At 37.8% G+C, this 71,905-nt stretch overlaps 16 gene segments (V, D, J or C); all 16 read left to right on the plus strand.

The window, feature by feature from the left end:
• The first annotated feature begins 5,352 nt into the window (after window positions 1-5,352).
• On the plus strand, window positions 5,353-5,800 carry LOC118801081. The segment is given in 2 exon segments: window positions 5,353-5,395; window positions 5,484-5,800. Coding segments are annotated over 2 exon segments (360 nt in total).
• A 4,598-nt stretch (window positions 5,801-10,398) lies between these two features.
• LOC118801080 lies at window positions 10,399-10,884 on the plus strand. The segment is given in 2 exon segments: window positions 10,399-10,473; window positions 10,571-10,884. Coding segments are annotated over 2 exon segments (360 nt in total).
• Window positions 10,885-14,159: 3,275 nt separating this feature from the next.
• On the plus strand, window positions 14,160-15,186 carry LOC118801084. The segment is given in 2 exon segments: window positions 14,160-14,780; window positions 14,865-15,186. Coding segments are annotated over 2 exon segments (360 nt in total).
• A 3,802-nt stretch (window positions 15,187-18,988) lies between these two features.
• On the plus strand, window positions 18,989-19,476 carry LOC118801086. The segment is given in 2 exon segments: window positions 18,989-19,059; window positions 19,157-19,476. Coding segments are annotated over 2 exon segments (366 nt in total).
• A 1,497-nt stretch (window positions 19,477-20,973) lies between these two features.
• Window positions 20,974-21,461, plus strand: LOC118801087. The segment is given in 2 exon segments: window positions 20,974-21,044; window positions 21,142-21,461. Coding segments are annotated over 2 exon segments (366 nt in total).
• Window positions 21,462-23,529: 2,068 nt separating this feature from the next.
• Window positions 23,530-24,000, plus strand: LOC118801088. The segment is given in 2 exon segments: window positions 23,530-23,583; window positions 23,681-24,000. Coding segments are annotated over 2 exon segments (366 nt in total).
• Window positions 24,001-26,109: 2,109 nt separating this feature from the next.
• Window positions 26,110-26,598, plus strand: LOC118801089. The segment is given in 2 exon segments: window positions 26,110-26,184; window positions 26,282-26,598. Coding segments are annotated over 2 exon segments (363 nt in total).
• Window positions 26,599-31,023: 4,425 nt separating this feature from the next.
• LOC118801090 lies at window positions 31,024-31,480 on the plus strand. The segment is given in 2 exon segments: window positions 31,024-31,069; window positions 31,167-31,480. Coding segments are annotated over 2 exon segments (360 nt in total).
• A 1,914-nt stretch (window positions 31,481-33,394) lies between these two features.
• On the plus strand, window positions 33,395-33,928 carry LOC118801091. The segment is given in 2 exon segments: window positions 33,395-33,446; window positions 33,531-33,928. Coding segments are annotated over 2 exon segments (441 nt in total).
• A 1,301-nt stretch (window positions 33,929-35,229) lies between these two features.
• LOC118801092 lies at window positions 35,230-35,712 on the plus strand. The segment is given in 2 exon segments: window positions 35,230-35,301; window positions 35,399-35,712. Coding segments are annotated over 2 exon segments (360 nt in total).
• Window positions 35,713-37,698: 1,986 nt separating this feature from the next.
• Window positions 37,699-38,176, plus strand: LOC118801083. The segment is given in 2 exon segments: window positions 37,699-37,750; window positions 37,835-38,176. Coding segments are annotated over 2 exon segments (306 nt in total).
• Window positions 38,177-40,110: 1,934 nt separating this feature from the next.
• On the plus strand, window positions 40,111-40,596 carry LOC118801094. The segment is given in 2 exon segments: window positions 40,111-40,185; window positions 40,283-40,596. Coding segments are annotated over 2 exon segments (360 nt in total).
• A 5,350-nt stretch (window positions 40,597-45,946) lies between these two features.
• Window positions 45,947-46,435, plus strand: LOC118801095. The segment is given in 2 exon segments: window positions 45,947-46,034; window positions 46,119-46,435. Coding segments are annotated over 2 exon segments (405 nt in total).
• Window positions 46,436-51,588: 5,153 nt separating this feature from the next.
• LOC118801096 lies at window positions 51,589-52,073 on the plus strand. The segment is given in 2 exon segments: window positions 51,589-51,662; window positions 51,760-52,073. Coding segments are annotated over 2 exon segments (360 nt in total).
• A 4,480-nt stretch (window positions 52,074-56,553) lies between these two features.
• LOC118801085 lies at window positions 56,554-58,084 on the plus strand. The segment is given in 3 exon segments: window positions 56,554-56,626; window positions 56,724-56,942; window positions 57,501-58,084. Coding segments are annotated over 3 exon segments (270 nt in total).
• A 12,789-nt stretch (window positions 58,085-70,873) lies between these two features.
• Window positions 70,874-71,418, plus strand: LOC118801097. The segment is given in 2 exon segments: window positions 70,874-70,916; window positions 70,997-71,418. Coding segments are annotated over 2 exon segments (465 nt in total).
• The last annotated feature ends 487 nt before the right edge of the window (window positions 71,419-71,905 follow it).

The following is a 71,905-nucleotide window of genomic DNA, read 5'->3' on the forward strand; positions in this document are numbered from 1 at the left end:
TGTAAAATGGTAACCTAAACCAATCGTACGGATTAATAGCAATGTGCAATCTCACAGTATCTAAAGATACATCATTTAGAGAGAAAAGGACATCTACTTTTGCTGTACAAATACTGTCACATCACAGAGAGGCAGAACTTTGGTTCAGTTACCATGTCAAAACACAAGTGTACTACTACAGCTAGCTAAATATTCATTCATGTTCATTTTCTGTGCAGATGGATCTCATAATGTTGGTAATTACACACTTTCTGTAACAGTCAGAAACTGCCCCAGTGTCAGTTTTGTACCTTTATTTCTAAGAGTGTATTGAATGAGAGTGTGAATTGAATAATACATCGCATATGTAATTCTTGGGTATTTATGAGCAGTTAATTTTAGAAAATGCAAGATAAAATAAGATTTTTTTTAAAATAAATAATATTGTACTGACATAAGAAGCCTTAAATTTAAGTAATGGACATTTGTTCCATTTATAACATTGCTATGAAGTTTTATGACTAGACGCCTATTCAAGAACAATATAACAGCACTATTTATTTTTACCAGTTAAAGTACAAAAGTACAGTTTACATTCATGAACTCTGTGTTGAGTTCTATGACTAAGGAATGATGCTTCATATCAGTGAATAGATGTTTGTCGCTATAGACTACAGCCCCTTATTCTACTATAATGTCATTTACGTCTTAAAACATCTCTTAGTATGTTTCTAATGTTGACATAATCTGTTCATTAACAATCAAGTATTTATTTTTAGATGTGATTCAATTTGTTATCTCTGTCATGAGGTTTCTCTGTAGGTGACCTCCAAATAAAGTGCAGATGAGTGATGTAATCCATCTGAAAGTGTAACTATGCAAATCCTCCTCCTCCCTTTATGAAGAGACGCTGAACAGCACTGAGAGATCTGCAGAGAAGAGCTCATCAGCTCAGACACAACCTCAACCATGTTCAGCACATCTCTAACACTGCTGATGATCACTAGTCTACCATGTACATCTCAGGATTAGAATAAGAGAATGAAATAGCAGAGAAAATCTTTCTGTGATCATGTTTCATTCAGAACTTTAATTCTTCTTCTTTTCAGCAGGTTTTCAGAGTCAGACTCTCACTCAGTCTGAAGCTGTGGTTAAAACACCTGGAGAATCTCATAAACTGACCTGTACAGCATCTGGATTCACATTCAGTGACTATCATATGGTGTGGGTCAGACAGGCTCCTGGGAAAGGACTGGAATGGATTGCATTCATACACACTGGAAGCACTTCAGTCTCCTATTCTCAGTCAGTCCAGGGAAGATTCACGATGTCCAGATCCGACTCCAGCAGTCAGCTGTACTTACAGATGAGCAGCCTGAAGAGTGAAGACACTGCTGTGTATTACTGTGCTAGATACTCACAGTGATAGAAAACAGTGACAGAGCTGTACAAAAACACTTCCCCATTCATCTACAGAGGAATGCTGGTGTTATGCAGTGAATGTTTGGAGCACTTCATGTTCAGAAAATCTTATTTTGGCAGTTAAACAAACAATAAGGTCAAAAACAACTCATTTTTTAGATAATATATGTTATGTATGAAAATTGAGTATATAAGCAGTGTAAAACTGTATATTTCAGAGTGATATAACCAGCAGAGGGCAATATGATCTCATAAATGAACATACAGTACGTCATAAACGAAGGGTCTAATTAGATCGCTCTTTAAAGAGTGAAGCTTTCTCTAATTTTCTCTCATTTTAAACCAAATGATTACCATCTCTCAGAGTTTATATCTAGTCAAACATGTTCTATAGTAAAAATTTCAGGTCTGACTTTATAATAAGTGTGTTTAATAAATGTGTAGTTACACATTACTAATACATGCTAGAAAAAATCTACAGCTCATGTAAATATTCATGTATAATCTGCAGTTTTTACTCATGTAATTACACAAATGTACCTTGTAGTTGTAACAGCATGTTTCTCTTATGTAATTACACTTGTAACATGGTATTTATACAGCAACAACACATATTTAAAAGTAATCTCTATATAATTTAATATAATTATACTACCCCAAAATCAGTGTCTGGATTACAAACCTTTAGTTTCACTGTACTTAAAGAATAACTGCACAGAAATGATGTGGTTACTTTTAAAGTGTAACTTCTACTTCAAAAATCTGTGTTGTTACTTGGTAACCTGATCAAGTCAACCTAGAATCAGAAAAAAAAAAAATGTCAGAAAAACAGCAGTACTTCACATATGTACTTAAGAGGAAATATGCTGTTAATTGTGCAATTACATGATATACATGTGCATTTGCATTAGCTGAACTACTGTAATCCATCTGTTGCAGTTAGTATGCTACCAGAAATTACATTATTTTTACATGCATTCTTAATGTATAACTACACAGTTATTAATATGAGGTGGAGATGCTATTATCCAGAGCCACTTACAAAGGTTCTTTGCTGACCAATCAGAAAATAAATAACTTTTGTAGTGCTAAGCTAGAGTCAGAGGAGTCTACACTGGAGCTAAGATACTGCCTGTCTGTGTTGCTGCCGACATAAACAACTGACTTAGATATTGGGAGTGGTGCTGCATAACAGTGTTTTAAATGGAACAGATGCCTGATTCAGATTACTTTAGTCATATAAGGACTTATATCTCATAAAACACCTTTCACCATCTTGCTAATACTGACATAAAAAAATCAATAATTTCTGTTTAAATATTATTCAATGCTTTTATGTATTTCATGAAGTTCCTCTGTAGGTAGTCTTCAAATAAAGTGCTGATGAGTGAGGCAATCACCGCTGAAACTGTAACTATGCAAATCCTCCTCCTCCCTTTATGAAGAGACGCTGAACAGCACTGAGAGATCTGCAGAGAAAAGCTCATCAGCTCAGACACAACCTCAACCATGTTCAGCACATCTCTAACACTGCTGATGATCACTAGTCTACCATGTATGTCTCAGGATTAGAATAAGAGAATGAAACAGCAGAGAAAATCTTTCTGTGATCATGTTTCATTCAGAGCTTTAATTCTTCTTCTTTTCTGCAGGTTTTCAGAGTCAGACTCTCACTCAGTCTGAAGCTGTGGTTAAAACACCTGGAGCGTCTCATAAACTGACCTGCACAGCATCTGGATTCACATTCAGTAGTTATCCTATGGTGTGGGTCAGACAGGCTCCTGGGAAAGGACTGGAATGGATTGCATTCATACACACTAGAAGCACTTCAGTCTACTACTCCCAGTCAGTCCAGGGAAGATTCACGATCTCCAGATCCAACTCCAGCAGTCAGCTGTACTTACAGATGAACAGCCTGAAGAGTGAAGACACTGCTGTGTATTACTGTGCAAGAGAGTCACAGTGATAGAAAACAGTGACAGAGCTGTACAAAAACACTTCCTCATTCAGTTACAGAGGAAAGCTGCTGCTATGCAGTGAAAGTTAGGAGCACTTTTTGTTTGTTGTAACAGTTAAATTAAGAATAAGATGAAAACTAACTTCCTTTTTAGTTCTTAATGCTATGTATGAAAATTAAGCACTAAAACAGTGTAATATAGTGTAATTCAGAAACATATGACCAGCAGAGGGTAACATCATCTTAAAAATGAAGATACAGTTTCTCAAGAATAAAAGTTCCAAATTACAACATTATTTAAAAAGAATGAGGTTTCTTAGATCCAGTTTTAAGCCAAATAATCACAAACTCTCTGAATTCACATCTAAACACTGTTCCAGTATGTTCCTGTGCACAAAACAATGTAAATAGAGGAACTCTAGCAGCCTGCACAGAGCCTTGACCTCAACTCCACTGAACACCTTTAGAACCTTTAGAAGGCCATCTTGTTCAACATTAGTTCCTGACACAACCTCAACCATGTTCAGCACATCTCTAATACTACTATTTTTGCAGAAAAATTATCAATCAAATATGATCATATCAAATATGATCATACATGCTATTATCAATCAAATGATCATACATGCTATACATGAATATTCAGTATTTATGCAGTACATGATACTGTTAACCACTTATTACCTTACCTTATAATCAACATTGTAAAATTACCTTTTCTACCTATTGCATTAAATGACCTCTATAAACTGTTGTGAAAAACTCAGTCCAGCCTGTCTGGCACCAACAATCATTCCATGAGCAAAATCACTGAGATCACATTTTTCCCCTTTCTGAAGGTTGATTTGAACATTGCTGGGCCATATCTGTGTGATTTGGGGCACCACCCTGTTGCCACTTGATTGGCTGATTAGATAATTGTATAAATGAGTAAGGGTACAGGTGTCCCTAATAAAGTGGTCAATGAGTGGAGATCTCTACAGATTCTACAGTATTGACACTTAGAATGTTATTATTAGTACATTTGTTTAATTGTTTATTTGCTTTACTGTTTAAATGAAATGATATTTTTACATAAACATACACTAGATACATATACTCTTCAACAGTGAATGTGGGAGAACATTTTAGAACAGCAACAATGTACTAGAACAGTCTAGAACAATTTAAAGACAGAAAAGCTCTACATTCTAATCACTCGCAAGCACAGAGCACTGGGTCTGTGTGCTCTGGTCTTGTTTCAAGAATGTTCATCTCTATTTCATGCTGGTTCATTTGGCTTATGAGGTTTTATTCAGGAAGAGTATGAAGCCCATTGTCTATACTAGAGTGTTGGTGTTTGAATGGCAATGGTGGGTCACAGTGTTCTGGACTTCATCCATGACAACAGTAGAGGGAGACGTTTCCTCAAAAACTCTGCATTCACTGACCAGCACTCATCATCTAGTACAGCTGCATCCTGTAATTTGGTTAAAAACATTGCAGAAAAATATGGTTTGACCTTCTCTGTGGTGAAGTTGAGATCACTGTAGATATATCTGTCTGTAGTGAAGCTTAAATATGGTGAGAAGCTTTTTGCACAGACTGCAAAATGAAATGATCTCATCAGGTAGTCTTCAGGTTGCTGGATCAATGCCTGGACTTGATCTCATTGTTCAAAAGCTCAAACTCTGACCTTCACCTGATAGTTTGTTTTGTTAGTCTATTCTGTTTCAGTTTATGTTTAACAGCCCCACTCACGAGCCTAAAGTGACCTAATTACAATTAATTAGAAAGGATCTCTAGTTTAATGCATTTATAATGTATCATTAGGATTTATTTAAAAAATCATTCAGTATCCTGAATATAAAGCCTGAAGTAAAGCTTCAGAGCTTTCATAATCACATTAACCCTTAAACAGTGATATAATAGCAGCCTCTCTATGCAAATGTTCTGCCATGTTCTACATATTTAAGGTACTGGAGGTGAAGACCAGCAGCTTCCACTCGTTCACCATGTTCTCCACATTCCTACTGCTCCTGCTGGCTGCTGTGAGCTGTAAGTACTTGTTAGATTACAATCTTTATCTGAATGAGATTTATGCATTAAAAACTATAAGAAATAACACATGAATTGTGTCCAACAGGTGTTCACAGTGTTGAGTTGACCCAGCCTGGATCCATGGCCATAAGTCCTGGTCAGTCGATGTCACTGACCTGTAAAGTTTCTGGATATTCACTGACTGATTGGAGCTACTGTACAGCCTGGATACGGCAGCCTGCAGGAAAAGCTCTGGAGTGGGTTGGAGCGATATGTGGTAGTGGTAGCACTTACTATAGTGATAAACTGAAAAGCAGGTTTGAAGTTTCCAGAGACTCGTCCAGCAGCACAGTGACCTTAAGAGGACAGAATCTGCAGACTGGAGACACAGCTGTGTATTACTGCGCTCGTGGATCACAGTGAAACACATCAACAGGAACCCTGTACAAAAAACCTCTGCTTTGCACCTGCCTTTCGAGCTACACTGAAAGAACTGTTTTACCAAGAAACTAAGATTACCGAACTGTGAATGTTTAAAGCATTAAAATTCACCCCAAACTAAGAAACCACACCAACAGACAACCACTTCAGTGAGCTGCACTTCATAGTACAGCTGCTTATGTCAATCAGAACCAAAATACAGTTTAATCTCGCTCCCCTTCACATCCAGAAACTCATTTTCCTGAGAGCACAATATCTTGACCATAATTCTGCTTTTACATTTGAAAATTTTATTTTATTTTATAAATTTCTGAAACTTGAATTTCTGCTAAAGTATGCACAATTGAACAATGTGAATGGGGAGAACATTACAACTATAAAGGTGTTTATGTGGGAGAACATTCTAAAATGGTCTGTATATGTATATATATACAGTTTATATTGTGCAAAATGTAAATAAAAACAAAAATAATTTAAACACTGTATTTTATTGAATATAATAAAAAGACAACATATCAAATGTTGAAACAGAAATTTTATTGTTTTTTGAAAAATATCTGCCCATTTTGAATTTGATGCCAACAATACATTCCAAAAGAGTTGGGATGGGCGCAACAAAAGGCTGGTAAAGTTGTGTAATGCTAAAAAAAACACCTGGTGGTTTATTGGCAACAGGTCAGTAACATGACTGAATATAAAACAGCAACCCAGAGAGGCTGAGTCTTACGGAAGTAAAGATAAGAGTTCATGATCAAATAGTGCAACAATTCAAGAATAATGTAGAAAGAACTTTTGCTTTTCATCATCTACAGTACATAATAACATTAAAATATTCAGAGAATCTAGAGAAATCTCTGAAAACCAGTACCTGCTGGCCATGGTCTTTAGACCCTCAGGCAGCAATGCATTAAAAACAGACATGATTCTATAATGGAAATCACTGCATGGGCTCAGAAACACTTCTACGTCACTGCATCCACAAATGCAAGTTAAAATTCTAAAATGCAAAGAACAAACCATTTGTAAACAGGATTCAGAAATGCTGCCACCTTCTCTGGGCTCGAGCTCATTAAAAATGGACTGAGGAGAAGTGGAAAAGTGTCCTGTGGTCTGACGAATCAACATTTGAAATTCTTTTTGGAAATTATGGATGCTGTGTCCTCCAGGCTGAAGACCACTCAGCTTGTTATCGGTGCAGAGTTCAAAAACCAGTATTCATGATGGTACAGGGGGACATGCGTGCACATGGCATGGGTGACGTGCACATCTGTGAAGGCACCATTAATGCAGAACAATATAGACATGTTTTGGCAACATATACTGCTGTTCAGACGGCATCTTTTTCAGGGAAAGCCTTGATTATTACAGTAAGACAACGTCAAACCACATTCTGCATGTGTTACAGCAGCATGGCTCCGTATTAAGAGTCTGGGTGTTAAACTGGCCTGCCTGTAGTCCAGACCTGTCACCACTCATAACATTTGGCACATTATGAAATGAAAAATATGACAAAGTAGACCCTGAACTGTTGAGCAGCTAAAATCCTATATCAAACAAGAATGGAAATACATTTCACTTTCAAAACCACAGCAGTGTCTCCTCAGTTCTCAAATGCTCTCAGAGTGTTTTTTGGAATGTGTTGTTGGCATCAAATTCAAAATGGACATATATTTTTCAAAAAACAATAAAATTTCTCAGCTTCAACATTTGATATGTTGTCTTAGTAGTATTTTACTTTAAAATTTTGGTTTACATGATTTGTACATCATTGCATTTTATTTCTATTTACATTCTGCACAGTGTCCCAACTCTTTTGGAAATGGGGTTGTAAAAAGCCTGGGGTTTTTAGGGGTTGAGTGGTGTAAAGCATGCTGCCACCAGACTCTGGACCAGTGAAAATGTGTTCCATGGAGTGATGAATCATGTTTCACTATCTTGCAGTCTAAAGGACAAATCTAGTTGTATTGTCAACAGTACAGTTTGGTGGAGGAGGGATAATGGTCTGGGTCACTTTTCCTCTTAGCTCCACTGAAGGGTGATGTTAACGTTACAGCACACAAAGACATTTTAAACTATTACATGCTTCCAAGTTTATAATAACATTTTTGGGAAGGCCCTTTCCTGTTCCAGTATGACTGTGCCCCTGTGCACATAGCGAGCTCCAAAAAGACATGGTTTGATGAGTTTGTAGTATGTAGAGGAACTGCAGTGACCTGCACAGAGCCCTGACCTCAACCCCACTGAACACCTTTGGGATCAATTGGAACATCGATTGTGAGTCAGCCATCTTGTCCAACGTCAGTGCCTGATGTCACAAATGCTCTTTTGACCGAATGGGCTTGAATTCCCACAGACACCCTGCAAAATCTTGTGCAAAGCCTTGTGCAGGCTGGTATAACCACAAAAGGAGGGCCAACTTCACATTAATGCTCATGATTCTGGAGTGTGAATCTCCAACAAGCTCATATAGGTGTGAAGATCAGGTCACCACATACTTTTTGCTGCATATTGTATGTACTGTATATCTGTTTGCTTGTTAAATTCTGGTTCAGCTTTCTGGCTCTACACACATTATCAATGAAAGTTGAGATCAGTTTGATCAGATATGATCTCGGGAAAGAGCTGAGAAATGAGCACTTCAAATATATATATATATATATATATATATATATAATTCACATAGTGACTCTTAGAGTACATTAAGTTGATATAGTTATAGAGTCATGATGCAAATCCAGCGTGTTGTGGCTCCATCCAGTACTTATGTGCTGCTGAGCTGAGTGGAGCAGTAGAAGCTCATCAACACTCACCATGAAGAACACACTCTCCTTATTACTGATACTACTCAGCTTCAGCAGTGAGTTTTCTAACCTATAAAAATAATCTTATCAACCTTTAACAATTCTGTATTAAAGTTGCCTGTAAATGATGTCTCTCTTTTTTCTGACAGGTATAAAATGCCAAAGTCTTGAATCCATTCCTTCTGGTTCTGTGCTGAAAAAACCTGGAGAAACTCTGAGTCTCTCCTGTAGAGGATCTGGATTTGATTTTGGCAACTCTGGATTGCACTGGATCAGACAGCTGGCTGGAAAACCACTGGAGTGGATGGGGCTTATCTATTATGATGCCAGTAAAACTATGTATGCCAAACCTGTTGAGGGACGTTTGGAAATTACCAGACAAAACTCTCAAAACATGCTGTATCTGAAGCTGAGTGGCTTGACTGCACAGGACTCAGCTGTGTATTACTGTGCAAAATACCACAGTGGTATAAACATGTGATCCAGTTGTACAAAAACTCAACAGAGTGGTTAAAGTAGGGGATCAGATCTTAGTTATGGCCATATTAGTTCGGTAGGGGGAGCTACAACATTAAAAATACATTGAGACATTTATCAAACACACCCTCAGGAGTTTAAAGTGAAGGGTAGAACATTCTTTTCTTCCTCCTCTCCTTGAAACCCATGAATTCCCTTCATTATTTTTCCACATCTTTCAGAATTTTACAAGATTTTAGTCAATATATATAAACATTATTTTCCACTTTACTCAGCACATTATGTCTCCCCCATCATAAGATGCTAATAATCTGATATGGGGCTAGCATATAATACCTCTGAGACATGTAAAATTGCACTACATTTCTTTTGTCTGCCATTAACACTTCATTATTGGTCTGCTTAAACACTTGGAGGAGAATGCTAACTGCTACTTCATGGCCTACGATGGCTAGGATGATAGGATGATAGCAGAGAGTGAAGGCCAGCCTACTCTACATGACACACATTAAAGGATAAAAACTCATGTTATAGAGTGACTGTGTTGGACTGTCTCTGTATTGTCTGGTTGTGATTTAGCAGCACATTAGATAGAAAACAAAAACTATAGTCACTCTCACCAGTCTGTGCTGGAATGTAGTGGTGTTGTATAGCCATGAGAATCTTTTGTAGAATGTTAACTACCTCTTTAGTACTATTAGGATGGGATTGATTCCTATGATGAGGTGGGGTTCTGTGATTTTACCTCAGGGTATCTTTATGATGGGAGAGGAATTATTGATTACAGGGTTGAGGATGGCTACTTGACTGCTTTTACTCCTAAAAAATAATAGAAAACATTTTTAGCATATTTTGCTTACTTTAACCACTATCCTAACTGTTTTAAGAGAACAAAGTGTGACATTAGCTTTGCCATTACTTGGGAACATACAGCCTACAGTAAACATCTCCATTTAAAATAGTGAACATGTTCACTATTTTAATCATACAGTTGAGGCTGGGCAATACATATTGGCTTAATCTGAGCTACAGTGAATATGAGTAAAGATTTCTATAAGTGCTTCAAGAAAAATGTGAAAACGTCTTTCCCACTAAATACAAAATCAATTCACAGAGGATTTAACTAACTTAAAGCTTATGCTGCAGTTTGCAAGGTGAATGATGTGAGAGTACAACACCCAATTATAAGAACTTACAGTCATCAGATGAGTGAGGTAATCACCTCTGAAACTGTAACCATGCAAATCCTCCTCCTCCCTTTATGAAGAGACGCTGAACAGCACTGAGAGATCTGCAGAGAAGAGCTCATCAGCTCAGACACAACCTCAACCATGTTCAGCACATCTCTAACACTGCTGATGATCACTAGTCTACCATGTACGTCTCAGGATTAGAATAAGAGAATGAAATAGCAGAGAAAATCTTTCTGTGATCATGTTTCATTCAGAACTTTAATTCTTCTTCTTTTCTGCAGGTTTTCAGAGTCAGACTCTCACTCAGTCTGAAGCTGTGGTTAAAACACCTGGAGAATCTCATAAACTGACCTGTACAACATCTGGATTCACATTCAGTGACTATTATATGGCCTGGATCAGACAGGCTCCTGGGAAGGGACTGGAGTGGATTGCATATATTGGCACTTACAGCTCTCCCATCTACTATTCCCAGTCAGTCCAGGGAAGATTCACAATCTCCAGATCCGACTCCAGCAGTCAGCTGTACTTACAGATGAGCAGCCTGAAGAGTGAAGACACTGCTGTGTATTACTGTGCAAGAGACTCACGTTGATAGAAAACAGTGACAGAGCTGTACAAAAACACTTCCCTTCATTCACAGAGGACAGCTGCCATCAGCACGTACTTTTTGTTTTCAGAAAAGCTTGTTTTGACAGTTATTAATATGGTAGAAGCTAACTTCATTTTTTAATCCATATGTGCTATTTATGAAATTAAGTATTATTACAGTTAGTATTAACAGTATATAAAAGGTCATAATTCAGAGAAATATAACCAACAGAGAGCAACTTGATCTCAAAAATGAAGATAGGGTATGTCATTACTAACGACTCTGATTTAGGATGCTTTTAAGAGAATCATGTTTATTAAAACCACTTTTCAACAAAATAATTATAATCTGTCTGAATTTGAATCTAGTCAAAAATGTCACACTGAAGGTAGTAAAAAAAGTTTCAGATCCAGATTTAGCTTAATTCTCTTTATTAACTGTGTAGCAAAGCATTAACAATACATCAATAACAATACATAATTACCAGCAATGTATTCACTGTTACAGATGGATTACAGTAGCACAGCTTATATAAATACACATGTATCATCTCTAATTTTACTTATGTAATTTCAACGGTGTGTCTTGCTAGTAGTAACAACATAATTTGTCTTGTAATAGCATATTTGCACAGCAAAAGCACTTATATTTAAAAGTAACTTTTATGTAATTCAGTGTATTATGCTAACCCAAAAACTATATCTGGATTAACAATCTGTAATGTCACTGTACATGTATATGTGTAGATATTTCAAAGTGTAACTCCTACATAATTACTGTGAAACAAATGTGTTGTAAAAAGTTAACCTGATCAAATATGTGGAATAATACAAATCTATACTATTCCAATATAAAGAACCATAGACATCTGCTCTTGCCATGTAAATACTGTCACAGTACAGGATGGTTTAAAGGTAGAACTTTGGTTTAGCTACCACACCACAACACAATCACACTGCTGGAGCTACATACATGTTATGAATGGGATCATTTCCTGTGTAGATGCAGATAAACAGCTAACTTAAATACCACTGTGCCTTTAAAGTTCTACTACCTGGGAATGATGCTTCATTACAGTGTTTTAAATTAATTGATGTTTGTCACTTTATATTATGGCCCGTCATTCTAGTGTAATGTAATTTATTTCTTAAAACATCTCTTGCCGTATTTTCAATGTTGACAGAATCTGTTCATAAACAAGCAAGTATTAATTTTTAGATGTTATCCATTTCTTATTTCTGTGTAATAAATTTCCTCTGTATGTGGCCATCAAATAAAGTGCAGATGAGTGATATAATCCCTCTGAAACTGTAACTATGCAAATCCTCCTCCTCCCTTTATGAACAGACGCTGAACAGCACTGAGAGATCTGCAGAGAAGAGCTCATCAGCTCAGACACAACCTCGACCATGTTCAGCACATCTCTAACACTGCTGATGATCACTAGTCTACCATGTACGTCTCAGGATTAGAATAAGAGAATGAAATAGCAGAGAGAATCTTTCTGTGATCATGTTTCATTCAGAACTTTAATTCTTCTTCTTTTCTGCAGGTTTTCAGAGTCAGACTCTCACTCAGTCTGAAGCTGTGGTTAAAACACCTGGACAATCTCATAAACTGACCTGTACAGCTTCTGGATTCACATTCAGTGACTATTATATGGCCTGGATCAGACAGGCTCCTGGGAAAGGACTGGAGTGGATTGCATTCATACACACATCCACATACAGCTATTCCAACTACTATCCTCAGTCAGTCCAGGGAAGATTCACGATCTCCAGATCCGACTCCAGCAGTCAGCTGTACTTACAGATGAGCAGCCTGAAGAGTGAAGACACTGCTGTGTATTACTGTGCTAGATTCTCACAGTGATAGAAAACAGTGACAGAGCTGTACAAAAACACTTCCTCATTCAGTTACAGAGGAAAGCTGCTGTTATCAGCTCTGCAATCCTAGCTGAGAAAAGAAAGACACTCAGAGAATTCACTTATATACCACACATACCCTTAAATACTGTATATAAATAACAGATATGCTATAAACTCACAAGCCTCACCACCCAAAATTTATATGTTCAGCTAACATTAGATAGGAATGTCTGTTTATTTTATCACTGTCTTTAACTACCATTTATAAATATACTTCAGTAAACCATAATCTCTTGAAACCAAATCCTAAGAGCCATTAGTCTAAGTAGAGGTTCTCTTGTAATCTAGATATGACAAACCTGTTGAGTGATGTTCAGAAATGACCAGAGAAAACTGATTGGCTTGACAGCACAGGACTCAGCTGGGAGTTACTAGGGTGATGCAAAAATGTGAACCAGCAGCACAAGAACTCACTAGAGTTGATAAAATAACAGAACACACAATGTAGCCTCAAGATCCTCTCAAGATCAGCAGGAGGTGCTATAACATAACGTTTATGTTACACGTGACACGAGAAGGGCTGCGTCACTTTTTGGTTGAAATGACATCATAACCAGTGATTTCGTATATTAGTGTATACCACAGTTACATAATGCTTGATCATGTGATTGATTACATCTTATCATTGTTAAAATTAAAGTCCCTGCCAGCTATGGCTTGGTAGGCGATGTCATATTATCAGCGTTATGTCACTGTGATATACAGTTTACAGTGTCTTTGTCATTTCACCCCAGAAACTCTCACGACAACCTAATAATCAGGAAAAATCAATGTGTTATGTCAGCTTGACATCAACACTGGTAAGTAAACAAATATGACAAAACTTTTACCTATTGGAATAAGTGTTTCTGAAAGTTTATACAAGTCTGCCAGGCTTATGTGCATGCCCCTACAGTAAAGCATAACCTTATTTTCTGTTTGTTATGATCTACTGTTAAGACCTATTTGTAAAGTCTGCTATCTGGGCCTAAAAATGGTCAAAGCTGTAAGAACACCCATTAATATTACTACTACTTCTAATCAATAGATCATATTATGCATATTTGATTTGTTTAGTGTCTCACAAGTCTGCTATCTACAAACTGAATGAATATTACAATCAATGAATCACAAAATTCAAAAAAATGTAAAGTTTAAATACAATGAAAGTACATAACAGTCACAGACCTGACTGTGTTTAGGCTTAGTGCTGGAATATAACCATTAAAACTCCCAGAGAGGACCAATAAGAGATATACAATGTAATGAAATGTAATGAAATGCGTTAATGAATAGGGAAAGTATGTTTTCTCAATGATGGTAAAAATCTGTAAACAGTCATTTAATTTCTTAGAAATATCTTTTACTGTGATTCTGCAAGTTTATTAGTTCAACTAGTTATTCTGACATACAATATTTTACCATGATAATAACAGTAACAACTGTTAAAATAAATACAAATGTTGGTGAAGTGAAGGTAATTTTTGTGTTTTTATGAAAGTACATTCTATTTTGGTTAATTAATAATAGCAGTGTAAAAATATATTATGTTTATTAATTTGCATTTAACTTTAATAAAACAGGTATTGATCATTACGTTTTACAGGACTTTGTGAAAATATTGTTTTGTACAATGTATTTATCTGTCATAACATCAAATATTAATACATCTATCATATGTATAAATTATCAATTGATCATTTATCAGTAATGTTAACATGACACTGTTATATTACTGAAAAAAAACTGTCATGACAACTTTATTTAGCAGTTTATATTGTTTATATAGCGGAGTTGATGTGTTACTGTAGTAATGTCTCTGATATCAGGCACATAATCATATCTACATTAAGAGCAGCTGTATGCAAATATTCTTCCCTCTAATACATATTTAAGCAGATGGAGGCGAAGACCAGCACCTTTCCCTCATTCAGCTTCAACCCCACACCATGTTCTCTACATCTCTGCTGCTGCTGCTGACCACTGTGACCTGTGAGTGCTTTTGGACTTACTGCAGAACATTTTATAAGTATGTACGGACTTTCCCTTTTATAATGATAATTATAACATTTTCAGGTGTTCACTGTGTTGAGCTGACCCAGCCTGGATCCATGGTCAAAAATCCTGGTCAGTCGATGTCACTGACCTGTAAAGTTTCTGGATATTCGCTGACTGATAGCAGCTACTGTACAGCCTGGATACGGCAGCCTGCAGGAAAAACTCTGGAGTGGATTGAAAGGATTTGTAGTGGTGGTAGCCCTGACTACAGTGATAAACTGAAAAGCAGGTTTGAAATCACTAGAGACACGTCCAGCAGCACAGTGACCTTAAGAGGACAGAATCTGCAGACTGGAGACACAGCTGTGTATTACTGCGCTCGATATCCACAGTGAAACACATCAACAGACACCCTGTACAAAAACATCCTCTCTCCACTGTGAAAGGTTTTATCAGTAACACATGGATTAATTCAGTACAGAAATGGTTGAAGTCTTTATTCCTCTTTAACTTTCTTTTCTATTGAGTTTGAAATTCAACACTTTCAACAGTTAACAGACACACATTTTTATACTCTTAAAGACGTTTCATTAAAAGTACTCTCAGGTCTGTAATACACACACATATACACACACACACATACACACACACACACACACACACACACACACACAGATTTTCTAAATCTCTTATCCTCCTGGGTCACTGGGGGGTGCTGCAGCATATCGCAGTGGTCACTGGGTGGAAGGCAGGATATGTGGTTTATAGTGCTGTGCAAAATTCAGAGACCCCCCTTCATTTATTTACTTTCCTGGCAAAATGGCCATTAAGTCATTATTTTTTTCCGGAGATATTTCTGAGGAGATTACATATAGAATAATCCATGCGCTAGGAAGAAAAAGTCAAGTGAAAGTGAAAAAACAGAAGTTTTTTAGAAATATTAAAAGTAACAGAGAAAATGGGACAAATAACAAATGTACAAAACCTGGTAGACACCAAAACTGACCCCATCAGTTAAACAGCACTTAAGGTTTTCATCTTTGAGAAAGAGGAGAAAATCAAACTGCTTAAGATCTGAAAACATCCACAGGTGTTTCTGTCCATCCTTCCACTGTGACAACTCAGCGCTATGGGTCTGATAGGATGTGTAGCTGTCAAGAAAAACCTCACTGAGAAAAGGAGACGGGCCAAAAAGAACATTTGCAAATCAAACAAAGAAGCTGCTGGTGTTCTCAGAACAATGGACTAACCACCCCAGAGTCCAGACCCCAACATCACTGAGTGTGTTTGGGATTATTTGGAATGAGAGAAGCAGAAAACAAAACCAATGTCTAACACTGAACTTTTTCTTGTTCTGTTAACGTACTACTATAATTTCACTGACCTCAAAATTACACTGATATATTGTCGTGGCGGCCACTTGCTCCATTTGCAGTGGGGGCTTTTGGGCTGAGGTATGCAGATCTGTGACTCTTGCTCGAACAAAAATGATGGCCTCATCTCACTCTTCTTCTGCATGAAGCCACAATATTTTATATATATATATATATATATATATATATATATATATATATATATATATATATATATATATATATATATATATATAAACTGATATATACTAGCCCAGGGCTCAGCAACCTAAATGTTAAGAAGAGCCATTTTGTTTTTTCAACAAAAATTAAACCACCTTGGGAGCCACAACATTTTATATCCATTTTACCATCTTGGCTGTAAGTATGTCTCAGTATGTGTTAATGTACTAAAAATAGGCTAAAAAATAAAATATAAATGAAAACACAGACTTACTTTGCTCTGCTTTAAGGTTTAGCACAACTACAGCTGCTTTTCTCGCATCTCCAGCAGGAAACAAAAGTAGAATAGTTTCTTGTTCCCGGGGCTGAAGTCGCACCTCACCAGCATCTTGTTCTAATCTTCTCATTCCACCTTAAATGGTGCAACACTCACCATGAAGAATACACTCTCCTTATTACTGATACTACTCAGCTTCAGCAGTGAGTATCTAAGATAAAATGGTTTTATGTGGTTTTTCATGCTTTTCTATAAAAAAGAAAAAAAAAAATCATCTAAATGTTGAACAAAATCTGTTTTATTTAATGTCTCTGTTTTCTGACAGGTGTAAAATGCCAAAGTCTTGAATCCATTCCTTCTGATTCTGTGCTGAAAAAACCTGGAGAAACTCTGAGTCTCTCCTGTAGAGGATCTGGATTTAACTTTGGAGGCTCTGGCATGCACTGGATCAGACAACAGGCTGGAAAACCGCTGGAGTGGATTGGGACAATCTGGTCTGATTCCAGTAAAACTGCTTATATTAAACCTGTTGAGGGACGTATGGAAATTACCAAAACAGACTCCCAAAACATGGTGAACATGAAGCTGAGTGGCTTGACTGCACAGGACTCAGCTGTGTATTACTGTGCAGGAAACCACAGAGGTATAAACATGTGAGCCAGCTGTACAAAAACCCACCAGTGTGGTTAAACAAGGGAACAGACTTTAAATATTGACCAGCAGGAGGTGCTAAAACATTAATATTATTCAAACTATAAACTCATAGAGTTCATAGATTTGATAAAAAATTATAGAATTGATTTTTCAACTCTTATAACTTGAAAGTCTTCATGGTCACGATCCTGTTTACCTCAGTGAAATGACTGTTGGATGGATATTCTCTCAAAATCGCTCTCACAATCTTCAGATCTGATTCCAGCTGTTAGCTATACTCACAGTTCAACAGCTTGAAGAGAGAAGACACTGCTGTGTATTACTGGGTATACAATCAAGCATAGACTCATAATTCATGACTTTACACTAATTCCTTATTCTTTCATTGGTTCTGAACAGATGTGCTGCTGTGTTATATGCTTTATAGTTGTGTTATATGCTATTATATTCAGTATTGTTTATGTGGAACGTGTCTGAACCCAGAACAATCTGTTCAGCCTATTCTTGTTTGTCCCTGTTTGATCACATCTGTCACACCTGTCATATGTCGTGTACAGCCTGTGCCTAATCTTGGCAACAGTCTATCCTATATAAAAATGACCACCTGATGTTCTGCAGGCAGGCCTCGATATCTGGTTCCTGTACACAAGATATTAAGATCAGTTGTTCTCGACATAAGGCTGCTCCCAGATTTGTGTCCTGGTGTGGATTTGTCAGTTCTTAGGGTTAGCTAATAATGCTAATGTTAGCTAGCTAAGCACAGTTTTCTGTCCCAAGACACCTACAAACGTTAGCTACTTAACTTTATTTAGAGTTATTAGCAGTAACTAGCATAAGCGTTGGAGTGAGTATCTAATGGCAGCGAATCCTACTTTGTGGCTTAAGACAGAAAAAGAATTCTTCCCATGGAGGAAATTACACCTTTAAAATAGCTTTGAATGCGTTGTGGAGGAGTAAACATCAATCAGATCAATCAATACAAAGCACAAAAATAAATGATGGGGTAAATTGGTTAAAAAGCGTGTGAAATGTATTTGTGCAGCTTTCAGTTTAGGCTTAGTTATGCTGAGGTATGGGATAAAAAGGTGGATGAACCTGTTATTTATCATTTGCAGTGACTTTCAAAAGGCAATTAAATACATCTCACATAAGAGAGAACGAAGGACACAATAACAGCAATGAGATCTGGCAATCTTACTGAAAGGCAGAACAGTGTAAGTGTACTAACTCCAAATATGTATGAACAGTTATCAGCTGAGTGATGTGATCCATCTGAAACTGAAACTGTTCTTTGCAGGTCGATTAGAAAAAATCTTTTGTAGTGCTAAGCTAGAGTCAGAGGAGTCTACACTGGAGCTAAGATACTGCTTGTCTGTGTTGCTGCCGACATAACTGACTTATATATCCCTCTGAAGTTCTATTACTTGGGAGTTCTGCTTCATAACAGTGTTTTAAATGGAACAGATGCCTGATACAGATCACTTTAGTCAGTATAAGGTCTTACATCTCATAAAGCACCTTCCACCATCTTGCCAGTACTGACATAAAAAAATCAATAATTTCTTTTTAAATATTATTCGATGCTTTTATGTGTGTCATGACGTTCCTCTGTAGGTAGTCTTCAAATAAAGTGCTGATGAGTGAGGTAATCCATCTGAAACTGTAACCATGCAAATCCTCCTCCTCCCTTTATGAAGAGACGCTGAACAGCACTGAGAGATCTGCAGAGAAGAGCTCATCAGCTCAGACACAACCTCAACCATGTTCAGCACATCTCTAACACTGCTGATGATCACTAGTCTACCATGTACGTCTCAGGATTAGAATAAGAGAATGAAATAGCAGAGAAAATCTTTCTGTGATCATGTTTCATTCAGAACTTTAATTCTTCTTCTTTTCTGCAGGTTTTCAGAGTCAGACTCTCACTCAGTCTGAAGCTGTGGATAAAACACCAGGAGAGTCTCATAAACTGACCTGTACAGCTTCGGGATTCTCATTCAGTAGCTCAGCTATGGCCTGGGTCAGACAAGCTCCTGGAAAAGGACTGGAGTGGATTGCTACTATTGAAACATCCACATACAGCTATTCCACCTCCTATTCCCAGTCATTCCAGGGAAGATTCACAATCTCCAGATCCGACTCCAGCAGTCAGCTGTACTTACAGATGGACAGACTGAAGAGTGAAGACACTGCTGTGTATTACTGTGCAAGAGACTCACAGTGATAGAAAACAGTGACAGAGCTGTACAAAAACACTTCCTCATTCAGTTACAGAGGAAAGCTACTGTTATCAGCTCTGCAATCCTATCTAAGAAAAGAAAGACACTCAGAGAAGTCCCTAATATACCATACATACCCTTATATACTGTACATAGACTGACAGATATGCTATAAACTGTAGAATTTATACTGCCATATGCTTTTGTATGCTGTATATAAACAGATATATACTATATTTAAACTGAAATATACTGTACCAAATTGCACACACACTGTGGAATTCAGGCAGTGTTATATGCTCATATATGTACTCTATGTAATCTTATATAATATATAATATTCAGATGGCCCCACATCCTGACATATATATTTCCATTTTTGTCACAACACCCATGAGATTCACCACCCAAAATGTATACCTTCAGCTATCATTAGATAGGAGTGTCTGTTTACGTTATCACTGTCGTTAACTACCAATTACAAATTAGCTCAGTAAACCACAATCTCTTGAAGGCAAATGCTAAGAGATATTAGTCTAAGTAGAGATTCTTTGGTGTTCAAGGACATCTCACACAGTGGTTGATGGGCTAAAAATCAAGTATGCTTATTTAATGCAGTGGTAGCCTTTTGAAGTCCAAACTGAAATGCAAATATCTAGATTAAAACTTCATGTGACAAACCTGTTGAGATACGTTTGGAAATGACCAGAGAAAACTCCAAAAGCATGGTGTGTCTGAAGATGACTGGCTTGACTGCACAGGACTCAGCTGGGAGTTACAATGCAGGGTGACACATAAATGTGAACCAGCTGCATAAGAACTCACTAGAGTTGATAAAATAACAGACCACACTTTAAAATGTAGCCAGTTACTCTCAAGATCAGCAGGTGGTGCTAGAACACAACAAACCTCATACCACAAAGAGCTTAATATAAGGGATCATATAGGTTCAAAATACGTTTCCATTGAAACTCCAAAACTTTCACTTTATTTTTGATTATCCCATTTTATTTGAATAGTCCCCTATAGATTATCTGCATATTAACAAACTACTATCAGTTAATTCTCAACACTGTTAGGGTTAGTATTAGAGCTGGGATTAAAGGAACATTATGGTGATTTAAAGTTCATTTATGAATTGAAACATGAACACTGAGCTCATTGTATGCTATCCCAGGCAGTTGCTAAGTGGTTGATATGGTGTTCCAGGTGGTTGCCAGGCAGTTGCTATGGTATTTTACGTGGTTGCAAAAGTGTTGCTAAGCATTTGCTATGTGGTCGATACAGCTTTCAAGGTGGTTGCTCAGGCATTGCTAGGTAGATTGTTGCTAAGTGGTTGCTATGGTACTTTAGGTGATTGCTAGGGTGTTAAGAGGTTGCGTTGCATCCAGGGTGATTCTGAGGAAGTTACTAGGTGGCTCTGAAACTGTAACTATGCAAATCCTCCTCCTCCCTTTATGAAGAGACGCTGAGCAGCACTGAGAGATCTGCAGAGAAGAGCTCATCAGCTCAGACACAACCTCAACCATGTTCAGCACATCTCTAACACTGCTGATGATCACTAGTCTACCATGTACGTCTCAGGATTAGAATAAGAGAATGAAATAGCAGAGAAAATCTTTCTGTGATCATGTTTCATTCAGAACTTTAATTCTTCTTCTTTTCTGCAGGTTTTCAGAGTCAGACTCTCACTCAGTCTGAAGCTGTGGATAAAACACCAGGAGAATCTCATAAACTGACTTGTACAGCTTCGGGATTCTCATTCAGTGGCTCAGCTATGGCCTGGATCAGACAGGCTCCTGGAAAAGGACTGGAGTGGATTGCTACTATTGAAACATCCACATACAGCTATTCCACCTACTATTCCCAGTCATTCCAGGGAAGATTCACAATCTCCAGATCCGACTCCAGCAGTCAGCTGTACTTACAGATGGACAGACTGAAGAGTGAAGACACTGCTGTGTATTACTGTGCAAGAGAGTCACAGTGATAGAAAACAGTGACAGAGCTGTACAAAAACACTTCCTCATTCAGTTACAGAGGAAAGCTGCTGTTATACAGTGAATGTTAAGACTACTTAATGTTTGTTTCAGAAGATCTTACTTTTACAATTATAAAAGTAAAAAGACCAAAATGAACTTCTATAGAACAAAACTGAAGTGCTTAAAATATTTTAGGTAATTTATCCTGTGTATGAAAATAATAAGTGATCAAGTAATACAATATGCAGCATTTCAGGGCACATCTAACCACCAGAGGGCAATGTGACCTTATAAATGAAGTTTTGTCATGGGCAACTTATCTTCATTGCTAAAAACATACAGTGATGTTCAAAAGTCAGAAACCAGTCTTTACTTATTTAATTGCCAGGCAAAATAGCCATTAAGTCAAAACGCAGCAAATTTATTTAATGAAGCATTATGCAGAAGCCTCAACAACTAAATATAATTTTTTCAGTGTTTCATTTCTCCTTCTTCCAACCCAAGCAATCCTAAATACATTCAAAGATGTTGAGATCTGGACTCTGACATGGTCAACTCATTGTTCTTAGAAGACCAGCAGCCTCTTTGTTGGATTTACAAATTTTCTTTTTTTTTGTCTGTTTTCTTTTCTTAGTTAGGGCTTCTTGAAAGTTACACATCCTTTCTGACTCATAGTGCTGAGTCGTCTTCTCACAGTGGAAGGATGGACAAAAACACCTGTGGATGTTTTCAGATCTGAAGCAGCTTGATTTTCTCCTCTCTCTCAAAGATGAAAGCTTTAGGTTGTGTTTATCTAAAGGGGATACATCTGGTGGTCTATCCAGTCTTGTACATTTGTTAGCGGTCTCATTTTCTCTGCATTGTAGCGACCTACAGCTGGCTGCTGCTGGCCTCTAGACGTTAGTGAGGTAAGCACATTAAGAGGCAGATCAAACTGCTGGTAGACGACTATCTTCTAGCTCAGTCGAGTCACGAGAGGCAGAGGTGGGGCTCCAGCATGGCGTTGGACGGTGGGGAGCAAGAATGGTGGCTGGGTGGAGTGCTGTTGTGATGCTGTTGCCCTCAGCTGCGTAGGGCATGAAGTGCTGCATTACAGGCCCTGAGTGAAGACTGGTGTTTGTGCTGGCTAGGACGGTGCACATGCCCAGGGACTTGGCTTGAGCTAGTGGGTCGCCAAGGATGGTCGACCTTTAAAGGGGGGGCAATGTAGCGATCTGCTACTGGCTTATGTGGGCTTCCAGACACTCATGGGTGGTGCGCAGCCTCCAGGAAAGGGACTTAAATGTTTACATCATTGTTGTTTTTAAGTTTAAAGGTATTTGTAAGTGTTTCTTTTGCTGTTCTGTGTCAGGGAATGGATTTAGTTAGTGTGGGCTGGTGGTCACCAAATGTATGTCTAGTGATGACCTCCCCTGTGAGTTCAGTGCTGTGTGTGTGCCTTTCTGTGTGGTGTTCAATAAAGAGAAATTCTCATGGTGGATTAATGGCCTCCATGTGTCTTACACTACATCAATGCTACAATATGTTAATATGTGTACTCTAGTTTTGGAAACTTCTGTGTGTTACACTTATTTTTTTTTGTGGACTTTCCTCTTCCTCACACAAGTGGATGATCATATATCTAATCTCTTCGGAAATATCTGCTGAAAAATGACTATATACTTTATACTTAATGGCTGTTTTGACTGGAAATAAAAAGAGAAGGCTGGTCTTTGAAATTTGCACAGTACTGTAATCATTGTGCAAGAATTTTCAGTTTTTAACCAGCTTTTACAAGATGTGGGGACGACAGATCAGCCAGTACAAATATATTTAATGAGATAAAAACGCAGCTTCCTATTTAACTTAAGATACAACAAATGCTTAACTGGATATACAGACAAGTAAAGAAGACATGGTGGGAGATAAAGTGTGAGTCTATATATATAGTGAGACTATATAATTTTGCACAGTTATCAGATGAGTGAGGTAATCCCTCTGAAACTGTAACTATGCAAATCCTCCTCCTCCCTTTATGAAGAGACGCTGAGCAGCACTGAGAGATCTGCAGAGAAGAGCTCAGCAGCTTAGACTCAACCTCAACCATGTTCAGCACATCTCTAACACTGCTGATGATCACTAGTCTACCATGTACGTCTCAGGATTAGAATAAGAGAATGAAATAGCAGAGAGAATCTTTCTGTGATCATGTTTCATTCAGAACTTTAATTCTTCTTCTTTTCTGCAGGTTTTCAGAGTCAGACTCTCACTCAGTCTGAAACTGTGGTTAAAACACCTGGAGAATCTCATAAACTGACCTGTACAGCATCTGGATTGTCATTCAGTAGCTATGCTATGGGCTGGATCAGACAGCCTCCTGGAAAAGGACTGGAGTGGATTGCTACAATTTACACCTCCTCATACAGCTATTCCACCTACTATTCCCAGTCAGTCCAGGGAAGATTCACGATCTCCAGATCCGACTCCAGCAGTCAGCTGTACTTACAGATGAACAGCCTGAAGAGTGAAGACACTGCTGTGTATTACTGTGCAAGAGAGTCACAGTGATAGAAAACAGTGACAGAGCTGTACAAAAACACTTCCCCATTCAGTTACAGAGGAAAGCTGGTGTTATACAGTGAATGTTAAGACTACTTAATGTTTGTTTCAGAAGATCTTACTTTTACAATTATAAAAGTAAAAAGACCAAAATGAACTTCTATAGAACAAAACTGAAGTGCTTAAAATATTTTAGGTAATTTATCCTGTGTATGAAAATAATAAGTTATCAAGTATTACAATATGGAGCATTTCAGGGCACATCTAACCACCAGAGGGCAATGTGACCTTATAAATGAAGTTTTGTCATGACCAACTTATCTTCATTGCTAAAAACATACAGTGATGTTCAAAAGTCAGAAACCAGTCTTTAGTTATTTAATTGCCGGGCAAAATAGCCATTAAGTCAAAATGCAGCAAATGTATTTAATGAAGCATTATGCAGAAGCCTCAACAACTAAATATAATTTTTCAGTATTCAGCATAACCACCGTTTATCTTCATTACAGCTTCCATTCTTTTCAGGTTTTCAAAGAAATGTGCAAGGATATTTTTCCACACCTCCAAAGTTCAGTCTTAGAAGATGGTTGCATTTTTACTTCTCACAATCCAAGTAATCCCAAACACATTCAAAGATGTTGAGATCTGGAATCTGACATGGTCAGTCCATTGTTCTTAGAAGACCAGCAGCTTCTTTGTTGGATTTACAATTTTTCTTTTTTTTTGTCTGTCTCCTTTTCTCAGTTAGGGCTTCCTGACAGCTGCACATCCTTTCAGACCCATAGCGCTGAGTCGTCTTCTCACAGTGGAAGGATGGACAGAGACACCTGTGGATGTTTTCAGATCTGAAGCAGCTTGATTTTCTCCTCTCTCTCAAAGATGAAAGCTGTAGGTGGTGTTTATCTAAAGGGGATACATCTGGTGGTCTATCCAGTCTTGTACATTTGTTAGCGGTCTCATTTTCTCTGTATTGTATCGATGTACAACTGGCTGGCACTGGCCTCTAGACGTTTGTGAGGTAAGCACATTAAGAGGCACATTAAACTGCTGGAAGATGACTATCATCAAGTACAGTCGAGTCACCAGAGGCAGAGGTGGGGCTCCAGCATGGCGTTGGACGGTGGAGAGCAAGAATGGTGGCTGGGTGGAGTGCTGTTGTGATGCTGTTGCCCTCAGCTGCGTAGGGCATGAAGTGCTGCATTACGGCCCCTGAGTGAAGACTGGGGGCACTCATTGCCAAGGACTGTATGTCCTGTAGTGTTTGTGCTGGCCAGGACTGTCCACATGCCCAGGGGCTTGGCTTGAGCTAGTGGGTCGCCGAGGACGGTCGACCTTTAAAGGGGGGGCAATGTAGCGATCTGCTACTGGCTTATGTGGGCTTCCAGACACTCATGGGTGGTGCGCAGCCTCCAGAAAAGGGACTTAAATGTTTACATTGTTGTTTGTTAGTTTAAAGGTATTTGTAAGTGTTTCTTTTGCTGCTCTGTGTCAGGGAATGGATTTAGTTAGTGTGGGCTGGTGGTCACCAAATGTATGTCTAGTGGTGACCTCCCCTGTGAGTTCAGTGCTGTGTGTGTGCCTTTCTGTGTGGTGTTCAATAAAGAGAACTTCTCATGGTGGATTAATGGCCTCCATGTGTCGTACACTACATCGATGCTACAATATGTTAGTTTTGGAAACTTATTTTTTTTGGACTTTCCTCTTCCTCACCTAAGTGGATGATCATATATCTAATCTCCTCAGAAATATCTGCTGAAAAATTACTACTTCATACTTAATGGCTGTTTTGACTGGAAATGAAAAATGAAGGCTGGTTTTTGACATTTGCACCGTACTGTAATTATTGTATAAGAATTTTCAGTTTTTAACCAGCAAAAATATATTTACTGAGATAAAAGTGCAGGTTCAATTTTAACTAAAGATACAGCAAATGCTTAACTGGATATACAGACAAGTAAAGAAGACATGGTGGGAGATAAAGTGTGAGTCTTCTCAGACTATATAATTTTGTACAGCTAGCAGATGAGTGATGTAATCCCTCTGAAACTGTAACTATGCAAATCCTCCTCCTCCCTTTATGAAGAGACGCTGAGCAGCACTGAGAGATCTGCAGAGAAGAGCTCATCAGCTCAGACACAACCTCAACCATGTTCAGCACATCTCTAACACTGCTGATGATCACTAGTCTACCATGTACGTCTCAGGATTAGAATAAGAGAATGAAATAGCAGAGAAAATCTTTCTGTGATCATGTTTCATTCAGAACTTTAATTCTTCTTCTTTTCTGCAGGTTTTCAGAGTCAGACTCTCACTCAGTCTGAAGCTGTGGTTAAAACACCTGGACAATCTCATAAACTGACCTGTACAGCTTCTGGATTCACATTCAGTAGCTATCCTATGGCCTGGATCAGACAGGCTCCTTGGAAAGGACTGGAGTGGATCGCCTTTATACACACAGACAGCTCTCCCATCTACTATTCCCAGTCAGTCCAGGGAAGATTCACGATCTCCAGATCCGACTCCAGCAGTCAGCTGTACTTACAGATGAACAGCCTGAAGAGTGAAGACACTGCTGTGTATTACTGTGCAAGACGAGACTCACAGTGATAGAAAACAGTGACAGAGCTGTACAAAAACACTTCCTCATTCAGTTACAGTAAAGCTTAAATGCTGTGGTGCTCAGTGACTCAGAGTACTGTTCAGTTTCTCTGAGCCTCAGAAAGCCACTTATCACTTTGCCACTACAGCAGTGTTTATGTAAAAACGTTTTGATTTACCATTTATATAATGCGGTTTTAATTAAAAAGATATCATTTTCAGATCAGTAACTTCTTTTGTGCAGTTGTTGATCGATGTCAGAGGCATAGAGTAAGACTGGTATTTTTAACCGAAATATGCTTCATAATTTACATTACCTTTTCCAAAAATATTGCATGTGGAAATGTGATATTACACAAATAACCTGTCGGTAACACCTTCCATTAGGGCAGTGTTCATCAAAAACTGCATATATTTGTCATGGCAACTGACATAAACCCAAAAAACAAAAAAAAACAAAACAAAAACAAACAAAAAACAAAACAATAGGCATCGTCTGTCATAAAGGCGGTCAACTTTGATGTCAAGTTGATGTTACATGTGACATGAAACTGATTCTTTCTGACATTGGGCTGTCATGAAACTTTTTATTGTGAAATGTCATTATAATAACTGTTGCTAGGTGGTTGCTGTAGAACTGTAGGTGGCTGCAAATGTGTTACTGAGCAGTTGCAAAGGAGGCAGTTGCTATGGTGTTACTATGTGCTTGCTACAGTATTCAAGGCTGTTGCTAGGGCATTGCTAGATGTTCATGCTAGGCCAGTGTTCATAAGGCTACATGACATCTATATAAGCCATGTCAACTGACATAAACCAACAAACATTTAAAGGCTAATTACATTAAGCACCATCTGTAATAAAGGCTGTCAACACTGATATCAAATTGACTTTACACATGACATGAAATGGGCTGTCAGGACAGTTCTTCGGGTGAAACAACATCACTGTAAGGTGCCCACCGGCAGCCAGCAGAGGGTGACGGCAGCGAAGTGCCATAACTTCAGGGAACTCCAATTCCCAGAAGCCCTCGGGTTGATTAGGCCCAACCTGACACACCTGTGGACTCCTCTACTTAAGGCTGTGGCAAACAGCAGCCCCTTGTCACACCTTTGCAGAGGGGTGACTGGTATGGTACGCAGGCCAGGTGGGTATTTAAACAAACAGAACAGAAAAGTGGGCTGGGAAAACAAAAGAGAGTAATTGCCCCAAAACTACAAAAAAGAAAAAAAACACAAGACGGCTTGAGCTACAAATGGCTCCAAGCCATACAAAAGGTGTTTGTTCCACTAAGATCAAACAAGTGAAACATAAAGTCTGCCTTCCCTTCATAATTACAGTGGAAGTGTCATTTTGTTTTCTGATTATCTTTTATTTCACATTTCTAGTTCAGCCTTTGTTTGAGCTGCTTTCAGCATCTCCTTTGTTCGTCCTTTTCTCACCTTTCCTTTAGGTGTTTAACCTATAGTTACCTGTGCTTTCCAGTGGTGCAGCGGTAACTCCATGGACCTGGCTGTGGGTCACCTCATCCCCATCGTGCCAAATTCGCACTCCATTGCCTCAATTATTTTATTGAACACCCTTTCTCACGGGTTTTCATCTTTACATGTACATTAGTAGAGGTTTCTTACCTCATGGTCAGAAACAGGTGATGTTCGAGATGTGAGGACGTCTCTCTGACAGGTGTGGCTGGACAACTTCTCCAGATATTTCATTAATGATATAAATCAAAATCCACCACTTCATAACTGTCACCTTTAGTAAGAAAAAAAAATGTCCACCCATTAGAAAGTAGTCAGCTTGTGCATCACACAGAAGAATGTGGTGTATTCTAACATACCTTGTGTTTCAGTCTGCAGTTCCACAGTAGAAAGGTGGAGAGTCGACATCCTTGCAGACAAAAGTCCACATTCAGGGTCTTCGAAGTGGGATTCCACATCAGACGAGCTGCATGTGTCCTGCTGCTCTGCCTTAATAGAAACATTTGACACAACTGCTCCCTCCTACGAAGAAGAAGAATTCAGTTTATATGTCTTACAACATTGTATGATATTCATATGTATCCAGTGTCTGTCCTTCTGAATGTTTCTTGATTTGAAGTTTGTCTGAAGTCCAATTGATTAAATAAAGAATTCTCTTCATGGATGGTCAGAGTTGTGAGACCTTCAAAACTATGAAATGAGGATTTACAATATTATTTCTCTTCCCAGTTCCTCAGTCCTACATCAATCCTGCTACAGCTATGAGGGGGTCTGGCCTTCTAGCTACAAGCAGAAACTGCCCAGAACTCCAGCCCAAGTTCTCAGAGTTCCACCCTCCCTCACTCAGTCTTCTCTCATACTGCCACCACCATGTTGAAGGCCTGGTCTGAACTCAAACACAGTTTTATATCCCTCAATTCCTCAACATGTAGATGGAAATTAAGAGGAAGCAGCTTTGTCAAAAGCCAGTCAGATGAAGTTTTTTACCAGTTAAACAAAAACATTAAAGTGATTGATCATTATTTCTTGTAAATCTGACTAATAAAATTAATGCATTACTAAACACAGGAAGAGATGCAGAGAAAGAAGCTGAAGGAGACTCACAGGACTGAAGGAGCAGATCTTATGGAGGTCAGTCATCAAGAAGAAGGTGAGGGAGAGTTTTATAAGCTTTCAGTTAAAATTAATACTATATTTAATGTAACTTAACTGAGAAATATAATATTTGTCACCATGACCATGAAATTCTGTCAGCCAGCTTATTAAACAGGCCTACAGAGCAAAATTTCACTCTTTCTGATTGAACCAACTGAGACTCAACTATTCATAATCTGTGTGTTTGAATAATATATTTAGGACTTTGCAGGTTGTCTAAGAGATAGGAGAGAGCACTGCTTGACTTCAGTAGCTTTGCTTGATCTGTGCCTGCTGTAAGTGGATGGATATAGTGTCTGTTATACTGGCTCTGTGTTTAATACAAACTATGAAGAGACAGATCTACTGTGCCAATTTGACCACATAACCATGTTTTGATATACTTAACACGGCTGATGTACTTGACATTGTCTAGCTGTTGCTAGTCTAAAAGTGGATTCTAAACATTCTGGGGCAATTAAAAAAAATCTCTTTGGGGGCCATGCTCCCAGACAGCCCGTAGTACAGGCTTAGCCCCCATCCATGAATTTCTAGTGACATCCCTGCTATGGCATGAACTGGATCAGACAACAGGCTGGAAAAGCACTAGTGCACATTGGGACAATCAGGTATGATTCCAGTAAAACTGCTTACGACAAACCTGTTGAGGGACGTATTGAAATTACCAGACAAAACTCCCAAAACATGCTGTATCAGAAGCTGAGTGGCTTGACTGCACAGGACTCAGCTGTGTATTACTGTGCAAGAAACCACAGTGGTACAAACATGTGAGATAGCTGCACAAAAGCTCACCAGAGTGGTTAAACAAAGGAACTGACGTTAAATATTGACAGCAGGAGGCGCTAAAACATAACAAATACATTGCAGTTTTTAACAACTACAAACTGGGTTTTATAGGTTTGATATAAAATGATAGAATTGATTTGACTCTTTTATTTGATTTTACAACTCTTTCATGGTTATACTCTCTTAAAGGTCTTCATGGTCATGAGAAGATTCACAGTCTTCAGATCTGATTCCAGCTATTATCTGTACTCACAGATAAGCAGCCTACAGAGTGAATATGTTGCTGTGTATTGCTGTGTATAATATCAAGCATATCCCCATAATTCATGACTTTAGGGTAGTTCTTTGTTAGCTAATAATGCCAATGTTAGCCATCTAGCTGGTTTTCTGTTCCAAGACACCTAAACTTTGAACTTTTTATCATTATAATTATTTTATATAATTATAATGTTATTAGCAGTAACTGTCATAAGCCTTGTAGTGAGTATCTAATGGTTCGGCCCCTTACCATTGTGGCTTGTGGTAGAAGAAGATTTCTTCTCATAGAAGAATTTACACCTTTTAAATAGCTTTCTGTAAGATTTGGAGGAGTACAGATCAATATGTCGAACCACATGAATAAATGACGTGATATACTTGTTAAAGTATATATATATATATTATAGTGTGGTTTATATATATATTAAAGTTAGGCTTTGTGATGGTGGGGTATGGGATAAAAAGGTACAGTGAGTGAACCTATTATATATTAAGTACAGCTACTTTCAAAAGGCCATTAAATACAATTTGATGCATCTCAAAGAACAGAGAATGGGGGATATGATAAAGCATTAAATAGGGTAACTTTCCAAAAAAGTACAATAGTGTGAGTGTAGTAAGTCTAAATGTGTGTAGTTATCAGATGAGTGAGGTAATCACCTCTATGCAAATCCTCCTCCTCCCTTTATGAAGAGATGCTGAACAGCACTGAGAGATCTGCAGAGAAAAGCTCATCAGCTCAGACACAACCTCAACCATGTTCAGCACATCTCTAATACTGCTGATGATCACTAGTCTACCATGTACGTCTCAGGATTAGAATAAGAGAATGAAATAGCAGAGAAAATCTTTCTGTGATCATGTTTCATTCAGAACTTTAATTCTTCTTCTTTTCTGCAGGTTTTCAGAGTCAGACTCTCACTCAGTCTGAAGCTGTGGTTATAAAACCTGGAGAGTCTCAAAAACTGACCTGTACAGCATCTGGATTCATGTTCAGTAACTACCGTATGGCCTGGGTCAGACAGGCTCCTGGAAAAGGACTGGAGTGGATTGCATATATAAGCACATACAGCTCTCCCATCTCCTATTCTCAGTCAGTCCAGGGAAGATTCACGATCTCCAGATCCGACTCCAGCAGTCAGCTGTACTTACAGATGAGCAGCCTGAAGAGTGAAGACACTGCTGTGTATTACTGTGCAAGACACTCACAGTGATAGAAAACAGTGACAGAGCTGTACAAAAACACTTCCCCATTCAGTTACAGAGGAAAGCAGCTGTTATGCAGTCAATATTAAGAGCACTAACTGCTTGTTTGTTTTCAGAAGATCTACTTTGACAAATACTAATAAGATCAAAATTGTCCAAAATAAAACGTATTTAGCATTTAATTCATTTATGCTGTGCGTGAAAATGAAAAGTGATCAAGCATGAGAAAATGGTGCAATTCAGGGCCCGTCTAACCACCAGAGGGCAACATGACCTCATAAATGAAGTTCTGTAGTGGACAATTTATTGGTGTTCTAGCTGAAGACATACGGCACTGTTAGAAACCACCCTTTCTTTCTTAAATTGTCCATCAAAATGAACAAATTTTAAGTATATGATAATTATTTTGCAGTGTCAGGAAAAAAAAGCATAAAACAAACTTTTTCCAGTATTTAGTGTGACCACTTTTTGTTCTTAATACAGCTTCCTTTTTTTCAAGAGTTTTGCTGTCAGTTTAGTTTTTTTTTTATAAAAAGCACTTCCCCATTCATGTGCAGTGAAGCTTATATGCAGCGGTGCTCAGTGACTCAGAGTACCGTTCAATTTCGTGTTTATGTAAATACCAACTGATTTAACATTTATGTTGTGCAGTTTTAACAGTTAAACATCCTTTCAGACTCACAGTACTGAGTCGTCTTCTCGCAGTGGAAAGATGGACAGAAACACCTGCGGATGTTTTCAGATCTGAAGCAGCTTGATTTTCTTTCAGAGTTGGACATTTTAAGTACTGTTGATCTGACTGGGACAGATTTAGTGGTCTCCCAGGTCTTTAACTGTAGTTAGGAGTCACATTTTCTCTGTATCTTGAACTGTTTATTCCCCAGTTTTAGAGGCTACTGTTATTAATAAATTAAATTATTTATTTATTTATTTATTTATGCTCATTTTCTTTAGATTTTCTACTTATTTAAGCAAGTGGATTGTCATATCTAATCTCCTGAGTAATATGTCATTAAAAATGAGTAACATTTTAAGTTGCAAAGTGCTGTAATTGTTGTTGTGTAAGACCGTAAGTGCTTCAAACATCTTTCAAATAGTAAATGTAGGTCAATAAAACAGTCTTGTGTTAGCTTTCATTTAAAAAAGTATACATTAAACACTTAACTGTATATCTTTTATCTATATCTATCTATATATATATATATATATATATATATATATATATATATATATATACACACACACAGGTGAAAAAGGCCTATTGTATGGTGAACAGTGTGAGTTTAAGAAGTCTAAATAAGTACAAACAGTTATCAGATGAGTGAGGTAATCACTCTGAAACTGTAACTATGCAAATCCCTAAAAATTAGAGACATTTTACAATACAGACATCGTCTTTCATAAAGGCTGCCAACTTTAATGAAGTTAATGTTACACATGACATACTTTTCTGTAAAATTAAGGCAATAATTTACCTTCTATTTCTGTATATTAAAAACAGCTGTGTTAAAATGCAAAATATGTATGGTTTAGTTACATGTAATTAACCTTACTAAAACAAGTATTGATCATTACATTTTCAAGAATTTTCACAGTGAAAAGTATTGTTACTTTGTGTTGCTTTACAGTGTATTTATCTGTCATAACATCAAACTATTATGAAAACTATCATGGCAATTATCAGTAATGTTTAACATGACACTGTTATATTACTGAAGAAAATCTTTCATGACAACTTTATTTAGAAGTTTAGATGATTTATATAGCAGAGTTGATGTGTTACTGTAGTAGTGTCTCTGATATCAGGCACATAATCATATCTACATTAAGATTAGAGCAGCTGTATGCAAATATTCTTCCCTCTAATACATATTTAAGCAGATGGAGGTGAAGACCAGCAGCTTTCCCTCATTCAGCTTCAACCCCACACCATGTTCTCTACATCTCTGCTGCTGCTGCTGACCACTGTGACCTGTGAGTGCTTTTGGGCTTACTGCAGAACATTTTATGGGTATTGATAGATTTTCCACTTTCTAATGTTAATTATAACCTTTTCAGGTGTTCACTGTGTTGAGCTGACCCAGCCTGGATCCATGGTCAAAAATCCTGGTCAGTCGATGTCACTGACCTGTAAAGTTTCTGGATATTCACTGACTGATAGCAGCTACTGTACGCACTGGATACAGCAGCCTGCAGGAAAAGCTCTGGAGTGGATTGGAAGGATTTGTAGTGGTGGTGGCACTGACTACAGTGATAAACTGAAAAGCAAGTTTGAAATTACTAGAGACACGTCCAGCAGCACAGTGACCTTAAGAGGGCAGAATCTGCAGACTGGAGACACAGCTGTGTATTACTGCGCTCGTGAATACCACAGTGAGACACATCAACAGGAACCCTGTACAAAAACATCCCCCCCTGTAGACGATCTCCAAAGGCTTTTTCTGAGTAACACATGAATTAAGTCAATACAGCTATAAGCAGGACTTTTATTTCCCCTTTAACTTTCCATTCAGTCTGAAGTTCAGAACTAAAGTCTTAACAGTGAACAGACATTTTTATACTCTTAAAGACTTTTTATTAGTACTCTGAGTTTCTATGCACCCTTAAAAAAAAATAAAAAATAATAATAATAATCCGTGTGATGTACAGTACTGTGCAACAGTCCGGGAGCTCCCTTTGTTTATTGAAATTCCACTAGGTAGGTAGGTAGGTAGAAAGACAGACAGACAGACAGACAGACAGTTACATACTTTATTGATCCCGAAGGACATTTAGCAGCCAGTAGCACTCATACAACACAGGACAGTTATAATAATAATAAAGGTGATATAATATAAAAAGAAGAATATATACAAAAAACCTATCTACAGGTGTGTATATACAACTAGAAATATACAAAAATATGCAATAAGATCTATTCTGAGATCAAAATGGCCATTCATTTTAATGAAATATGTCTGAGAAGATTATATATGAGAATCAACATATGAGGAAGGAGAAACTGAAAATACGGCAGTTTTTTTAATAGGAAGTATTAAAGGCAACAGAGAAAATGGGACATTTAACAGCGGTGCAACATCTAATACACCATCAATAGTGTAATAATAGGTTTAAGAGCAGGTGTAGGTTTTGTCTTAAGGTTAAGGTTAGGGTTAGGTTTAGGGCAATGGGATAGATTTAATACAACCTTTCACATGCAACCTCAGTTCAGTTGAATGTTAGTTAAAGATGCACTGAGCATCTACAAAACATCTACAGTGGACCATCCAAATAAAGTGTTACCCATATTAAAAGCTACAGATAAATTGGGACTCCTAATAACCACCTGGAAGGCCTGGTAGAGCCTGAGGGCTGGCTGACAGAGAGAGTGACAGCCTTGTCCCAGCTGAAACCAGCTTCTCCATAATTGGTGGGAGGTTCAGATGGGGTGAGGAGGTGTTGGAGATGGAGCAAGGTGTGGATTGCTCATGTGGTTTTGAAATCTCCAGCTGCTGATACAGTTCATTGTTGTGGTTGTCATCCGATAAGTGCAGCTCCTTCAGGGCATCACACAAAAAAAGAGAACGAGGAACTTGATAAAAGCAATGAAATCAGGCAACCTTCCTAAAAGGTAGAATAGTGTGAGTGTAGCAAGTCTAAATGTATGAACAGTTATCAGATGAGTGAGGTAATCCCTCTGAAACTGTAACTATGCAAATCCTCCTCCTCCCTTTATGAAGAGACGCTGAACAGCACTGAGAGATCTGCAGAGAAGAGCTCAGTAGCTTAGACTCAACCTCAACCATGTTCAGCACATCTCTAACACTGCTGATGATCACTAGTCTACCATGTATGTCTCAGGAGTAGAATAAGAGAATGAAATAGCAGAGAAAATCTTTCTGTGATCATGTTTCATTCAGAACTTTAATTCTTCTTCTTTTCTGCAGGTTTTCAGAGTCAGACTCTCACTCAGTCTGAAGCTGTGGTTAAAAAACCTGGAGAATCTCATAAACTGACCTGTACAGCTTCTGGATTCTCATTCAGTGGCTCTGCTATGGCCTGGATCAGACAGGCTCCTGGAAAAGGACTGGAGTGGATTGCAGTAATTGGCACATCCAGTACTCCCATCTACTATTCCCAGTCAGTCCAGGGAAGATTCACGATCTCTAGATCTGACTCCAGCAGTCAGCTGTACTTACAGATGAGCAGCCTGAAGAGTGAAGACACTGCTGTGTATTACTGTGCAAGAGACTCACAGTGATAGAAAACAGTGACAGAGCTGTACAAAAACACTTCCTCATTCAGTTACAGAGGAACGCTGCTGTTATACAATGAATATTAAGAGCACTTAATGTTTGTTTTTTTAGAAGATCTACTTTGACAAGTACTGATAAGACATAAATATTCCAAAATAAATGTCAAAAGTTCTAAATGCGTTTGAATTCATTTATGCTGTGCATAAAGAAAGAAAAAGTGATCAAGCATGAGAAAATGGTGCAATTCAGGGCCCGTCTAACCACCAGAGGGCAACATGACCTCATAAATGAAGTTCTGTAGTGGACAATTTATTGGTTGTCCTAGCTGAAGACATACGGCACTGTTAGAAACCACCCTTTCTTTTTGAAATTGTCCATCAAATTGAACAAATTTTAAGTATATGATAATTATTTTGCAGTGTCAGGAAAAAAACCTAAAACAAACTTATTCCAGAAAGACACAGAAGCCTCAACAATTAATGTAATATATTTTCAGTATTTAGTTTGCCCCTTTTTGTCCTTAATACAGCTTTCATTTTTTTTAAGAGTTTTGCTGTCAGTTTAGTTTTTTTTTTTATAAAAAACACTTCCCCATTCATGTGCAGTGAAGCTTATATGCAGCGGTGCTCAGTGACTCAGAGTACCGTTCAATTTCGTGTTTATGTAAATACCAACTGATTTAACATTTATGTTGTGCAGTTTTAACAGTTAAACATCCTTTCAGACTCACAGTACTGAGTCGTCTTCTCGCAGTGGAAAGATGGACAGAAACACCTGCGGATGTTTTCAGATCTGAAGCAGTTTGATTTTCTTTCAGAGTTGGACATTTTAAGTACTGTTGATCTGACTGGGACAGATTTAGTGGTCTCCCAGGTCTTTAACTGTAGTTAGGAGTCACATTTTCTCTGTATCTTGAACTGTTTATTCCCCAGTTTTAGAGGCTACTGTTATTAATAAATTAAATTATTTATTTACTTATTTATTTATTTATGCTCATTTTCTTTAGATTTTCTACTTATTTAAGCAAGTGGATTGTCCTATCTAATCTCCTGAGTAATATGTCATTAAAAATGAGTAACATTTTAAGTTGCAAAGTGCTGTAATTGTTGTTGTGTAAGACCATAAGTGCTTCAAACATCTTTCAAATAGTAAATGTAGGTCAATAAAACAGTCTTGTTAGCTTTCATTTAAAAAAGTATACATTAAACACTTAACTGTATATCTTTTATCTATATCTATATCTATCTATCTATCTATATATATATATATATATATATATATATATATATATATATATATATATATATATATATATACACACACAGGTGAAAAAGGCCTATTGTATGGTGAACAGTGTGAGTTTAAGTAGTCTAAATAAGTACAAACAGTTATCAGATGAGTGAGGTAATCACTCTGAAACTGTAACTATGCAAATCCCTAAAAATTAGACATTTTACAATACAGACATCGTCTTTCATAAAGGCTGCCAACTTTAATGAAGTTAATGTTACACATGACATACTTTTCTGTAAAATTAAGGCAATAATTTACCTTCTATTTCTGTATATTAAAAACAGCTGTGTTAAAATGCAAAATATGTATGGTTTAGTTACATGTAATTAACCTTACTAAAACAAGTATTGATCATTACATTTTCAAGAATTTTCACAGTGAAAATATTGTTACTTTGTGTTGCTTTACAGTGTATTTATCTGACATCAAACTATTATGAAAACTATCATGGCAATTATCAGTAATTTTAACATGACACTGTTATATTACTGAAGAAAATCTTTCATGACAACTTTATTTAGAAGTTTAGATGATTTATATAGCAGAGTTGATGTGTTACTGTAGTAGTGTCTCTGATATCAGGCACATAATCATATCTACATTAAGATTAGAGCAGCTGTATGCAAATATTCTTCCCTCTAATACATATTTAAGCAGATGGAGGCAAAGACCAGCAGCTTTCCCTCATTCAGCTTCAACCCCACACCATGTTCTCTACATCTCTGCTGCTGCTGCTGACCACTGTGACCTGTGAGTGCTTTCGGGCTTACTGCAGAACATTTTATGGGTATTGATAGATTTTCCACTTTCTAATGTTAATTATAACCTTTTCAGGTGTTCACTGTGTTGAGCTGACCCAGCCTGGATCCATGGTCAAAAATCCTGGTCAGTCGATGTCACTGACCTGTAAAGTTTCTGGATATTCACTGACTGATAGCAACTACTGTACATACTGGATACGGCAGCCTGCAGGAAAAGCCCTGGAGTGGATTGGAGTGATATGTGGAAGTGGTTACACTGCCCACAGTGATAAACTGAAAAGCAGGCTTGAAGTTACTAGAGACACGTCCAGCAGCACAGTGACCTTAAGAGGATAGAATCTGCAGACTGGAGACACAGCTGTGTATTACTGCGCTCGTGAATACCACAGTGAGACACATCAACAGACACCCTGTACAAAAACATCCCCCCTGTAGACGATCTCCATTCAGTCTGAAGTTCAGAACTAAAGTCTTAACAGTGAACAGATGTACATTTTTATACTCTTAAAGACTTTTTATTAGTACTCTCTGAGTTTCTATACACCCTTAAAAAATAAAAGATTAAATATTACTTCGTTACAGTGTTCCGTGTGATGTACAGTACTGTGCATTAGTCAGAGAGCTCCCTTTGTTCATTGAAATTCCACTAGGTAGGTAGGTAGGTAGGTAGACAGACAGACAGACAGACAGACAGACAGACAGACAGTTACATACTTTATTGATCCCGAAGGACATTTAGCAGCCAGTAGCACTCATACAACACAGGACAGTTATAATAATAATAAAGGTGATACAATATAAAAAGAAGAATATATACAAAAAACCTATCTACAGGTGTATATACAACTAGAAATATACAAAAATATGCAATAAGATCTATTCTGAGATCAAAATGGCCATTCATTTTAATGAAATATGTCTGAGAAGATTATATATGAGAGATCCACATATGAGGAAGGAGAAACTGAAAATACGTCAGTTTTTTTAATAGGAAGTATTAAAGGCAACAGAGAAAATGGGACATTTAACAGCGGTGCAACATCTAATACACCATCAATAGTGTATTAATAGCTCATTTCCAGTCAAAACTGGCATTAAGTACAAGCAATTCATTTTACAGGAGATATTTGTGAGGAGGAGTTTTCAAAACTGAAGTTCAAAAACATATTAAGGTCACACTGGATGCACATCAACAGAAGCCCTGTACAAAAACATCCTCTCTGGAGAAAATCTCCACTGTAAAGTGTTTTTTCTAATAACACTTGGATTAAGTCAATACAGCTTTGTTTATTCATGCCCCTTTAACTTAAAGGTACTGTCAGAGTTTCTATCTATCCTTAAAAAATACTAAAAAAAAAGAGTATTACTTCTTCACAGTTATTACTGAGGACATTACATATACAATAATCCACATATGAGGAAGGAGAAAGTGAAAAAAAAAGGAGCTACACTAACAGCTGTTATAACTGTTATAAGTGCCCTGTATGTATTACATCTACAGTCCTGTGCAGAAGAGACCACCTTTCATTTAATTCATTTTCAGTCAAAACACCCATTAAGTACAAGTAATTCATTTTAAGTTTCCAAAAGGCCAAAAAGGTCACACTTTATTTGGATTGCGCTCTAAAGATGATCTACAGATATGTATATTATTAACAAATATTCTCGTGATACTCAGTTGATTATCAACAACATTGGGTATAGGGTTAGGTTTAAGAACAGGTGTATGTTTTTTCTTAAGGTTAGGGTTAGGTTTAGGGCCAGGTATAGATTTAATACAACCTTTCACATGCAACATCAGTTCAGTTGAATGTTAGTTAAAGATACACTGAGCATCTACAAAACATCTACAGTGGACCATCCAAATAAAGTGTTACCCATATTAAAAGCTACAGGTAAATTGGGACCCCTAATAACCACCTGGAAGGCCTGGTAGAGCCTGAGGGCTGGCTGACAGAGAGGGCGACAGCCTCGTCCAAGCTGAAACCAGCTTCTCCATAATTGGTGGGAGGTTCAGATGGGGTGAGGAGGTGTTGGAGATGGAGCAAGGTGTGGATTGCTCATGTGGTTTTGAAATCTCCAGCTGCTGACACAGTTTATCATTGTGGTTGTCATCCGATAAGTGCAGCTCCTTCAGGGCATCACACAAAAAAAGAGAACGAGAAACATGATAAAAGCAATGAAATCAGGCAACCTTCCTAAAAGGTAGAATAGTGTGAGTGTAGCAAGTCTAAATGTATGAACAGTTATCAGATGAGTGAGGTAATCCCTCTGAAACTGTAACTATGCAAATCCTCCTCCTCCCTTTATGAAGAGACGCTGAACAGCACTGAGAGATCTGCAGAGAAGAGCTCATCAGCTCAGACACAACCTCAACCATGTTCAGCACATCTCTAACACTGCTGATGATCACTAGTCTACCATGTACGTCTCAGGATTAGAATAAGAGAATGAAATAGCAGAGAAAATCTTTCTGTGATCATGTTTCATTCAGAACTTTAATTCTTCTTCTTTTCTGCAGGTTTTCAGAGTCAGACTCTCACTCAGTCTGAAGCTGTGGTTAAAACACCTGGAGAATCTCATAAACTGACCTGTACAGCTTCTGGATTCTCATTCAGTGGCTCTGCTATGGCCTGGATCAGACAGGCTCCTGGGAAAGGACTGGAGTGGATTGCAGTCATATACACTGGAAGCACTCCGATCTATTATTCCCAGTCAGTCCAGGGAAGATTCACGATCTCCAGATCCGACTCCAGCAGTCAGCTGTACTTACAGATGAGCAGCCTGAAGAGTGAAGACACTGCTGTGTATTACTGTGCAAGAGAGTCACAGTGATAGAAAACAGTGACAGAGCTGTACAAAAACACTTCCTCATTCAGTTACAGAGGAAAACTGCTGTTATACAGTGAATATTAAGAGCACTTAATGTTTGTTTTTTTAGAAGATCTACTTTGACAAGTACTGATAAGACATAAATCGTCCAAAATAAGTGTCAAAAGTTCTAAATGTGTTTGAATTCATTTATGCTGTGCATGAAGAGAAAAAGTGATCAAGCATGAGAAAATGGTATAATTCAGGGCCCATCTAACCACCAAAGGGCAACATGACCTCATAAATGAAGTTCTGTAGTGGACAATTTATTGGTTGTCCTAGCTGAAGACATACGGCACTGTTAGAAACCACCCTTTCTTTTTTAAATTGTCCATCAAATTGAACAAATTTTAAGTATATGATAATTATTTTGCAGTGTCAGGAAAAAAACCTAAAACAAACTTATTCCAGAAAGACACAGAAGCCTCAACAATGAATGTAATATATTTTCAGTATTTAGTTTGCCCCTTTTTGTCCTTAATACAGCTTTCATTTTTTTCAAGAGTTTTGCTGTCAGTTTAGTTTTTTTTTATAAAAAACACTTCCCCATTCATGTGCAGTGAAGCTTATATGCAGCGGTGCTCAGTGACTCAGAGTACCGTTCAATTTCGTGTTTATGTAAATACCAACTGATTTAACATTTATGTTGTGCAGTTTTAACAGTTAAACATCCTTTCAGACTCACAGTACTGAGTCGTCTTCTCGCAGTGGAAAGATGGACAGAAACACCTGCGGATGTTTTCAGATCTGAAGCAGCTTGATTTTCTTTCAGAGTTGGACATTTTAAGTACTGTTGATCTGACTGGGACAGATTTAGTGGTCTCCCAGGTCTTTAACTGTAGTTAGGAGTCACATTTTCTCTGTATCTTGAACTGTTTATTCCCCAGTTTTAGAGGCTACTGTTATTAATAAATTAAATTATTTATTTACTTATTTATTTATTTATGCTCATTTTCTTTAGATTTTCTACTTATTTAAGCAAGTGGATTGTCATATCTAATCTCCTGAGTAATATGTCATTAAAAATGAGTAACATTTTAAGTTGCAAAGTGCTGTAATTGTTGTTGTGTAAGACCATAAGTGCTTCAAACATCTTTCAAATAGTAAATGTAGGTCAATAAAACAGTCTTGTTAGCTTTCATTTAAAAAAGTATACATTAAACACTTAACTGTATATCTTTTATCTATATCTATATCTATCTATCTATCTATATCTATCTATATATATATATATATATATATATATATACACACACACAGGTGAAAAAGGCCTTTTGTATGGTGAACAGTGTGAGTTTAAGTAGTCTAAATAAGTACAAACAGTTATCAGATGAGTGAGGTAATCACTCTGAAACTGTAACTATGCAAATCCCTAAAAATTAGACATTTTACAATACAGACATCGTCTTTCATAAAGGCTGCCAACTTTAATGAAGTTAATGTTACACATGACATACTTTTCTGTAAAATTAAGGCAATAATTTACCTTCTATTTCTGTATATTAAAAACAGCTGTGTTAAAATGCAAAATATGTACGGTTTAGTTACATGTAATTAACCTTACTAAAACAAGTATTGATCATTACATTTTCAAGAATTTTCACAGTGAAAATATTGTTACTTTGTGTTGCTTTACAGTGTATTTATCTGTCATAACATCAAACTATTATGAAAACTATCATGGCAATTATCAGTAATGTTAACATGACACTGTTATATTACTGAAGAAAATCTTTCTGACAACTTTATTTAGAAGTTTACATCATTTATATAGCAGAGTTACAGTGTTCCGTGTGATGTACAGTACTGTGCATTAGTCAGAGAGCTCCCTTTGTTCATTGAAATTCCACTAGGTAGGTAGGTAGGTAGGTAGACAGACAGACAGACAGACAGACAGTTACATACTTTATTGATCCCGAAGGACATTTAGCAGCCAGTAGCACTCATACAACACAGGACAGTTATAATAATAATAAAGGTGATACAATATAAAAAGAAGAATATATACAAAAAACCTATCTACAGGTGTATATACAACTAGAAATATACAAAAATATGCAATAAGATCTATTCTGAGATCAAAATGGCCATTCATTTTAATGAAATATGTCTGAGAAGATTATATATGAGATAATCCACATATGAGGAAGGAGAAACTGAAAATACGGCAGTTTTTTTAATAGGAAGTATTAAAGGCAACAGAGAAAATGGGACATTTAACAGCGGTGCAACATCTAATACACCATCAATAGTGTAATAATAGCTCATTTCCAGTCAAAACTGGCATTAAGTACAAGCAATTCATTTTACAGGAGATATTTGTGAGGAGGAGTTTTCAAAACTGAAGTTCAAAAACATATTAAGGTCACACTGGATGCACATCAACAGAAGCCCTGTACAAAAACATCCTCTCTGGAGAAAATCTCCACTGTAAAGTGTTTTTTCTAATAACACTTGGATTAAGTCAATACAGCTTTGTTTATTCATGCCCCTTTAACTTAAAGGTACTGTCAGAGTTTCTATCTATCCTTAAAAAATACTAAAAAAAAAGAGTATTACTTCTTCACAGTTATTACTGAGGACATTACATATACAATAATCCACATATGAGGAAGGAGAAAGTGAAAGAACAGGAGCTACACTAACAGCTGTTATAACTGTTATAAGTGCCCTGTATGTATTACATCTACAGTCCTGTGCAGAAGAGACCACCTTTCATTTAATTCATTTTCAGTCAAAACACCCATTAAGTACAAGTAATTCATTTTAAGTTTCCAAAAGGCCAAAAAGGTCACACTTTATTTGGATTGCGCTCTAAAGATGATCTACAGATATGTATATTATTAACAAATATTCTCGTGATACTCAGTTGATTATCAACAACATTGGGTATAGGGTTAGGTTTAAGAACAGGTGTATGTTTTTTCTTAAGGTTAGGGTTAGGTTTAGGGCCAGGTATAGATTTAATACAACCTTTCACATGCAACATCAGTTCAGTTGAATGTTAGTTAAAGATACACTGAGCATCTACAAAACATCTACAGTGGACCATCCAAATAAAGTGTTACCCATATTAAAAGCTACAGGTAAATTGGGACCCCTAATAACCACCTGGAAGGCCTGGTAGAGCCTGAGGGCTGGCTGACAGAGAGGGCGACAGCCTCGTCCAAGCTGAAACCAGCTTCTCCATAATTGGTGGGAGGTTCAGATGGAGCAAGGTGTGGATTGCTCATGTGGTTTTGAAATCTCCAGCTGCTGACACAGTTTATCATTGTGGTTGTCATCCGATAAATGCAGCTCCTTCAGGGCATCACACAAAAAAGAGAACGAGGAAAATGATAAAAGCAATGAAATCAGGCAACCTTCCTAAAAGGTAGAATAGTGTAAGTGTAGCAAGTCTAAATGTATGAACAGTTATCAGATGAGTGATGTCATCCCTCTGAAACTGTAACTATGCAAATCCTCCTCCTCCCTTTATGAAGAGACGCTGAGCAGCACTGAGAGATCTGCAGGGAAGAGCTCTTCAGCTCAGACACAACCTCAACCATGTTCAGCACATCTCTAACACTGCTGATGATCACTAGTCTACCATGTACGTCTCAGGAGTAGAATAAGAGAATGACATAGCAGAGAAAATCTTTCTGTGATCATGTTTCATTCAGAACTTTAATTCTTCTTCTTTTCTGCAGGTTTTCAGAGTCAGACTCTCACTCAGTCTGAAGCTGTGGTTAAAACACCTGGAGAATCTCATAAACTGACCTGTACAGCATCTGGATTCACATTCACTCTCTATGACATGGCTTGGATCAGACAGGCTCCTGGAAAAGGACTGGAGTGGATTGCTTCTATTTACATATCCGAACACAGCTATTCCAGCTACTATTCCCAGTCAGTCCAGGGAAGATTCACAATCTCCAGATCCGACTCCAGCAGTCAGGTGTACTTACAGATGAACAGCCTGAAGAGTGAAGACACTGCTGTGTATTACTGTGCAAGAGAGACACAGTTATAGAAAACAGTGACAGAGCTGTACAAAAACACTTCCTCATTCAATTACAGAGGAAAGCTGCTGTTATACAGTGAATATTAATATTACTTTGACAAGTACTAATAAGACATAAATTGTCCAAAATAAATGTCAAAAGTTCTAAATACATTTTAATTCATTTATGCTGTGCATGAAGAGAAAAAGTGATCAAGCACCAGAAAGGAATAAGTTTTGAAAACTTCCACCTGTGGAAGTTTTCAGATCTGAAGCAGCTTGAATTTTCTTTCAGAGATGGAAGCTTTAAATACTGTTGATTTGACTGGGACAGATTTGGTGGTCTACCAGGTCTTTAACTGTAGTTAGGAGTCACATTTTCTATGTATCTTAAACCTTTAATCTTTATTTATTTATTTATTTATATCTAATCTCATGAGTAATATCTCATTAACAATGAGTAACATTTTTAATGGCCATTTTGACTGAGAGTTATATGAATGAACGGTGACCTCTGCCTTTTGCAAAGTGCTGTAATTGTTGTGTAAGAGCGTAAGCACTTCAAACATCTTTCAAATAGTAAATATAGGTCAATAAAATAAAGTCTTGTGTTAGCTTTCATTTAGAAAATGATACAGTAACACTTAACTGTATGTATATATATATATATATATATATATATATATATATATATATAAACACACAGGTGAAGAAGGCCAATTCTAAGGTGAACAGTGTGAATTTAAGAAGTCTAAATAAGTATATACAGTTATCAGATGAGTGAGGTAATCCCTGAAACTGTAACTATGCAAATCCCTAAGAATTACAGACATTTTACAATACAGACATCGTCTTTCATAAAGGCTACCGACTTTAATGAAGTTGATGTTACACATGACATACTTTTCTGTAAAATTAAGATTATAATTTACATTCTATTTCATTCTATGTATATTAAAAACAAGTGTTAAAATGCAAAATATGTATGCTTTAGTTACATGTACATAACCTTAATAAAACAGGTATTGGTCATCACATTTTCCAGTATTTTCACAGTGAAAATATTGTTACTTTGTGTTGTTTTACAGTGTATTTATCTGTCATAACATCAAACGTTATGAAAACTATCATGGCGATTATCAGTAATGTTAACATGACTGTTATATTACTGAACAAAATCTGTCTGACAACTTTAAATGGCAATTTACATCGTTTATATGTACATAGTTGATGTGTTACTGTAGTAATGTCTCTGATATCAGGCACATAATCATATCTACATTAAGAGCAGCTGTATGCAAATATTCTTCCCTCTAATACATATTTAAGCAGATGGAGGCAAAGACCAGCAGCTTTCCCTCATTCAGCTTCAACCCCACACCATGTTCTACATCTCTGCTGCTGCTGACCACTGTGACCTGTGAGTGCTTTTGGACTTACTGCAGAACATTTTATGGGTATTGATAGATTTTCCACTTTCTAATGTTAATTTTAACATTTTCAGGTGTTCACAGTGTTGAGCTGACCCAGCCTGGATCCATGGTCAAAAATCCCGGTCAGTCGATGTCACTGACCTGTAAAGTTTCTGGATATTCATTGACTGATAGCAACTACTGTACGCACTGGGTACGGCAGCCTGCAGGAAAAGCCCTGGAGTGGATTGGAAGGATTTGTAGCGGTGGTGGCACTGACTACAGTGATAAACTGAAAAGCAGGTTTGAAGTTACTAGAGACACGTCCAGCAGCACAGTGACCTTAAGAGGGCAGAATCTGCAGACTGGAGACACAGCTGTGTATTACTGCGCTCGTCAACCACAGTGAAACACATCAACAGACAACCTGTACAAAAACATCCTCTCTGGAGAAGATGAAGGCTTTTCTGAGTAATACATGGATTAAGTCCATACAGCTATAAGCAGGACTTTTATTTCCCCTTTAACTTTCCATCCAGTCTGTTCAGAACTAAAGTCTAAACAGTGAACAGACATTTTTATACTCTTAAAGGCTTTTTATTAAAAGTACTCTCTGAGTTTCTATGCACCCTTAAAAAATAATAAAAAACATATTGCTTGTTTAGTGTACCGCATGATGCTCAGTACTGTGCACTAACCTTTGTTTATTGAAATTCCAGTAAAAATGGCCATTAAGTTATTAATTTTAATGAACTATTTCTGAGGACATTACATATAAGAAAATCCACATATGAGGAAGGAGAAACTAAAAAAAAAACAGGAGTTGTCATAAAGCATATTTAAGGCAACAGAGAAAATGGGACTCTTAACAGCTGTACAACATCTGATACACCACCAAAAGTGTGGCAACTCTAAGTGCCCATATGTATTCCATCTACATTACTGTGCAAAAGAGACCACCTTCCACTTAGTGAAATCCATTGATTTCCAGTCAAAACAGCCATTAGGTACAAGTAATTCATTTTACTGGAGATATTTGTGAGGAGATTATCTATAGGATAATCTACTTCAATAAGGATGGAGAAAGTCAAAGGAAAATAAGTGGAAAAACTGGAGTTTCCAAAAGGCCAAAAAAGGTTCACACTTTATCCGCATGGCCACCTATAGATGATCTACAGATACATACATTATTAATAAATGCTCTGGTGATAGTTGATTATCAACAACATTGAGGTTAGGGTTAGGTTTAGGAGCAGGTGTAGGTTTTGTCTTGAGGTTAAGGTTAGGGTTAGGTTTAGGGCTAGGGACAGATTTAATATAACCTTTCACATGCAACCTCAGTTCAGTTGAATGTTAGTTAAAGATACACTGAGCATCTACAGTGGACCATCCAAATGCAGCTACAGATAAATTGGGACTCCTAACAACCACCTGGAAGACCTGGTAGAGCCTGAGGTCTGGCTGACAGAGAGAGTGACAGCCTCGTCCCAGCTGAGCGCTCTGAGCTATTGGAGGTTCACTGCCCACCAAAATCACGCTGCACAGTTATGACGGATTCACTCTTATTGACGTGGAGAGCGCAGAACGTTTTCTGCTCAGGGGTCTCGTCTCCTCTCAGACTGAAGGGAGCCATCTTCCACTGACAGTCAGAAACTCTGTGATCCCCTCTTTCAGTTGGTATGTGATTCGTTCCTAGACGCCTCACGGTTGTAAAAATATGGCGCTTTGAAATCGGATGAATCTTTTTTGAATCAGCCTGTATAAATAAACAAAAACTCATTAAATACTTACATTTATTTTATGGAATGCTCTACTCAATACCTGTTTTCTGATGAAAAATGAGTAACTTGTAATTAAAAGTCAGTTTGACTGGAAGTTAAGTAAATGGGGACCTTTATGCAGTACTTTATATAGCTTACTGCTTTTACTGCAGTGTTAAAAATGGTGTCTTAAAAAATGTGTAAATATTTATTCTGTTTACTGACCTCAAAATGAAACTGATATACTTTTTGTATGAACTCATATTTACTAGGTAGCACCATGTTGTCGCTGTCCAAAAGAAAAAAGACAAAAAAATCTTTTGTGATTTTTAGTTCTCCCTTTAAACTGAACTCAGTAGCTGTAATTTGCATTGTGTGAAAATTGCATGATGGATGGACCAATAGAAATGCTCCAAACTGCTTAGAATCTCTTTACATTGACTTATGTTAAAAAGTAAAGACTGTTACAGTGCTTATGATTAATGATACTTATGATCCATGGAGTCTCACCACACATTTATACTTTCAGCTAATGTGAAATAGCCATATAATCATTAATCAGTGTCTGTACTTAATTTGGCTTGTTTGGAAGAGCTAATATTAGCTCTTATAGTAGAGCTAATAGTAGAGATTCTTCCTTGTACATTCCTTGTGATGAGGGGGAGATGGGCGTCATTCACATACGCTTAGTTCATGTGACTACATTCTTTTTAAATTTTGACACAGCTAAACTTCATATCATTACATAAAATATTATTATTTTTCAGAAAACTAAATAATACGCAAATTATATTTTGTCATGAACAGTTCATGGAAGTAAATCAGTATTGCTCATAGTTTACCCCACCATTCATGACATCATGATGCAAATCCAGTGTATTGTGGGTCCATCCAGTACTTATGTGCTGCTGAGCTGAGTGGAGCAGTAGAGTCTCATCAACACTCACCATGAAGAACACACTCTCCTTATTACTGATACTACTCAGCTTCAGCAGTGAGTTTTCTGATATGAAATGGTTTTATGCGGTTGTTCATTCTTTTCTATAAAACCTGTCTAAATGTTGTACAAAATCTGTTTTATTTAAAGTCTCTGTTTTCTGACAGGTGTAAAATGCCAAAGTCTTGAATCCATTCCTTCTGATTCTGTGCTGAAAAAACCTGGAGAAACTCTGAGTCTCTCCTGTAGAGGATCTGGATTTAACTTTGGAAGCTTTGGCATGCACTGGATCAGACAACAGGCCGGAAAAGCACTAGTGCACATTGGAGCGATCTGGTATGATGCCAGTAAAACCGTTTATGACAAACCTGTTGAGGGACGTATTGAAATTACCAGACAAAACTCCCAAAACATGGTGTATCTGAAGCTGAGTGGCTTGACTGCACAGGACTCAGCTGTGTATTACTGTGCAAGAAACCACAGTGGTACAAACATGTGAGCCAGCTGTACAAAAACTCACCAGAGTGGTTAAACAAGGGAACTGATTTTAAATATTTGACCAGCAGGAGGCGCTAAAACACAATTATAAAGTATAAGTTTTATCAAACTATAAACAGAGTTTATAGATTTTATATAAAATTACAGAAATGATTTTACAGCTCTTTTATAACTTAATAACTTTATATGGTCATGGTCCTGTGTACTTTAGTAAAGGGCCTGTTTGATGGATGTTCCCTCAAAATCACTCATATCATAATCATAATCTCCAGATCTGATTCCAGCTGTTAGCTGTACTCACAGATAACCAGCTTGAAGAGAGAAGACACTGCTGAGTATAATATCAAGCATAGGCCCATAATTCATGACTTACAGTAATTCTTTATTGTGTCATCGGCTCCTAGAGTCTCAGAAAGAGAGCCAGTGTTGGCTACATGATGTTAGCTAGCTAATAATAACGTTAGCTGGCCAGACTAAACATAGGCTAATCAAGGGGAACTGCAAAATACTATAATCTTCAGGGTTCTTGGGGGAAACTTAGACTCGAGGTTACAGTCCATAATACAGTTTTATATTTAATTTGTTGAAAACTGTCAAACACAGTGAGAAGGAACAACCTCCCTAGCGGTAACAGCTAAAAACACAGCCCTCTGCTCTACTCTGAAAAACCCACCGCTCCATCCATTTTCAGGCTCTTGAACATAAAAGTCCTTGAATTACTGAACCTAAAACAGCCCAATATAAACATTTTCTTCCTAAGAACAACTACTTATATTGCGGATTGGTGTTGCCACACATTCCAACACATTCTTGTACTATATTTATTATTTTTAATTTCACTGTTAAAGTGTGGGAATATACACTCAGCTACAATGTCAGCTCCGGCACCTGACAGCTCTTGGATGTTTGCAGGGTGTTTCCTCCCTATGGCAGATTTCAAAAGATCCATTTTCCAAAGATCTTTCAATGTTGTGATCAGGACACATTGCTGGCTGGTTTAAAACCTAACACTTCCTCCTTTACAGTTATACTGTTGTGCTTTTTGATATGTGCTTTGGGTGTTTATCAGGCTGAAGGACCCACGATCTTCAACCCAAACCTAACTTCCTTACACTAGGTAGCAAATTTCCCTCTGAAATACTTTGGAATTTGGAGTTCTCATTATTCCTTCAATTTGGTTGAGGTCTTCAGTACCTAAGGCAGCAGCAGGCCCACAACATTATGGATCCACCACCATGTTTGAATGTTGGTAGGATGTTTGTTTGCTTGTAAGCTTCATTTCATCTCCTATAAACAAATCGCTGGTCTGCATCGCCAAAGAGTTCTATTTTTGTTTCGTCTGTCCACAAAACTTTTACCCAAAAGGATTGTGGTTTCTCTAAGTACAGTTTGGTAAAGTTTAGTCATGGCTTCTTCTCGTTCTTTCAGCAGTGGAGTCTTCCTCGGCCTTCACCCATGAAGTGCTTCTTGGTTTAGTGTGTGTTGTGTCTGGTACTGGTTGAAACATCACTCCAGACTGCTCCAGGTCTGCTTTTAGCTCATTGGATGTTATACATGATGTTTTTTCCACAGATCACACCAACCTTCGAAGACTTTTCTCTCTGATTTTCCTCTTTGACACACGTTCTAGAGAGCAGTCAATGTCTTAATGACATTACGCACTGTTGAAACAGGGATGCAAAGAACTTTGGAGATGGCCTTGTACCCTTTACTATCCTTTTGGTTGGAGATAATAGGACTTAGACAACGCTCTTGTCCTCAACTTGGTGAAAAAGGATCAGGTAAAGTGGCCTTTTTAAGCATTAAAGCCATAATTCATTGGTTAATCCAAGTCATGTGAGCCCTGATTTATCACAGGTGAGTCTAATCTAGTCTAATCTGAATGGAATTCATCAAAAGGGTGCAGTTAACTGTTACACGTCCATATTTCTGTTTTTATGTCCCCCCCACCATCACCTTTTTAAGCTATTGTGTATTGTTATGTATTGAACATGAGTTTATATTTTTGAGATATTGTACATTATGTACTTAAAACTCATGGGTGCCAATAATGGTGGCCAAAACTGTAGTTGTGGAGAAGAACAGATCAGCCAGTTGAAGCATATATGATTAAGTAATTATAAATCAACAAAACAGTTTTGCGTTAGCCTCCATTTTTACTGAGGAAACATTAAACACAACAGTATTTATATGCATACAGGAGAAATATGCTCATTGTAAGGTAACCAGAGTAAGTGTAATAAGTCTACATTAGCATGTACAGTTATCAGATGAGTGAGGTGATCCCTCTGAAACTGTAACTATGCAAATCCTCCTCCTCCCTTTATGAAGAGACGCTGAACAGCACTGAGAGATCTGCAGAGAAGAGCTCATCAGCTCAGACTCAACCTCAACCATGTTCAGCACATCTCTAACACTGCTGATGATCACTAGTCTACCATGTACGTCTCAGGATTAGAATAAGAGAATGAAATAGCAGAGAAAATCTTTCTGTGATCATGTTTCATTCAGAACTTTAATTCTTCTTCTTTTCTGCAGGTTTTCAGAGTCAGACTCTCACTCAGTCTGAAGCTGTGGTTAAAACACCTGGACAATCTCATAAACTGACCTGTACAGGATCTGGATTCTCATTCAGTGGCTCTGCTATGGCCTGGATCAGACAGGCTCCTGGGAAAGGACTGGAGTGGATTGCAGTCATATACACTGGAAGCACTCCGATCTATTATTCCCAGTCAGTCCAGGGAAGATTCACGATCTCCAGATCCGACTCCAGCAGTCAGCTGTACTTACAGATGAGCAGCCTGAAGAGTGAAGACACTGCTGTGTATTACTGTGCTAGAAACTCACAGTGATAGAAAACAGTGACAGAGCTGTACAAAAACACTTCCTCATTCAGTTACAGAGAAGAGCAGTCAGTGTTAAAATGACTTACTGTTTGTTTCAGAAGATTTAATTTTGACAAGTTAATTAGCATTAGGACCAGAATGAACTTGTCTAAAACAAATATGAAGTTCTCATAACCTTTAATAACACAATAACATTTAATTCATTCATGCTGTGTATGAAAATAAAAAGTGATCAAGCAGTACAAAGTGATGCAATTGTGAGCACATCTACCCACCAGAGGGCAACGAAACCTCATAAATGAAGTTCTGTAGTGGACAATTTATTGGTTGTCTTGTGCAACTTACCTTCATAGCTGAAGATACACAGCACAGTGCAACAGTCAGAAAGCACCCTTTACTCATTTAATTGCCTGTGAATAAAATACAAAATAAAACACAGTTAGTTTTTTCATTGTCAAAAAAAAGTATAAAACATATTTAACAAATAATTACACAGATGCCTCAACAACTAAATACAATATCATTTTTCAGTATTTAGTGTGTCCACCTTTTGTCTATAATAGAGCTTCCATTCTTTTCAGGAGACTCACTATCAGTTTTCAAAGAAATTTGCATGGATATTTTTCCACACCTCCAAAATTCAGTCTTAGAAGTTGGTTTAGCATTTTCGCTTCTCAAAATCCAAGTAATCCCAAACACATTCAGTGATGCTGAGGTCTGGACTTTGGTGTAGTCTGTCTATTGCTCTGAGGAGACCAGGAGTTTCTTTGTTTGATGTATCTGTTTCCTTTTCTCAGTCAGGCTTCTTAACAGCTACACATCCTTTCAGACCCATAGTGCTGAGTCGTCTTCTCACAGTAGAAAGATGGACAGAAACACCTGTGAATGTTTTCAGATCTGAAGCAGCTTAATTTTCTCTTCTCTCTCAAAGATGAAAGCTTTAAGTGCTGTTTTTCTGATGGAGACAGTTTTAGTGGTCTACCAGTTCTTGTATAGTGGTAAGGGGTCTCATTTTCTCTATTGTGGCTTGTGCTGTCCTCTAGATGCTTGTGAGGCGTCCACACCATGAGAAACACATTAAACAACTCGAAGGTGACCATCGTCTAGCTGAGCTCAGTCAGCAGCAGCGGAGTTGGGGTCCCTGCACACACAAGTGCCATTCATGCTGGTGTCGATGGCGCAATGGGCGGAGGGAGTGAATGGCAGCCAGGTAGAGCACCATTGTTGCTACTGTCGCCTCCAGCTGCGTCAGACTTGACATGGCGCATTGTGTGCGAGGTCACAGCCCTGAGTGAAGACTGGGGGCTCTTGCCGACGAGAACTGAGGGCACAGGAGTGTTTATGCTAGCTAGGACTGTGCACATGCCGAGGGATTGGCTCGAGCTGGGACGTGACCGGGGATGGTCGACCTTAAAGTGGGGGCTATGTAGTAACCTGTTACCAGCTGGTGCTGGCCTCTAGATGCTTCTAAGGCTTGCCTATGCTGATGGCCATAAAAGGAGACTCATAGGAGGTGCACAGCCTCCAGAAAAAGGACCTAAACATTGTTTACGTTCTTTGTAGTCTAAAGAAATGTATATGTGTTCAATTTGTTGTTCTGTGTCAGGGAGTGGGTTTAGTTAGTGCCGGTTGAAGGTCACCTGAGGGTGAAATGTATGGCTAGTGGTGTTCTCTACCCTGACTTCAGTACTGTGTGTGCCTTTCTGTGTGGTGTTCAATAAAGAGCACTACTCTTGGTAGAATCCCCTCCCCTGTGCCTTACACTATGCCAATGCTACAATATGTTAATAATTGTTGTACTCCAATTTTACACCAATTATTACAGTTTTTTTCAGTATTTATTTTCCTTTGACTTTCCTCTTTATTAGGCAAGTGGATTATCGTTTATCTAATTTCCTCAGAAAAAATCTCCTGAAAAACGATTAACTACTTAACGGCCGTTGACTGGACACTTAAAAAAAAAGAACGTTGGTCTCTGACATCTGCACAGAACTGTAATTACTGTAGAATATTTTTTTGTTTTTAAACATTTTTCAAATGGCTGTGGAGAAGGACAGATCAAGCAGTCAAAAATATCTAATAAGATAAAAATATATAAACAACAGTTTTGTGTTAGCTTCAACTTTAACTGAAGATACAACAAACACTTAAATGGATACACTCACAAGTAAAATAGACCTATTGTGAGATAAATAGAGTCAGTGTTCTAAGTGTACATAAGCATATACAGTTATCAGATGAGTGAGGTAATCACCTCCGAAACTGAAACTATGCAAATCCTCCTCCTCCCTTTATGAAGAGACGCTGAACAGCACTGAGAGATCTGCAGAGAAAAGCTCATCAGCTCAGACACAACCTCAACCATGTTCAGCACATCTCTAACACTGCTGATGATCACTAGTCTACCATGTACGTCTCAGGATTAGAATAAGAGAATGAAATAGCAGAGAAAATCTTTCTGTGATCATGTTTCATTCAGAACTTTAATTCTTCTTCTTTTCTGCAGGTTTTCAGAGTCAGACTCTCACTCAGTCTGAAGCTGTAGTTAAAACACCTGGACAATCTCATAAACTGACCTGTACAGCTTCTGGATTCACATTCAGTAGCTATGCTATGGTGTGGGTCAGACAAGCTCCTGGGAAAGGATTGGAGTGGATCGCATTCGTACACACAAATAGCAATCCCATCTCCTATTCCCAGTCAGTCCAGGGAAGATTCACGATCTCCAGATCCGACTCCAGCAGTCAGCTGTACTTACAGATGAACAGCCTGAAGAGTGAAGACACTGCTGTGTATTACTGTGCAAGACACTCACAGTGATAGAAAACAGTGACAGAGCTGTACAAAAACACTTCCTCATTCAGTTACAGAGGAAAACTGCTGCTATGTAGTCAAAGTTAGGAGCACTTAATGTTTGTTTTCAGAAGATCTACTTTTGACAAGTACATCAGTAATAAGACAAAATATACTTGTTTAAAACAAATGTGAAATTCTCATGACATTGAATTCATTTTTGTTGTATATGAAAATAAAAAAATGTGTAATTCAGGGTCCATCTCTGCACCAGAGGTCAGCATGACCTCATAAATGAAGATTTGTAGTGGGCAACTTAATGATTGTCTTGGGCAACTTACCTTCATATCTGAAGATACACAGAACTGCACATCAGTCAGAAACCAGCCTTTACTTATGTAATTTCCTATTTAAATGACCATGAAATACAAGTGAATTATTTTTCAGTGTCAAGAAAATAGCATAAAACATATTTCACCAGTAATTATACAGAAGCCTCAGCAACTAAATATATTTTTTTCTGTATTTAATGTGTCCACCTTTTGTCTTTATTACAGCTTCTATTCTTTCAGGAGTCTCGCTTTCAGCTTTCAGAGAAATTTTCAGGGATATTGTTCCACACCTCTAAAGTTCTGGCTTAGACGTTGGTTGTATTTTTGCTTCTCACAATCCAAGTAATCCCAAGCACATTCAGTCATGTTGAGGTCTGGACTCTGGCTTGGTCAGTCCAGTGTTCTGAGAAGACCAGCTTCTTTGTTTGGTTTGTAAATTTCCTTCTTTTTTTTTGTCTCCTTTTCTCAGTGAGGTTCTTCTCAACAGCTACACATCCTTTCAGACCCATAGCACTGAATTGTCTTCTAACAGTGGAAGGATAGACAGAAACACTTGTGGATGTTTTCAGATCTGAAGCAGCTTGATTTTCTCCTCTCTGTCAAAGATCAAAGCTTTAAGTGCTGTTTATCTGATGGGGACAGTTTTGGTGGTCTACCATGTCTTGTACTGTAAATTAGGGGCAATATTTTCTCTATATAGTAGTGACTTGCTACTGGCCGATGCTGGCCTCCAGATGCTCGTGAGGCATGCACACAGAGAGGGGCACATCAAATGGCTGGAATGTGGCCATCATCCAGCTGGGGTTGGTCACCAGCAGCGGAGGTTGGGCTCCAGCACACATGAGCAGCACTCATGCTAGTGTCAATGGCGTGTTGGGCGGCAGAGAGAGTGAATGGTGTCCAGGTGGAGAACTGTTGTTGCTTGAGGACAGAGTGCCCCATATTGTTTGTACAAGTAACTTGTATGGAGGTTTGACTGGACATTTAAAGAGTGAATGGTCTCTGAGATTTGCACAGCGCTGTAATTACTGTAAAAGAATTTTCAGTATTTAAAATCTTTCAAATAGTGGTGGACAAGGACAGATCAAGCAGTCGAAATACAGCTGAGGAAATAAAACATATATAAACAACACAGTTTTGTATTAGCTTCCATTTTAAGACACAACAAACGCTTAACTGGATTGACACACAAGTAAAATAGACCTATTGTGAGATAAATAGAGTCAGTGTTCTAAGTGTGCATAAGCATATACAGTTATCAAATGAGTGAGGTAATCACCTCCGAAACTGAAACTATGCAAATCCTCCTCCTCCCTTTATGAAGAGATGCTGAACAGCACTGAGAGATCTGCAGAGAAGAGCTTATCAGCTCAGACACAACCTCAACCATGTTCAGCACAGCTCTAACACTGCTGATGATCACTAGTCTACCATGTACGTCTCAGGATTAGAATAAGAGAATGAAATAGCAGAGAGAATCTTTCTGTGATCATGTTTCATTCAGAGCTTTAATTCTTCTTCTATTCTGCAGGTTTTCAGTCTGAAGCTGTGGTTAAAAAACCTGGAGAATCTCATAAACTGACCTGTACAGCATCTGGATTCACATTCAGTGACTACCGTATGGCCTGGATCAGACAGTGTCCTGGGGAAGGCCTGGAATGGATTGCATATACTGGCACTACCAGCACTCCCATCTCCTATTCCCAGTCAGTCCAGGGAAGGGTCACGACCTCCAGATCTGACTCCAGTGGTCATCAGTACTTTTAATGTATATATATTTTAATATATTATGTTATATACACATATTGGGGCAGTCATTGGCTGCAGGTTAGGGGACCAGCCTTGTGACAGGAAGGTCGCTGGTTCAATCCCTTGAATGGACAGTATGTGACTGAAGTGCCCTTGAACAAGGCACCTAACCCCCAACTGCTCCCTGGGTGCACGTGTGCTCACTGCCCCCTAGTGTGTATGTGGGGTTTCACTGCACGAAGGGGTTAAATGCGGAGGTGAAATTTCCCTATTGTGGGGCTAATACGGGTGTGTGTGTATATGTATGTATGTATGTATGTATGTATATATATATATATGTATGGGATACATATCTTTTCACATTCATACCTCCGAAGTTGTGAGGACTCAGTGGTGGCCGGTCAGCTTCTTTGTTCCATTAAAATATTATTTTTCTCACTAAAGGCTTCTTGACCGTTACATATCCTTTCACGTTGCACTTACAGAATGTTCTAAATTGTTGATTTGACCACTTCTGAGGTTTCTGTGGTCTCTCTGATAGCTTTGTTTTGTTTTTCAGCCTAATGATGGCCCCCTTCACTTGCATCGTCACCTCTTCGGACTGCGTATAGAGAGTTCCTATGAACAGCTATCAAATGCATATTCAACACTTGGAATCAACTCCAGACCATTTATCTCCTTAATTTGTTATAAATCTGAGAAAAGGCCACACCTGGCCATGAAACTGCTTATCAGTCAACTGTCTAAGTAGTTTTGAGCCTGTGATGGAGGGATTAATTAAAAAATGACTGTAATTTCTAAACGGTTAATACAATATGTTTTGCTAAACTATTGATTTAAGCTGAAAGTCTACACTTTAATCACATCTTAAACTTCATGGCAAATCCATTTTGAAGGAGAACAGCGGCAACATTATAAAAATTGAATCACTGTACAAATACTTATGGACCAGAATGCATGTAAACGATGTATGTATGTAAATAGTTTTGTGTTAGCTTCTGTTGTGTAAACTCTACTCTTGTAATTTGTACAACTCACACTGTTCCTCACTGTTACTGGTAGACAGGTTTTTTTATGTAGTTTATCTGTTAATATGTGTAACTGAAAATTTACTCATTCAAATAAAGTTACAAAATTTCTAACTTTGTTTGTTTTGTTCTGATTGCCTGCTTCAGTCCACTGCTCCCATAATCCCACTGCTGTCTCCTAAACTAAGCAAATCAAATAATTCACCATGTACTGATCAGCACATTGATTTATCAGTCTAATCAGGCTTTAGCAGAGCTCAGTAACACTGAGATCAATAACTGAACATCACATTGATTTTATCAGTCTACTCAGGCTTTAGCAGAGCTCAGTAACACTGAGATTAATAACTGATCATCACATTGATTTATCAGTCTACTCAGGCTTTAGCAGAGCTCAGTAACACTGAGATTAATAACTGGTCATCACATTGATTTATCAGTCTACTCAGGCTTTAGCAGAGTTCAGTAACACTGAGATTAATAACTGATCATACATTGATTTATCAGTCTACTCAGGCTTTAGCAGAGCTCAGTAACACTGAGATTAATAACTGATCATACATTGATTTATCAGTCTACTCAGGCTGTAGCAGACTATAAACTGTGATGATCAGTTATTAATCACTGAGACTAATAACCGATCATCACATTATCAGTCTACTCAGTATCACTGTGCTAGAGTCTCACAGTGATAGAAAACAGTGACAGAGCTGTACAAAAACACTTTCTCATTCATTTATAGAGGAGAGCTGCTGTTATTTAGTAAATGTTAATACCACTTAAAGCTTCTTTCATAAGATCTTATTTTTTACAACTATATAAGTATACAGACTAAAATGAACTGGTCCAGAACAAATGTGAAGTGCTCATATCATTTTAGTTCATTTATACTGTGTATGAAAATAAAACAGTGATTAAGCAGGAGAAAATGGTGCAATTCAGGGCACATCTGCCCACCAGAGGGCAACATGACCTCATAAATGAAGTTTTGTAGTGGGCAACTTAAGGTTGTCTTGGGCAACTTACCTTCATATCTGAAGATACACAGAACTGCACAGCAGTCAGAATCACCCTTTATTTAGTTAATAGTCGGTCTATTAACTCATCAGTGTCAGGAAGCAGAAAACATATTTAACTGAAAATTTAAATCATTTTTTCAGTATTCAGTATCTTTCTGTTCTTTGCCTTTATTGCAGCTTCTATCTTTTCAGAAGACTCATTTTTTTAATTTCTCAAAGAAATCTGGAAAGCTATTTTTCCACACCTCCAAATTTCATTTGTAGAAGTTGGTAGCATTTTTTTCTTTTTCACAGTTCAAGTCATCCTAAACATATTCAGTGACGTTGAAATTTGGACCCTGTAGTGGTCAGTCCATTGTTCTGAGAACACCTGCAGCTTTCTTGGTTGAATTGCAAATGTTCTTCTTTTTTATCTGTGTCTTTTTCTCAGTGAGGCTTCCTGACAGCTACTCATCTTTCAGATCCATAGCTCAGACTTATCTTCTCACAGTGGAAGGATGGACAGAAACACTTGTTTCCAGCTTGTAACAACAGGAGAAACTTTTTGATGGTATGTAGAACCATTTTCAAAAGGGTTCTACACAGAACCTTATACAACACATTCTCTGTCAGTCTGAAGAACCACGTCTCACTGAAACGATTTAAGCATGCAACTGGTTCTTTTGAGTGTTCATGGTTCTATGTAGAACCATTATCTTTACTAAAGAACCCTTGAAGAACTATCTTTTTAAGAGCGTACACTCTCAGATGTAACGGTATTAAACTGTCACTGGGGCAGTGCCCCTCTTGTCACTGGGGTGGGACCCTTAAGGGTACATCTCAGTACCTTTAGTCAGGGAACATAACTGTACTATAATCCACTGAAATGATATTTTCTAAGTTGCACTGACTCCACACACCCCGTCTCGTCTCCAGGCTTTTATTTTATTGTTCTGTTTTAAAACATTAGATTATGAAAATGTACAAATACGAACTTTTCACCTGGAAAAACTTAAAACCGCTGTTGTACCTTTGGGGAACATTTACGTTGTTTATATCTTGATGAATGAAAAGCTTTTGATGAAACTAGAGCAGTTCTATTTTTCAGATGCTGAGCTAAATGTGAGGTGTGCACTGTTATTAACACTACTGATGATGACAGTTATTATATTGAAAAGCGGCTGATATTTTTTAATAAGTATGTAATACAAATAATAAGTAAGTACAGTGGATAAGTAATGTGTGAAAGGAAAAGCATTATGTATGGAGAGTCCCCTGGCCCTGCCATTATGTCAGTCTACCCTGAGCTAACAACGTGAGCTAAATATCACCAGAAACAAGTCAATAAAAGGTGTGAGACGAATCCATTAATCTGCACAATTTTGTTTACCTGGGAACAATTTAGTTGAACCATTAACAAAACCAAGCTATAAACATATGAGATAAAAACACGACATGTGCTGTGAGGATTGCATCAGTCATGGCAATTACCATTAATGGTAACATGATGCTGTTTTATTACTGCGCAAAATTTTACATGACAACTCATGACAGCATTTGACCTCTGCTATGACATGTTTCTGGCATGGTCATGTCAGTGACCTGTAGCAGAGTTCAACTAAAGTGTTACAGTGTAGACTTTGTGCTCATATCAGTTCTTTTCTGAAACATTTGACCTTCTTTCTCTCTTATGAAGTTGAAATAGAGCAGCAGATTTGCATAAATTGAACCTTCATGCAAATGTTCTTCTTCTTCCTATTTATTTAGGTGTGTTGTGGTGAAGATCAACAGCTCTTTTTGGCTCCAGTACTCACCATGTTCTCTACACATCTGCTGCTGTTGCTGTTATCAGCTGTGTCCTGTAAGTCTGTATCTGAATAGATAACATTAGTTCAGCTCTATTATTCCAATAGTTTTCCTTCTAAGTGTTAATTTAACCATTATTTTTAACAGGTATTAACTGTATTGAGTTGACCCAGCCTGGATCCACGGTCGTAACACCTGGTCAGTCGATGTCACTGACCTGTAAAGTTTCTGGATATTCAGTGACTGATAGCAGCTACTGCACACACTGGATACGGCAGCCTGCAGGAAAAACTCTGGAGTGGGTTGGTGCGATATGTGGTAGCGGTCACACTTACTACAGTGATAAACTGAAAAGCAGGTTTGAAGTTTCCAGAGACACGTCCAGCAGCACAGTGACCTTAAGAGGACAGAATCTGCAGACTGGAGACACAGCTGTGTATTACTGCGCTCGTGAAGACCACAGTGAGAAACATCAACAGAAACCCTGTACAAAAACATCCTCTCTGTAGGAAAAACTGCCTCAGTTAGAGTCTTTTAAAGTGATGCTACAGTCAGTACAACATAGAACCAGTAGGTGGCGACCGTCACCAATAAATTAACTCAAATTAACACTACCACAGGGACTTGGAACATACACACGAGCACTAAGCGCATTTATAAGGCAAATAAATGAGAACATTTATGCAAGTAAAAGGAAGATATTCTATGACATGAATGACTTTTAGTGACATAAGATGATTTAAAGTGACAAACATTTGTTTAATCTATAACACTATTATTAAGCGTCATCCACAAATAATGGAACTTGAAAGGCAGATGTCCAGTTAATAGGCCCATGTATCAGTTCCATGGAAGATTCTGATGTCTTTGAACTTAAGTGATCATTTTCTTAAATGTTTTCTCATGTTTAGGAATGTATTTATACATTGTATTTGTTGTTGATGTTGGAATAAAACCTTGTATCTCCATCATTGTTGTGTACATTATTTGAAAATGTAAATGTTAGACTCTGTCAAAGACTGATGATGAGTGAACCAATAAAATGGTCAGTTTTTTTATAATTACTTACAGTGAGTGTTATGAAAGTTTTCCTTCTTCTGTAAAGTTACCATTATGGAGATGTGAGTTTCTTGTCCAACAGTGTTGAAGTGCATACTGAGGAAAGGTAAAAATCAACTTGGTAAAATGTTACTTTAGTAAATGCAGAATTTCATTGTCTGTATTTCCACTTGATTACAAAAGTACAGAACAGTACAGAACTACGTTGATCACACTGATTTGTCAGTCTACTCAGGCTTTAGCGGAGCTCAGTAACACTGAGATTAACAACTGGCTCATCACATTGATTGATCAGGCTTATAATCATATAGTGTATTTTATTTATTATATTAAATTATGAGTTTAATAGGTGGGTATTCTGAATGTATAAAATAAGAAGTAACTGGATTTTGAACACTGCCTTTATAAATTGTAACTTGGACTCAATAGAGAAACATTTAAGTGGATTTACACACGGGTGAAAAAGGCTTATTGTAAGACAAATAGTGTGAATGGAGTAAGTTCAAATAAGTACTGACAGTTATCAGATGAGTGAGGTAATCACCTCTGACACTGTAACTATGCAAATCCTCCTCCTCCTCCCTTTATGAAGAGACGCTGAACAGCACTGAGAGATCTGCAGAGAAGAGCTCATCAGCTCAGACACGACCTCAACCATGTTCAGCACATCTCTAACACTGCTGATGATCACTAGTCTACCATGTACGTCTCAGGATTAGAATAAGAGAATGAAATAGCAGAGAAAATCTTTCTGTGATCATGTTTCATTCAGAACTTTAATTCTTCTTCTTTTCTGCAGGTTTTCAGAGTCAGACTCTCACTCAGTCTGAAGCTGTGGTTAAAACACCTGGAGAATCTCATAAACTGACCTGTACAGCATCTGGATCTCATTCAGTAGCTATCCTATGGCGTGGATCAGACAGGCTCCTGGAAAAGGACTGGAATGGATCGCATATATAAGCACAGCAAGCACTCCGATCTACTATTCCCAGTCAGTCCAGGGAAGATTCACGATCTCCAGATCCGACTCCAGCAGTCAGCTGTACTTACAGATGAGCAGCCTGAATAGTGAAGACACTGCTGTGTATTACTGTGCAAGACGAGACTCACAGTGATAGAAAACAGTGACAGAGCTGTACAAAAACACTTCCCCATTCAGTTACAGAGGAAAGCTGCTGTTATACAGTAAATATTAAGAGCACTCAATGTTTGTTTTTTTAGAAGACCTACTTTTGACAAGTAAATCAGTCATAAGACAAAAATTAACAGGTTTAAATCAAATGTGAAATGCTCATATCGTATTACTGTGCTAGATTCTCACAGTGACTGAAAACAGTGACAGAGCTGTACAAAAACACTTCCCCATTCATCTACAGAGGAAAACTGTTGTAATGCAATAAACCTTAATACCTTAGAACCTTAAACTTCTTTCAGAACATTTTAAGTATATTAGTAAAAAGACTGAAATGAACTGGTCCAGAACAAATATGAAGTGCTCACATCATTTTAGCTCATTTATGCTGTGTATGAAAATAAAACAGTGATCAAGCAGGAGAAAATGATGCAATTCAGGGCACATCTGCCCACCAGAGGGCAACATGACCTCATAAATGAAGTTTTGTCGTGGGCAACTTAAGGTTGTCTTGGGCAACTTACCTTCATATCTGAAGATACACAGAACTGCACACCAGTCAGAATCACCCTTGATGTAGTTAATAGCCTGTCAGAACAGTCATTAATTCATCAGTGTCAGGAAAACAGCAGAAAACATATTTAACTGAAAATCTAAATCATTTCTCAGTATTCAGTGTGACTATTCTTCGCCTTTATTGCAGCTTCTACTCTTTTCAGAAGACTCATTTTTTAATTTCTCAAAGAAATCTGGAAAGCCATTTTTCCACACCTCCATATTTCATTTGTGAAAGTTGGTAGCATTTTTTTCTTTTTCACAGTCCAAGTCATCCCAAACATATTCAGCGATGTCGAAGTCTGGACCCTGTAGTGGTCAGTCCTTAGTTCTGAGAACACCTGCAGCTTTCTTGGTTGAATTGCAAATGTTCTTCTTTTTTATGTGTCTTTTTCTCAGTGAGGCTTCCTGACAGCTACACATCCTTTCAGACCCATAGCGCTGACTTGTCTTCTTACAGTGGAAGGATGGACAGAAACACCTGTTTCCAGCTTGTAACAACAGAAGAACCTTTTTGGTGGTATGTAGAACCATTTTCAAAAGGGTTCTACACAGAACTTTGTACAACACATTCTCTGTCAGTCTGAAGAACCACGTCTCAATGAAACAACCATTTAAGCATACAACTGGTTCTTTCAGTGTTCATGGTTCTATGTAGAACCATTGTCTTTACTAAAGAACCCTTGAAGAGCTATCTTTTTAAGAGTGTACATTCTCAGAAGTAACAGTACCAAACTGTCTCTGGGGCAGTGCCCCTCTTGTCACTGGGGTGGAACCCTCAATAGTACATCTCAGTACCTTTAGTCAGGGAACATAACTGTACTATAATCCACTGAAACGATATTTTCTAAGTTGTATTGTCTCCACACACCCCGTCTCGTCTCCAGGCTTATTTTACTGTCCTGATTTAAAACATTAGATTATGAAAAGGTACAAATACGAACTTTTCACCTGGAAAAACTTATTTAGGACCTTAAACCCACTGTTGTACCTTGATGACCAACAAATATACCAGCACAGACCCTTCATTTCTAACATTGTTCTGTTTATTTCATGGTGGCAGTTTTGCTGGTCTACCAGGTTTGCATATTTGTTAGGAGTCCCATATTGTTGTGTTAAAAACTTGTTGCACTCAAGTTTTGAAAACTCCTGTGTTTTACACCTGACTTACTTTGACTTTCTCCTTCCTTGTGCAAGTGGATTATCATACATCTAATCTCCTCAGAGAAATGTCCTGAAAAATAAGGAACTTGTACTTAGTGGCCTTTTCAGCTGGAAGTTAAATAAAAGAACAGTGGTCTCAGACTTTTGCACAGTGCAGTAAACCTTGTAGATGAATTTACACTCTTTAAACAGCTTTCAGTTTGTTGTGGAGGAGGACAGATCAGCGCGTCAAATGATATTTGAAGAGGTAAATCCAAGTACATGACATAGTTTTCTGTCAGCTTCAAATTTAACTGAAAATACAACAAACGCTTAACTGTGTACTAAGTTCCAATAAATACATATAGTGATGTAATCCCTCTGACACTGTAACTATGCAAATCCTCCTCCTCCCTTTATGAAGAGACGCTGAACAGCACTGAGAGATCTGCAGAGAAGAGCTCATCAGCTCAGACACAACCTCAACCATGTTCAGCACATCTCTAACACTGCTGATGATCACTAGTCTACCATGTACGTCTCAGGATTAGAATAAGAGAATGAAATAGCAGAGAAAATCTTTCTGTGATCATGTTTCATTCAGAACTTTAATTCTTCTTCTTTTCTGCAGGTTTTCAGAGTCAGACTCTCACTCAGTCTGAAGCTGTGGTTAAAACACCTGGACAATCTCATAAACTGACCTGTACAGCATCTGGATTCTCATTCAGTAGCTATGAAATGTCCTGGATCAGACAGGCTCCTGGGAAAGGCCTGGAGTGGATTGCATATATTGGCACATCCAGCACTCCCATCTACTATTCCCAATCAGTCCAGGGAAGATTCACGATCTCCAGATCCGACTCCAGCAGTCAGCTGTACTTACAGATGAACAGCCTGAAGAGTGAAGACACTGCTGTTTATTACTGTGCAAGAGAGTCACAGTGATAGAAAACAGTGACAGAGCTGTACAAAAGCACTTCCTCATTCAGTTACAGAGGACAGCTGGTGTAATGTAATAAACCTTAATACCACTTAAAGCTTCTTTCAGAAGATCTTAACTATATAAGTATAAAGACCAAAATGAACTGGTCCAGATCAAATGTGAAGTGCTCATATCATTTTAGCTCATTTATACTGTGTATGAAAATAAAACAGTGATTAACCAGGAAAAAATGATCCAATTCAGGGCACATCTGCCCACCAGAGGGCAACATGACCTCATAAATAAGGTTCTGCAGCGGGCAACTTAAGGTTGTCTTGGGCAATTCACCTTCATATCTGAAGATACACAGAACTGCACACCAGTCAGAATCACCCTTCATGTAGTTAATAGCCTGTCAGAACAGTCATTAATTCATCAGTGTGAGGAAAACAGCAAAAAACATATTTACCTGAAAATCTAAATCATTTCTCAGTATTCAGTGTGACTATTCTTCGCCTTTATTGCAGCTTCTATTCTTTCCAGAAGACTCATTTTTTAAATTCCTCAAAGAAATCTGGAAAGCTATTTTTCCACACCTCCAAATTTCATTTGTGAAAGTTGGTAGCATTTTTTTCTTTTTCACAGTTCAAGTCATCCTAAACATATCTGGACCCTGTAGTGGTCAGTCCTTAGTTCTGAGAACACCTGCAGCTTTCTTGGTTGAATTTCAAATGTTCTTCCTTTTTTGTCTGTGTCTTTTTCTCAGTGATGCTTCCTGACAGCTACACATCCTTTCAGACCCATAGTGAGGGCGTTCAGAGGGCTTGACCTCACTATATGTATTTATTGGAACTTAGTACACAGTTAAGCGTTTGTTGTATTTTCAGTTAAATTTGAAGCTGACAGAAAACTATGTCATGTACTTGGATTTACCTCTTCAAATATCATTTGACGCGCTGATCTGTCCTCCTCCACAACAAACTGAAAGCTGTTTAAAGAGTGTAAATTCATCTACAAGGTTTACTGCACTGTGCAAAAGTCTGAGACCACTGTTCTTTTATTTAACTTCCAGCTGAAAAGGCCACTAAGTACAAGTTCCTTATTTTTCAGGACATTTCTCTGAGGAGATTAGATGTATGATAATCCACTTGCACAAGGAAGGAGAAAGTCAAAGTAAGTCAGGTGTAAAACACAGGAGTTTTCAAAACTTGAGTGCAACAAGTTTTTAACACAACAATATGGGACTCCTAACAAATATGCAAACCTGGTAGACCAGCAAAACTGCCACCATGAAATAAACAGAACAATGTTAGAAATGAAGGTTCTGTGCAGGTATATTTGTTGTTCATCAAGGTATAAATAATGTAAATGTTCCCTCAAATGTACAACAGTGGTTTTAAGGTCCTGTATAAGGCTTTTCCAGGTGAAAAGTACATATTTATACCTTTTCATAACCTAATGTTTTAAATCAGGACAATAAAATAAAAAGCCTGGAGACGAGACGGGGTGTGTGGAGTCAGTACAGCTTAGAAAATATCATTTGAATGAAACTGAACTGAATGAAATAGCAGAGAAAATCTTTCTGTGATCATGTTTCATTCAGAACTTTAATTCTTCTTCTTTTCTGCAGGTTTTCAGAGTCAGACTCTCACTCAGTCTGAAGCTGTGGTTAAAACACCTGGAGAATCTCATAAACTGACCTGTACAGCATCTGGATTCTCATTCAGTAGCTATGCTATGTCCTGGATCAGACAGGCTCCTGGAAAAGGACTGGAATGGATTGCATATATTGGCACATCCAGCACTCCCATCTGCTATTCCCAGTCAGTCCAGGGAAGATTCACGATCTCCAGATCCGACTCCAGCAGTCAGCTGTACTTACAGATGAACAGCCTGAAGAGTGAAGACACTGCTGTGTATTACTGTGCAAGACGAGACTCACAGTGATAGAAAACAGTGACAGAGCTGTACAAAAACACTTCGTCATTTATGTACAGTAAAGCTTACATGCAGTGGTGCTCAGTGACTCAGAGTACTGTTCAGTTTCTCTGAGCCTCAGAGAGCCACTTATCACTTTGCCACTACAGCAGTGTTTATATAAGTACATATCGATTTAACATTAATATAATAATGAGCTGGAGGAATTTGCGGGGGACAGGGTCGTCTGGGATTCTCTGCTCTCCCAACTGCTGCCGCGACCCTATCTGGACTAAGCGGTTAACGATGATGATGATAATTATAATAATGTAAATTTAATTAAGATGTCATTTTTCAGATCAGTAACTACTTTTTATGCATTTGTTGATTCAAGTCCAGAGTGTAGCACATGAATATAACTGGTATTTTGACCTAAAATATGCTTTATAATTTACATTACCTTTTTCAAAAATGTTGCATGTGGAAATGTGATGTAACAGAAATAGCCTGTTTTTGGTAACACCTTTCATTAGGGCAGTGTTCATAAAGCTACATGACAACTGCATACACATGTAATGGCAACTGGCATAAACCTTATTAAACATCTGTCATAAAGGTCTTCAACTTTGTTTTCAAGTTGATGTTACATGTGGCATGAAATTGTTTTTTTCTGACATTGGGCTGTCGACACTTTTTAGGGTGAAATGTCATCATAACAACTGTTGCTAGGTAGTTTGTATGTTGTTACTTGGTGGCTGCTGTGGTATTGTAGGTGGTTGCAAATATGTTGCTAAGCAGCTGCAAAGGAGGCAGTTGCTATGGTGTTGCTAAGTGGTTGCTAGGGCATTGCTAGGTGGTCATGCTTCGGCAGCGTTTATGAAGCTTCATGACACCTACATAAGCTTATTATGGAAACCAACAAACATTTAAAGGTTAATTACATTAAGCACCATCTGTAATAAAGGCTCTCAACGCTGATGTCAAGTTGACTTTACACATGACATGAAATGGGCTGTCAGGACAGTTTTTGGGTAAAACGACATCATAACAACTGATTGTGTTGCTTAGTATACAGCACAGTTACATAATGCTGATAAAGTGACATTTACAAATGCTTAAATTAAAGTTATTTTACCTACGAGCCACAGAAACTCACCCATATCTTTTTCAGGCTATGTCATATTATTAGCATTGACAATGTTATATACAGTGAGCTACAATGTTTGTCATATTACCCCAGAAACAGTCATGATAACCTAATGTCATTAAAAAATCTATAGATGTTATGTCAACTTTACATCAAAGCTGGCGAATGCTACATACATGTACATTACATGTTGCTTGTTGGAATAAGTGTTTATAGGTCTGTGTTAGTCTTATGTAGAGTAATGAACATTCTCCTACAGTAAAGTGTAAACCGATTTTTTATTTATGATCTACTGTTAAGATCTGTTTGTAAAATCTACTACCAGAACCTAAAAGTGGTCAAAGAACACCACAAATATTACCGTTACTTCTTCATTATGCTTATTTGATTTGTTTAGTATCTGACAAATTTGGGCCCTACAACATGAACAAACCTTACAATTAGTCAATCTCAAACTCAATGTATGAAGAAAATGCAAAATGAAAGTATATAAACAGTATCAGACTTGACTGTGTTTAGGCTCAGTGCTGTAATAAAAGCATTAAAACTCTCATAGAGGATCAATAAAAGATCTGGAGTGTAACGGTGGTAAAGCTTTACTTGAAATTTGATGCATAACATTGACATAACCATGCCATACTATATTGACAAAAGTATTGGGACACGTACACATTACACCTAAGAGAGCTTTTATGACACTTTATGGCACTGATGTTGGACGAGAGGTCCTGGCTCACAATCTCCATTCTAGTTCATGCCAAAGGTGTTTGATGGGGTTGAGGTCAGGGCTCTGTGAGGGCCAGTCGAGTTCTTCCACACCAAACTAACCCAGCCATGCCTTTATGGACCTTGCTTAGTGCGCTGGTGCTCAGTCATGCTGGAACAGAAAAGATTCTTCCCCAAACTGTTCACTCAAAGTTGGAAGCATATAATTGTCCAAAATGTCTTGGTCTGCTGAAGCATTAAGATTTCCCTTCACTGGAATTAAGGCCAAACCCTGAAAACAACCCCAAAGCTTCATCCCTCCTCCACCAAACTTTACAGCTGGCATAATGCAGTCAAGCAGGTAATGTTCTCCTGGCATTCGCCAAACCCAGACTCGTCCATCAGACTGACAGATAGAGAAGTGTGATTCGTTACTCCACAAAATATGTTTCCATTGCTCCAGGATCCAGTGGTGGCGCTTTACACCTCTCCATCCAATGCTTGGCAAGTGCTTGGTGACGTAAGGCTTGCATGCAGCTGCTTCGCCATGGAAACCCATGCCATTAAGCTCCTGGCACAGTTTTTGTGCTGATGTTAATGCCAGAGGAGGTTTGGAACAGTAGAACAGTTACTGAGTCAGCAGAGCGTTGGCGACTTTTATGCACTATGCTCCTCAGCACTCGGCGACCCGCTCAGTAACTTTACATGGTGGGAAGACATTTTGCAAACTGACTTGTTGCTATGGTAGCATACTATTACAACACCATGTTCGAATTCAGTGAGCTCTTTAGAGTGACCCATTCTTTCATAAATGTGTGTAAAGTCAGACTACATGGCTACATGCTTGATTTTATACATCTGTGCTAATGGGACTGAATGGAACACCTGAATTCAATAAATAAGAGATGTGAACCCATACATGTATTGTATATTGTACAATATATATAATTACAGTTATTTATTTTCTTAGAAATTCTGCCTTTTACTGTAATTCAGCAGTTTTATTAATTAGTCCAGTTATTCTGGCATCATAATTATAACAGGGACAACCATTAAAATAAAAGCAATTGTCTGTGAAATCAATCATTTTTTGTGTTTTTGGGAATTTACAGTCTATTTCTGTACATAAAAAATGCCAGTGTTAAAATGCAATATTTGTATGGTTTAGTTACATTCATATACCCTTAATAAAACAAGTATTGATCATTACATTTTACAATATTTTGACAGGGAAAATATTGTTACAGTGTTTTGTTTTACAGTGTATTCATCTATCATAACATCAAACATTATGAAAACTATCATGGCGATTATCAGTAATGTTAACATGACACTGTTTTATTTACTGTTTATATAGCAGAGTTGATGTTACTGTAGTAGTGTCTCTGATATCAGGCACATAATCATATCTACATTAAGATTAGAGCAGCTGTATGCAAATATTCTTCCCTCTAATACATATTTAAGCAGATGGAGGTGAAGACCAGCACCTTTCACTTGTTCAGCATCAACTCCACACCATGTTCTCTACATCTCTGCTGCTGCTGCTGACCACTGTGACCTGTGAGTGCTTTTGGACTTACTGCAGAACAGTTTATGCATATTTATGGATTTTCCACTTCATAATGTTTTAACATTTTTAGGTGTTCACAGTGTTGAGCTGACCCAGCCTGGATCCATGGTCAAAATTCCTGGTCAGTCGATGTCACTGACCTATAAAGTTTCTGGATATTCACTGACTGATTGGAGCTACTGTACATACTGGATATGGCAGCCTGCAGGAAAAGCTCTGGAGTGGGTTGTAAGGACATGTGGTGGTGGTTACACTGACTACAGCGATAAACTGAAAAGCAGGTTTGAAGTTACCAGTGATTCTACCAGCAGCACAGTGACCTTAAGAGGACAGAATCTGCAGACTGGAGACACAGCTGTGTATTACTGCCCTCGTCAATGGCACAGAGAGACAACCCTGTACAAAAACACCCCTGCTAGTCTTTTAAAAGATCACAGTCAGTACCACATAAAACCAGGAGGGGCAGTCTTCACTATTAAAACTCCAGTTTGATCAGATCTTTCAAAATTCCACAGATTTTTTAATATTTCTGCTTTATTCAGTGGTTGAGATTTTTTTTTTTTCTCCAGAAATGTATGCATCTTTCTGGAGATAGAAACCAGGGGTCATGATGTCTACAATACAAATATGTTCATTTTATTTACTACCCAAAACCACCAACGAACCTGCACGTCTCCTGAGCTTTTGTGTACAATGTGATATTGATAATATAAATGGTAAATGTAAAAATATGCTTTCTTTGGGAAATATTTTGTCTTACAGTGCCATTAATGTACCTTTCCATTATCCTTATCTCACAACTACTGTAAAATAATGTTTCAGGCCTCAGGCAGCCATTACCATTTCCTATAATAACTGTCTGTGAGGGAGCTTTGAGAGGCATTGAACTCTTCAGACATCCTGTTTCTATCACTACCACTGTGAGCAATTCTGCTTGGTAAGTTTCTCTAACATGGAACATTTTATGAAGAATAACAGG

The sequence above is a fragment of the Colossoma macropomum genome, unplaced genomic scaffold, assembly GCF_904425465.1.
Source record: "Colossoma macropomum unplaced genomic scaffold, Colossoma_macropomum, whole genome shotgun sequence".
NCBI classification, from domain to species: domain Eukaryota; kingdom Metazoa; phylum Chordata; class Actinopteri; order Characiformes; family Serrasalmidae; genus Colossoma; species Colossoma macropomum.